General features: G+C 35.0%; 3 protein-coding genes across 13 annotated transcripts; 1 reads left to right on the top strand and 2 right to left on the bottom strand.

Moving 5' to 3' along the window:
• Positions 1 to 6,324: 6,324 nt before the first annotated feature.
• Positions 6,325 to 8,777, top strand: LOC124845347 (P-loop containing nucleoside triphosphate hydrolases superfamily protein). Its single transcript, XM_047322431.2, has 4 exons — positions 6,325 to 6,725; positions 7,639 to 7,779; positions 7,869 to 8,051; positions 8,234 to 8,777. Exons 1-4 carry the CDS (start codon positions 6,405 to 6,407, stop codon positions 8,384 to 8,386), a joined length of 798 nt encoding a protein of 265 aa, XP_047178387.1. The 5' UTR covers positions 6,325 to 6,404; the 3' UTR covers positions 8,387 to 8,777.
• Positions 8,778 to 8,957: 180 nt separating this feature from the next.
• On the bottom strand, positions 8,958 to 15,820 carry LOC124845326 (EEIG1/EHBP1 protein amino-terminal domain protein). 3 transcript variants are annotated; one of them, XM_047322405.2, is made up of 9 exons: positions 15,669 to 15,820; positions 14,274 to 15,114; positions 12,326 to 13,512; positions 11,578 to 11,875; positions 11,259 to 11,471; positions 10,647 to 10,820; positions 10,116 to 10,313; positions 9,919 to 10,032; positions 8,958 to 9,485 (listed from the first exon to the last, which is right to left on the bottom strand). In XM_047322405.2, the coding sequence occupies exons 2-9, from the start codon at positions 15,024 to 15,026 to the stop codon at positions 9,153 to 9,155; spliced, it is 3,270 nt and encodes a 1,089-aa protein (XP_047178361.1). In that variant the 5' UTR covers positions 15,027 to 15,114; positions 15,669 to 15,820; the 3' UTR covers positions 8,958 to 9,152. The 3 variants fall into 3 exon arrangements, with proteins under 3 accessions (XP_047178361.1, XP_047178376.1, XP_087971628.1); XM_047322420.2 differs by having other exon boundaries at positions 8,958 to 9,482; positions 15,669 to 15,819; XM_088115502.1 differs by having other exon boundaries at positions 14,274 to 15,028; positions 15,669 to 15,784.
• Positions 15,821 to 28,008: 12,188 nt separating this feature from the next.
• HEMG2 (Flavin containing amine oxidoreductase family) lies at positions 28,009 to 59,756 on the bottom strand. Of its 9 annotated transcripts, none has more exons than XR_015786922.1 (18): positions 59,551 to 59,755; positions 59,306 to 59,348; positions 58,573 to 58,738; positions 57,806 to 57,871; positions 57,509 to 57,559; positions 57,306 to 57,362; positions 43,970 to 44,046; positions 43,822 to 43,858; positions 42,960 to 43,025; positions 38,396 to 38,436; positions 31,259 to 31,391; positions 30,995 to 31,162; positions 30,161 to 30,235; positions 29,792 to 29,915; positions 29,594 to 29,702; positions 29,268 to 29,342; positions 29,080 to 29,166; positions 28,009 to 28,698 (listed from the first exon to the last, which is right to left on the bottom strand). XR_015786922.1 is itself a non-coding variant. In XM_088116480.1 (18 exons), exons 1-18 carry the CDS (start codon positions 59,579 to 59,581, stop codon positions 28,592 to 28,594), a joined length of 1,530 nt encoding a protein of 509 aa, XP_087972606.1. In that variant the 5' UTR covers positions 59,582 to 59,749; the 3' UTR covers positions 28,009 to 28,591. The 9 variants fall into 9 exon arrangements, 7 of the variants coding, with proteins under 7 accessions (XP_087972606.1, XP_087972605.1, XP_047178400.1 ...); XM_088116480.1 differs by having other exon boundaries at positions 29,080 to 29,186; positions 59,306 to 59,345; positions 59,551 to 59,749; XM_088116479.1 differs by having other exon boundaries at positions 29,080 to 29,186; positions 59,551 to 59,749.
• Between the last annotated feature and the right edge of the window lie 1,186 nt (positions 59,757 to 60,942).

Here is a 60,942-nt window from a genome sequence, read left to right on the forward strand (position 1 = left end):
CTCAATTGATAGCAAAAATTCATTCAATCATATGAAAATTCCAAAATTAAATCAAAGTACATTCTGAATCAAACCTAGAAACCCTTTAACTCATATGATCAATATGCATGTAGATTCAAACACCTTATGATGCAAAAATCCTTACTTGAGAGATGAAAGACATAGAAAAAAGATAACACAAACCAATAATAAAAATAAACAAAATTATTAATTCAACTTAACTTCAGAATCCATAATAAAATTACACTGAAATAGTCTAAACTTAGTCCTCCATAAATGAAACGGAATACATGGTAAAAATAAAAGTGGGAGAACTTGACAGCAACATTGACAACATAAAACGCGGAATTTTGATAAATTGGAGAGATTGACCTTCAAACACTTGGCAGATCAAATTCTCATTAGCTTCTACACTATCTTTCATTTCAATATGGATTTAGCTAAGAAAATACAGCTATATAAACTATTTAATTTTATCACAATAAATATTTATTCCGACCTCAATTTTTGTTTGAAAGAATTATTCCATTTAAGATATTATGATAAATTTTGTTTTAATATACTTTGTTAATATAATATCTGGATCAAGCTCTTCTATTCTCACTCGCTCCACTCTCAGCCTTGTACCGAGAAGATTTGGTCTTGCACTCTCTCCCAAACTCCCACTCTTGCTGTCGTTGAAACTAGGTTTAGGGACCAAAATATAACATAGAAACCTCCTCTCCCCACACTCTAAAATTGGCCCGAAAAATCCTCAAGTTACTCAAAATATCCACTCCAATATCTGACCCAAGATTTCCTTTCTTAAACCTCCTTTTCTTCCTAAAAACAATTAAAAAAAACAAACACTACCCTCCGGTTTGATATGCAATTAACCTCTAATCTCCTTCCAGATACTCCTTGTTGGAAGTCTCACGTCAACTAAAGATAAGACCGATTCATAGTTTATAAGTGAATGTAAAACTCATCCTACAAACCGGTTTTGTAGAGTTGAGTTTCGAGACTCTTAAACACTAACCCAAAGTTCCTTTTTCTAGGTCCATATTTCCTTCGTCAGATAACCGGACATTTAAGGTGCAAAATCTGTGTCTTTAATGGTAAAAAGGTGTTCTAGGGTCTTAGTAATAATAACTCGAATGAGTACGAGGAATACTCTTCCAATGGTTTAGAAACCTGGCAAAACCAACTAGGTTCTCGGTTTGGTTCTTTGAGCACCAAACCTTACGTTCTGCATGCAGCAAAAGCAAAGGAAAAGAAAATCCTTCCCCCTGTTCACGGACTCAACAAATGAGAATAACATTTCTCTTTCCTCACTTTTGACTTTTCAACCCTCTATGCTGACTCTCTCTTCCATTTGGCCAATCAAGGCTGCTGGTCCCACTTCTCCTCTCTTTCTAACATTACACGAAAATTAGCAGAGGAACAAAAAAAAAACAAAAGTAACGCCAAAGCAGAAAGGCCTCCTCGCCAGCACGTGAAACCAACAAAGCGCTTCTAAAGGCCACGAAAAAGAGGCAGCAAATAGAGAAATATCCCTCTGCCAATCATCTCGCTACAGGCAATCCGTTAGGCTCCCACTCCATCACGTCACGCGGCCCCGTACCATAGCCAATCCGTTAAAGAAATTTTTAAATTGGAAATATGTTAAAAGGAAGCCATTTTTTGAGACGAACCAATTCACCTCCTTTTTTTTCTTTTGTCTACGCTTTAAATATTCGCTACACATTTTCTACAAGCTATAAGGTGTGAGGCAAAATGTTTTGAGATGTAAGATCGAAATCAGCATCCAACGTCTAGAAAGTAGTTCAAGGACAAGTTTTATCTAATCGTTCATTCAAATCATTTGGAGTACACTAATAAAAGGTTTGACAATTCAAATATTAACGGTATAGTAAATTCAATTACCTATGTTCTTATCTCAAACCTATATTTATAAATTTCAGAATGAAATTTTGATTAGTTACGATCCAATTGGTGATAATTACACATTACCTTAAATTTTCCAACATTAAGATTAATTGTCTTGACCATTAACAGGTTCGATTTTGATGATGACTGATTAAAACATTTAACGTCCAATTTGTAACTGATTAAACAATCATACCATACATATGTTAAATCACTCAAATCACTCCACATAAAAGATAAAATTAATTTTAATATTTAAATTCTTAAGATAGAGTATACATTTTATAAAAATCGAACATCAAGAAACTAATTAGATCATTTAAAAAAAATTAAATTAAATAAAAATTAGAAATATAATTAAATATTTTATAAGATTTTATAAGAATTAGAGGGAAAAAAATAATTTAACAAAAAAAAAAAGTTGTCGTAAGAATTAAAAAAGACAGAAAAACATTGTATCGGTTACCAGGGAACTCGCGTACGTGGCATCAGCTTGGCCAAATGCAGGCTAATTTTTCTTTCTTACTGACCACCCACGTATCCACATAAGAATCCATCAATTTCCCAGATTTCAGCTTCACAAGTGCATTACTCTTTCTGCTCCACCAACAACCATTAGATCCCAAAGTCTACCATGATTTTGTTCTACCTTCTTAATATGCTAATATCACATTCTAAAATTTATTACCATTTTATTTAATGATTCATCTATACCATTAGATACATATTTCTATAACTATTTTTCATTAATAATTTTATATTTTAAAAATAAAAAATAACATTTATATTGTCATGTAAAATTGATCCCCATAAATATATTTTTAAAATTATTTATTTTCTTAAAAATGAGTTATTTTAATGTAATCAAAATACAAAAATATGTCATCACGATAATTTTATGTATAACATACATATGGTCCCCAAATATTTTTGGCATACTCATTATATTACATATTTTTCTTTTTCATATATAAGAATCACGATTTTCGGGAAACAAAAATTTTAAAAGTTATTTTATTTTAGTTTATATAATTTGGAGATGCAATGCTGAGTGATGGATTGGATTTAACTTTTATATAATTTTCGTTCAGATAACAAAGTATGGATTGGATTTCAACTTTTGTGAAACAAAAGTCCTCAAAATTGCGATTCCTAGTAATGATTAGTATATCTTTGATTAGTATAGGTGGAAATATTTATATATATATATATATATATATATATATATATATATATATATATATATATATATATATATATATATTATAAATAAAATGATAATATGTTATTTTTGTTATAAATTTTGATTAACGTGAACTATACAATAGTTTTTCAATCATTTTTATTCAATTTTAAAAAGGATTAAATATGTTTTTAATTTCTGAACTATCATGCTATTTTAGGTTTTGTTCCTCTTCGAAAGATTTGTTCATTTTCGTCCTCTTAGTTCGGAAACTCGTATTTTTAGTCCTTAAAAAGTAACGACCTTAGATTTTTTGTGAGATGACCAACAGTGAGCCACGTGTGATGTCAACTTCCCTCATAAGTGTATGCCATGTTGCTTTTTTTTTCTTCCTGAAATGAGATTAAGTATTTTTCACGTTTCTCAAACCCTTCCTTCTTCTCTCCCAATCACTCAAAACTTCCGCTCATCTCTTTCATACCCATTCTCTCCCAATCACTCAAAACTTCCGCTCATCTCTTTCATACCCACCACTGTTCCCTCCCCTGAGTCTCCATTTTCATCCATTTGGGGTTTTCCATGGTGCAGGTTCATATCATGCAAGAGGACAACCTCGATGTCACTGCCCCTTAGTATATATAAATTTAAGTATATATGTCTAGTATTATGTTCGTTTGTTATTGAACATTAGTCAAATGATATCTTATATTCACCAAACGCTCGTACGATTTAGAGCTAGGTCTTTCACCAAGCGCTCGTACTATTTAGTGTTGGGTCTTACACCAAGCGCTCATTCTCTTTTCTATAATCTACCTTGATGAAAATAGCGTTCGTCCAAACTCAATGGTGTTCACCCTCTACCGTGCTCGGTTTTTGACTGACATTCGGTTTTCTTGAGGATAAATTTATAAATAAGCTAAGTATTTATAAGCGTTCAATTTCTTCATATGATTCTTTTAAGTAGTATTATTTGAATGTCTTGTAGTGTCTGTCTCCATTGGTTTCGGCCTAGAGTCTTAGTACTTGGTCTAGGCTTTAAGGTGTTCAGTCTAAACTCTCATGAGTCAGTTCATCAAATTGACTCACTTTTTAAATAACGTTCGATCCTTTTAAATCTTGAGAACTATTATTGAACTTGGTCTCTTCCCAACCCCGATGGTAATTCTCTCTCGGTTTTGATCTGTTCTGGAACTGGGAAACCTCTCGGTCTCAGTCCAAGTGTTCGGTCTCGTTAAGGGTTAAAGTTGTACGTTCGGTATTTGGTATCTTAAGTGATCTAGTTAAAATTGAAGTTTGAAAATGGAAGATGATGGAAATATGACGTAGATGAAATGAGTATAATTATGAACGAGTATTACAGGGAGGAATATCTCATGAATGAATATTAGAATTTGGTAAAGTATGAATGTGGGCATGCTAAGCTGGCGGTTCATCCTGATGTTCCGTGATTACTCGTTCTCACGTAGAGAAGGGTAAGTCATGTGTGGGAACGACAGGAGGTCCTAGTCCTTATGGTTAATTTGGACAGATAGGACTAACCTCGGGTGGCAGCTGTTGAGGGTATCCCAATTACTACATCACCCGGGTGCACGAACGTCGTAGCTACACAGAATTCATACAGTCCGGACAGTCGGTCTAGTATTAGGCTTTGGATGAACGAGTGATGAATTATCTTGTTTGGTTGATTGTGTGAAATATATGTTTATACATGAATTGAATTACATAAGCTTACCCTATGTTTCCTGTCTTGTCTGTTTTGTACGTTTGTTTGTCTTTCTGTTGCAATGATCATCCATGTGGATGTGAGCAGAAGGAAACGAGCTGCTGGAAAAGGCGCTGGAGGAAGATAACTTAGTTGAGGTAGAAGTTAAGACCGAACAGTAGAAATGTTCGGTCAGTATATTAGTTATGTTTTAAGATGATCGTTCAATCATCTTTTCCTTTTTCTTTTGTAAGACCGTTCGGTATAATCCTTTTGTAAACCGTGCGGTCGAAATTGCTTATCTTTTACAGTTTTAAGTTTCTAGTTCTTGCTGTAGGCCGTTCGGCCACAAGCGTACTTCTCTTTTAATGTAAGACTGATCTGTAATATTATTCAATGTGAGTATTCTATCATATAGTTTTAGACTGTATTTTTTGGATGCTACAAAAATAATTATTTTATGATTATTGTATTTAATCCCTGAAATATTTGCAATAACTATAACAATGTCATGAGTAACATACTTATTTTATTCTTAAGTATAAATATTTAACTTTTTCTGTGTAAATTTAACACCTTAAATATTTGTAATAATTATACATTTTACTATAATCATAAGTTGATTTTAGTACAATAATAGAAATAACGCAATAGAATTATTCATCGCAAGTTTGGATATCAACCTAATATTTATTACGAATTTATAAAGCAAAACAGCTATAAAAACATTTACTAAGATAAAATTAGTAAAGAAATATGCCATTAAAAATATAAAAGATTCTATAAATATGATCATATAAAATTTATAGGTGTCTTTACAAGTTTTTTTAGAGGAACTATACATAAAAAAAAATACTTTTTCAATCATAAATGTCAACTAGTGTATTTCAAAGCTAAAATAACCACAAAATCATAATATATTTTTAGATATATTTAATAAATTAATTAAAAAAATTGTAAAAAAAGCATAAAACAAAGTGTAAAGTCTTTTAAGTAGGAAGTGAAGTTCACAATATTTTAACGAAGGTAATTCTGATTATAATAATAAATAAGATAATATTTAACTCTAGAATATGCTATTTTAAATTCACTTATATTGCTTTAATTTTACACTAATTTAGTTCCTGTTCAGTAGGTTTTTGTTCTAACATAAGATGAATTCCATACAAAAGCTAAGAAATAATAAGAAAACTTATCAAAAATACTTTATTGGAAGACATGAAAAGAGTTATATTTGAGAAGGCATCCTAAGATATTCAAATATCAAATTGGATCCAACTCAAATTAAAGATGTCTCACTCACTTGCCACAACACCCAACGTTTAGGATTAATTGCCGAAAGGGAACTCGGTGATCCCGCATACACTAGATCCGCTGCTACCAATCACCTTCAATCACGTGGCAAATAGTCCTCGCTCCCGGCAGGCGACACCAGTGGCATCCTCCGTAATTAATTAACAAAACAGTGTTTTTTTCGTAACCTCAAATAACAGTAAGAAAATTCCTTCTTAAAACCTCAGCTCCAGGGTTCTCTGTTTCTCCTCATCGCGAACCCTTTACCATTCTCTTTCTCGAAACCTCAGTAACGAAAAACACGCCTCCGTCGCCGCCATGGCCGCAATCGCACGACTCAGGGTCGCCGCGGTGCCGCTGAGGGCCCTCGTGCTCCGGTGTAACCGGGGGTTTGGATCGGCGGCCGCTGCACAGTGCTACTACGAGGATGACGAGGAAGAGGAGTGCGCGGCACGCGGCATGCTTGACGCACACGGTTGCAAGCCGGAGCGCGGAGTGCAGTGGGTGATGATAGGGGAGCCTGGAGCTAGGAGGAACCTCTTCGCGCAGAGGCTCTCGAAGCTTCTAGAAGTTCCTCACATTTCCATGGCTACGCTCCTCAGCCAGGACCTCAACCCTCGCTCCTACCTCTATCACCAAGTAATTCATTCATTCACTATTCCATTCTAGGGTTTCCTCTCTCCTTTTCCTTCAGTTTACTTTCATTTCTTCGTAGGTCTTTCAATTATTTCTTTCGACTCATTTCTCTTGTTTTTAATTAAAATTAATGGTGATAATCTCGTCGAATTAAGGAAAAATTAGGTAAGTAAAGTTGTACATAGTGGTTTTAGAACTAACGTGATTTTGTTTTTCTGATCACGTTTGGTTTCATATCGAAGAACTTTATATTTTTAGAAATTATTTTAAATTTTTAAGCAACTTTAAATAAATTTGCTCTGAATAACAATATTTAAACATATATATGGTAAATTAATTTTACAAAACCAATTTTGGAGTCCAAGCACGCACTAAGCTTGCATTTTAAACGTTATGGGTGTTGGGAGGATGTGTCTAAATTCAATTTGAATGGTTCTTATTTTTTTGACCTTTTTTTTTGTAATATTATTATTACTAAATATGTTGTTAAGGTTGTTGTTATGCGGAAAGTTGGGATTGAATCCTTCTAAGTTATACTGATATTTTTAAGCTTGCTTATTAAATAAATAATTTACGTAATTACGGTGTGAAATCATTTTATATTGTCAGAAATTATTTTGGTACGACTGTTAGATAATTACTATTAAAATTGATAAATCTACGTTACGTTATAGTTTGTCATTGTGTTTTTATATTGTAATAGAGACTGCGAAACAAATTTTGAATTCCAAGTTAAGTGAAAGAAAAAAAATGAACTTTTACTTCCGTTCTCTTTTACTAAACCAAAGAAAATATATCGTTACCGATCAACATTTTTCCTACTTTTTTCTTGTGGTCTAAACATACAATAGGATAATGGGTAGTAAAATTGTTTTCTTAATCAATATCGGTGTGACGTGTGGTTCTTCCAATGCAGATAGCAAATGCTTTAGATCATGGAAAACTTGTCCCACAGGAAATTATTTTTGGGCTGCTAAAGAAGAGACTGGACGATGGGTACTCAAGAGGTGAAACTGGGTTTATTCTTGATGGTTTCCCTCGAACAAGGGTCCAAGCTGTAAGTTGTTTCATTTCACCTTTCTAATCGTAAACAGCTCAAAATTTTCTTTTTTATTCATTCCTACAAAATGTGGTGATGTTTCACAGGAGATCCTTGATCACATTGCTCATGTTGATCTGGTGGTGAACTTCAAAAGTTCCCAAGAGGAATTAGTTAAAAAGAATTTTGGAAATCGAAAATTTAATTCTCGCCAAGAATATATTCTTATGACCAGCTCCAGGAACCCAACGAAACAATTGCCTGATGATAATCAAAGTCATGAAGACGAGGTAACTAATCACTTATTTTCATATGATGCCTTTATAGATTAGTTTTGTCTAAGGAAATGGGTTTTTTTTTTCTTTCAATTTTTTAAGTTTCCCATACTAATTCAAGTTGTGCTAAGCTTGTTTGAGATACTAATCACTTGGTACTTGTACTTATATTTTGGGGTTTTATTTTTCTCTTCTAGTGCAAGCTATTGGAAGATTACTACAGGAAGCAGAAGAAACTTCTGAACTTTGAATTAGCAGGTGGACATGGTGAAACCTGGCAGGGACTTCTAGCTGCGCTACATCTTCAGCATATTAATGCTCTTAGTTCTTCACAGAAGTTAACGGCGTGAAGGGCCACCAATCTTCTATGGCATCAATCCGTTGTCGGCATTTTAGTATGTGAATATGAGGACTACAACAATTTCGTAGAAATTTTGTGTCGGTTTCTATATTGATTGTTTTGCAAAATTTTGAGAATGCTAGTTTGTTCTGTAGCGCAAAAGTTCAGAAGTATGAATCAATACCCAATGTATGGTCCTAAATCCTTCTAGTGGATGTGTTGTCTTTATTTTTGTTCAATTATCCCATAATAGGTTTTTCTCTAGTATTTTTCCTGGTCTCAAAGTCACGTTATACACCAAACATATCATGTAAAAGTTAAGGACTCTTAAATGTCGTATGTTCGTTTTTTTTAAAGCGCTATATACAGCTAATGGGGTTCAGCAAAACTGCTTTCGTTTATTTATTTGTTGCCTTTTGCTTTTCGGTTCTTAACTGCTACTACTAATATTTAAGCCTTCAAAATTTTCCGCTACCTTTATAGGCAATTTGTGTTTGAATTTCTTGGGTCTTTCAAGCCCAGATTCAAAACATGCAAAAATGAGCATCTTAAATCAACTACATTAACAAGCGCTTCAGAACTTAATCTCACATGACCTTATTGTATGGTCCAAAGAATGACTGAACATTATTTATTATACGCTGGTCATTTCCACCATCTCGTTTTTCAGTAGTCGGTGTCTTCGTTCTGTTAAACCTAGAATACATATATTGCTTTTTACACAGTGCTACCGATGAAATGTAACAGGAAAAGGGTGAGATCTAGTTTGTGGTCACTCATTCACTGTTCATCCAAACATCCCTAAGAAGTTCAAATCTAATGGCAGATTCATCGCGACTCTCTTTCCACTTGCAATTGGACTTTGTTGATGCTGGTGAGGAGCCACTATTCAATATCAAAGATAATGGATAGTTTAGTTCATCGAGTTCATCATCGCTCGTGTATGACTTCCTAACAATGGAAGATTTGCTTCTTCTAAGCTGAGACTCACTTCCAATCTCACCCGTAATGCTTGTAATGGTAGTTGCTGGTGGAGGTGAATATGCAATGGGAGTTGCAATGCATGGGAAATTGTTGATAGACTCATTTCCATCATCAAGATCATCCTGCTTCAAATTAAAAGCACATGTAGAGACCATAAGCCAAATTTGGAATTCCTGATAGCTTAATCATAAAACATCGGATAAAAAACCATGAACATATCACGAGATGTCAATTTCATTTATCCATTGTTTTCGTGATGCACATATACGAAGTATCAAACTAGAATCCTATATTACTCAAATATAAGAAAAAGGTTGGTCATATTTGGTAGACTTAACTATAAGCATATCTCATTCCCTAAACTTGATTTAATGATACTCTTTCAAACCTAAACATTTTCAATTAATATAATTTGAGGGTAATTTAGGAAAAAGATTTCTTTATTGTATGAAAACAAAAAGATTAAACGAACTTAACTACTAGATTAGGCAGTGTAAAAGTCGGAGTTAGTAATAAATAACGAGAACAAAATAACAACTGCAAATTTATTTATCTAACCTGTGAGTCCAGAGCTTCAAAAACATCATCAGGAATTGGATCAGGACAAAACTCATCTGGGACAAAATTGTCTAGTATCCTCATGATTAGAGGTGCAGTAAACATTGGGCACACCTTCACAAACAATGATGAAAGAATGAGGAAGAAACACGTAGCAAGTTAATTAAATGGCGAAAAACACAAGTTCATTGGCTAACCTCTTTCCTAATGGATGCATTTAACAACATATCCTTAGGAAGCATTAGAAGGTCGCTTAATGCATTAAGAAGATGGAAGGATTTGAAGGATGAATTTTGACTTCCATCATTGCTGTCAAGGTCATCGTCATCTCTATCATGTGAATCATCATCATCCAGACCAAATAGGTCAGTTAGCCATCTAGACCAGTTACCAATCTGAGAAATCCAGAACACAAATGAAAATAACTACTCAGTCGAAACAATTTATATCCAGTGATGTTATATTGAACATATGCATATTCAAATCATTCTTTATTTTCATTTTTTGCTGCAAAGCAGTTAACTTCTAATTGCTCAATGTAGTAGTGGTTAACTCCAAGCCAAAAAGTCATACTCCAGGCCCACTTTTAGAGTTACATTCAAGAAACAGATATTAGCAGAAAGGAAAGAAGTAAATTGAGTCTATCACAGTAGGTTGCAATTACATTCACTAGTACAGAGCCACACGTTCTAGTTCAGATAAAAATTTGTTGAGATCACAGATATTACCGCAGTTTTTAGCTGTGCACCAGATCCAAAGCTCAATTTACCGGGTGGAATGGGGAGAACCTTGGGATCACCAATGGGATCAGATACAGGATCTGTTGGAATACCATCATCAGACTCCCGAAGAATGGCATTGAACATAGCAACATCCAATCTTGCCACACACTGCTCCATTATCTGGAATAAGTAAAAACAAAATGCAGTCTAATGTCAATTTTGTCCCATAATCTGACGACAAGACGTAGATACATAGATTGGTATACTCAAAGATATTAGTTTGTCGGGAAAGTTGGGGGATTTCACATCTTAGAGGAGTTGTAAATATTTTGGCTTCAGCTTAAGCAATTTGCAGAAAACATACTTTTCTCCCCCTTTTTCTCCTGTTAACAGTCAGTAGGAGGCACTATGCTCCAGTGAAAAATACACGCACTCATTATTCTTTGTTTACATAATCATACATTTCAAAGCTCTTCAGCTACCATGCAGACTAAACCTACAGATAAATGACAATTGAAAAGGGACAATACAAAAAGGTACTATAATGAAAAACTTCAATACCTTTAGCCTAAAAACATTGAAGGAAAGGAAGAGGGAAACGGATAGATATATACTAACCAATCTAGGCAGCACAGACAAACAACCACACTCGTGCCCTCCAGCGCGGATAGGACATAGCCTTTCACAGGCTTCTCTAAAAGCATTCTTCCAAATATCTAGCGATAAATTTTCCTTATCTTGGTCACATGAGCCAGACATATTTTTATAGTTTTTTGAAGAATCTTTACGAGTGACCTTGGCATCAGAATTCTGCATACATGGAGTCAAAGACTGGACACAGAAAGAATGATCCATGTTAAAAGCCAATGGGACTATTTTATATTAATAATGAGCTCATATGGGGACTTAAGCCTTTTGTATGGGATGAAAGCGTTACCTGCCACCAAATAGATTCCACAATGCGAGAAAAGATCCAAGCTTCTACCTTTTCCAGTGCTGAGGTGAACACATTTGGGTCATCCCAGTTACCTATACCTCCATTCTCAAAAGCCATGTAATCGTTTTTCCTAGGAGAGAACCCTCTCCATATTAGTGGTTGTGTTACCTTTCCAACTTTCATCTCTCCATTCTTCCTTTTTGTTCTAGATCCAGAAGTATTAGATGTTGTCACGTCTTTGGTAGTTTTGCTTATAATTGTTCTCAGCACAATAGAATTAGACAGCCAAAATGTCAACCTGCATCAAGATGCAAGAAGAAGTTAATTGCCCGGCAGTCAGCACAGTTTCTGTTGAAACTGTAACTTCCAATATAGGCAGTAATAATTAAAAACCTAAAATATCTAATCTGATGATCCAATTAGCTGAGAGTTTCATGAAGTATATCCCTTTTATCTTCCACATAATATTGTATTATCTTTTTTTTATTCAGACTAGAATAACTTTGATTTCATTTCAAACAGAGCAGTGTATATGTTTTCTTCATGTCAAACAAAGTTTCTTGCTAAGTTAATTAATTAAAGACAATTATTTTTACCTAGAAATAAATCCCCAATTTCTCGTGATGAAGCCACTCGTGCTTAAAATATTATGTTGACTAGTGATAGGATAACGGGTACATATACTTGAAAATGAATGAAGTAAGCATTGTACCCAAAATAAGGCAGTAACTAAAATACTCAAGCTTACCTTGGGACATCATTTCCACAGGCCTTCGCAACGAGGACTAATCCTGAAACAGCACTTCTAGCAGCCCCAACCCTTCTTGCTTGAAGATTTTCTTTACAAGCATGAAGGTACAGCCTGGAAAGGCGCCGAGCTGGGGCATGAACTTTACTCATTGAGCTTCCATGTTCGGAAACTACTGAAAATAAAGCAGCCTCAATAGCAGCAGCTTCTCTTAACTCTCCTTCAAGCATCTTTATCTTGTTTTCCATTTGTTCAATCTTGCTGTCTAAAATGGCATTTCTGGCTTCCCTTGGATAAACCTTGGCATCTTTTCTGTCACTGCTTTGAATGTTCCCTCCATTATTTTGGACATCTCCATTAACACCATTTTCCTTTACCTCAGCGTGATGATTGTTACCAAGTGGCCCAATACTCCTAACTGAGTCTGCTGATGACCTTACAGACTTAACATGCTTTAATCTTTCATTTTTCATAAAACTACCTTTCATACCATTATCTGACCCACCCAAAAAATATAAATTGCTACCCACTAAAGCTTGGTCTTTTGCATATTGCACCATTGATTCATCTTCAACAAGATACAGCTCATCAAAATGCAATGATTCATTTCCATCCTTATCCTCAATGGAACTGTAATACGCATCACTTCCCCCCTCCTGCAGACTTTTATCTACTTCCTCAGATCTCTCACTTACGTTGTCTTTGGTTTCCAAACCAAATCTTGGATTATTGTCGAGGTAGTCTCTACCTACAGATGTAATGTTTCCAGAATAGATGTCAAAATCACTTTCATTACTGTTTATTTGAACACCTGTACCCTTTTCTCTGCAATTGGCAACTTTTTCACTACCCTCCTGATCCAAATTTTCATGCTCACTGCTTCTGAATCTGCTCTTAGAATTTTCCTCTAAGCTTGGAGAAGAAGAGTCGGCATTAAAAGAAGCAACCTGCTTTGGGGTTGTCACTGATCTATTATGGGGAGTGCTTATATTAGAGGTATGACCATTTACTGGACTCCCAACTTCTGAGAACACATCCATGGATGACACATAGGAAGAACTCCTCTCCAGTGTCTCATGTGCATCTTGCTCCATCACATTCAACTTCTCAACTCTTGTCTCTGAGGCCAAGGGATGATACCCCTTGTCATTTGCACCACTGTTTTGCAATGATCCATTTGGTCCATTCTGCAATTTAGTAGAAATTATTATATTTAGATATGTCCAACAAAAAGAAAGAAAGAATTATTATATTATAACCCTTAATAGCAAAATAACAATTAATAAATAGCTTGACAAGAATTTTCTCCATGTTACATTATGTTTAGATACCCAGCAAGAAGAACGCAAGCACTACCATTCCCTTTATACCAACAGTTTAAGAAGATGATCAGTAAAATGAAATCATAAACAGGAAAGACTGAATAAGCAGCACTGCCCAGGGGCTGCAACCTTCCTGCAACCTATCATTCAATTCATGCCCTCCATATATTTGTTCTTGTCATTTAACTAATTCACATAATTTGCCTCCATATCTTTTTTCCACTAACACAATCTGTTATAGCTTATAACAAATGACATAATCCCTACTCTAGCTCATCCCTGTTCCCACTCTCTTTCTCCTTTTCTCATGTGCTTTCTTCATATCCTTATGTGTGGGTAACTGGAAGTACAACAAATAGGATTCTTATTTTCCTCGTAGTGACTCAAGAAAACAACTTCATTTGAAAGGGTCCAGTCAGGCATTCGATGACAAGTTCAACCTTGGTCAAGAAGAGGAAAACATTTAAACATTGCAACGACTGCATTTTGTCCTATTTCAAAAAGTATATTCATGAAATATGGCTGGAGGACAACATAAATTGCCATAGGTACTAACATAGTTTGAAAAAAAAAAAGAAATGTGCGTTCCTATAGATAAGAGAATGGAATAGAATAAGGGGAAATACCTCCTGTTCAGGAAGCATACATGCGCTTGACTCAGTGGAAGTAGTGACTGCAGCCACAGATGAATGAGAGGAAACATCAGAGGAAGTAGTGACTGCAGCCGCAGATGAATGAGAGGAAACATCATCATCAGTAAAAGAGGCAACCTCAGCTTCCTCAGCATACTCTCCATTCATCAATGATGATACAGATTCATTGCCATTATTGTCCTTTGGCTCCACCTTTGACAAGCTGTCTTTCAAAGAAGATCTAGGGTGACTCTTTTCAACAGGCTCAATTTGAACGAACAAAAGTGGCTGATCCATGTTTCTGTAGTTCCTCTGGCAGTTCAATGGTGTACGAATGCTCAAAGTCTCTCTTAGTACACCACAATCTGCCAAGTCGATGATGGCAGTCCCCAGTAACTGCCCTTTAACAGTTTTGTCTCTTCGAGTCTCGTACAAGTGGAACTCCAAGCAATTCTTTTGGAACACCTCAGCAGTACTATTTCTGATAGACATATCCCTTGACAGAGTTACAGGAAGCTTAAATGATTCATTAAACTCGAGCTTTCCTTCACCAGCAACAGAACTAGGACCGAGAGAAGGGGAAACAAGAGCAGTAGACCCTGAAGCGCGTTCACCATTCTCCCATTGTATCAATACAGAACGAAGTGATCTGAGAGATTGCGAAGGGGGCCAAGGCTTTATCTCCTGAATGTGAATTAGGTATTCCATATGGACACCACCACCACTTCTCCTGTTCTTTCCTTTCATTGCTGCAGCAAATATAAGGCTCCTTTCAAAGAAAAACTTCTTAAATGCAGTTCAATATGTAGTTGAACAATCACCACTCACAAGCCCTCTGAAGTGAAACAGACAGCAATAAATCAGATTTAGATTTGCATTTTACCAGCAATCCTAGTCAGATAGCAATGAGTGGTTTTTGAACTCTCTAATTATTAAGTATAGTCTCAATAAGAGGAAACAAAACAAAAGGAAAGTTTAAGAAACAGAAAAAAAAAAAAAAAAAAAGTTTGCCAGTGAAGCAGCTACCTAAGATTTGCTGGTTATCTTGAACAAATTTCAAACACAGAAGATACAATGTAAGGATAGGACCGTTAAACTATTTAAGACTCAAATTTAACTCCACTTAAAGCAAATTTGGTGCAGATAAATTGAAACCAGCCACAGAGAGACCAAACAAAAAGACCAAAAAAAACACAAAACCTTGGACATAAACAGAAAGAACCAGATCAAGCAAGAGCTGGAGAAACCCCAGTAACAAAGCTCAGAACTTGAAGGCAAAATCGAGTAGAAAAATGATAATGCAGAATATGGTGTCTGGTTAAATACAGAAGCAAAAGTTATAGCAAGTTTGAACTAAGAGAATGCTTGGAATGTAAGAAGAGTGAGTACCGGGAAAGCAGTGGCTGGTAGAATCAGATAGCTGTGACAACAAGCTGGAACTGCAAGAGGGTCACCACCATATCTATGGGATAGTCTCTACAAGTCAATGAAATTGAAGAAAATGGAGAAAAAGGATGTAAAAGTAATTTATAATTATTAGAAGAACAACATTCCTATACGAAGCATAAACAGAAAAAGCGCACATTTTTCACAATCAATAACATTATTTTAGTCACTACACTACTTCTTAAAATATTCAACCCTAAATTTAATTTTTAAAAATAATACATAGCTATAGTGAACTTTGTGCTCCTTTTGTAAATAACATTATATTTTTTTAATTAATTCTAATTAATTGTAACAATATGGTTCAAGTAAATTATTTATAACAATATGTAATAATGAAATATTCATATTTTATAAATACATCTAATATTTTTATTTTACATTTATTTATATTTAAAAATAATAAAATTATTACCATGTTATAACACAGTAATAAAAAATAATTACTCATCACTATTTCATTTTATAATTACATGTTTTTCTTCTTTAATGGAAATCTAGTATATATATTAATTTAATGCATATTATAAAATTCACATTAAATTTAAAAGATAATAAAAACATATATTTTTATTCAAATAAATATATAAAATTAATATAACTATTGAATATAAACTCTTTAAAATAAAATAATATAACAAAAAGATATGAAAAGCAGCTATTGCTTAGTTAATGATGAAAATAATAATAAAGTAAACTTATTTTTATTATGAAAAATACAATTACTACACATTTTGTATCTATTTTATCAGCATTTTTTTTATATACGTGAAACTTTCTTGGTATTGGGAGTGTGAAAATGCAGCACATAAATAATACTATCTTAGTGATTAAAGGAAAAGTTGCTAACCTCCAAAGAGAGGGTTATTTTCAAATATCTAATTTTAATTTGTTAGGTTATATGAGGTTTATGAGAATTGATACTCGAAAAAAAGTGTGTACGGAGTCGTTTGGTGCAAACGGCGTCGTTTGGTGCAAACGGCGTCGTTTGGTGCAAACCACAGCAAACAATCATGATGATCAGTGACTGAATCTTGACGGAAATTGTAGACCACGTTAAATACAAAAACAATAAAAACAGAGTGAAAAACTTCGGCACGCCCATTGAGGACCGTGTAACAGATTTTAGGTAGTGGTTAAAACAACATCTCCTATTCTAATATTTATTTTGATATAATATATGCTTTGGAATCATGTTAAATAATTTAAAATTTATTTTAATTAATTTTTTTTCTTACAATAATCTGTCTTTTTTTAATCTCTATGATAAGATTTTCACACAAAAAATTACTAACTATACTTAATTTAAAGTACGTATAAAAATTTTAACCAGAATTTTTTTTGGGGTATATCCATTAAAACTTTATTTTAAAATAATTAATTTGATCACAATGTCATCTTTTATATAAGAAAGTACGTATAAACCTAACAAGAAAAAAAACGTCGAAAAATAATAATAAATGATAACTTTTTAAGAAAAGTTTACCTTTAAAAATATATTATAATTTTATTTAAAGTTAAATATATTTTTAATCACTAAACTTTGATGTGAAACTAAAATTTGTCTTGTTTTCAAACTTTAAAAATAAATGGATATATTTTAATCCAATTATGTTAAATTTCTTAAGATAAAACGTGTCAAACAATATAAATAATTCAAATGTTAGTATAAAATATGTTTGACATTTAAAAGAAAATTTGTATTTTAGAATTGATAGTGTATTTAATATGGTGATACTCGATTATTTTAATAATAAAAGTTTAAAACATAAATAAATTTTTATAAACGAGTTTCATTATTTAAAAACATAATTTCTTTTTAGAAATCTTTTTCTTAGAGCTCTGTCTCCCTTCTTTCTAAGAATTTTTTCAATTCATTCATCATTTTAAAGATCGGAGACCATAGAATTTCTCCTTGCGGTGAGTTTATCAAGAGCAACCCATCAATTTCTTCAACATGGTAAGTTGGTTTTCTATCACTTTCTTTTGTTTGTTCTTTCTCTAAACCTGACTTTTTTTTCGTTCGCATGTAGTGTTTGAGTTCTCTTTGTTAGTCTCTGCTGATCAATGGTCTTAATGTAGTATTTGTGTTGGTTATAGAAGCAGATTGATCAATGGTCCTTATCAATAGCAGAATGCTTCCATGAAAAGCTTAACAATAAAGGAAATTGATATGAGTTTTAATCTGTAAAAGCAATTTTGTATCAACTACCTGAAAAAGGTATACCAATTTGAGCAATTGACTAGGTCCAAGTTCACTTAAATCATAAATGATTTTGTTATAAACCGATGTAGCACTAAGTGGTGTTGGTTGGGTGTTGAACGCAAGCTCATGTGTGTAAGTCTGGGAGTATTTTAGCTTCAAACCGTTGAGTGCCCCTTTTCACTACTAAACATCAAGTTTTGTGAATGCTTTGGTGTTAAGCGATAGCAAGGCACCATTGAACGCCACCTTGTACTACAAGTCTGGAGCAATTTAATTCTAGGACGCTAAGCAGTAGAAGGGTGTTACTCAACACGACTTTTTGCGAGAAGAATGGTGTTGAGAGTCAAGACTTACACTAAGTATCATATTTTGTGAGAATTCTTGGATTGGGTGCCACCCCTGAGCGCCGATATGTTTTCTTCTTGGCTGTTTGGCATTGATTTAAATACACTTCAGTATGTTTATGAGTATGAAGACTGTGTGAGTGGAAATGGGGATTTTGTTATGGATGTGTTTGGCATTTGTTGTTGAGAAAATTTCAAGGAAAAATCATGTGTGTTGGTGATATTTAGTGTATGCATTGACATATAGGAGTTCAAAAAGGACATATCCTGATATTCTACCAACCATTCAACTTATATAGAGAGGAACGGTGGGGGAAAGAATGGTAGAACATCTTAGCCACTGGACTATTTATTCATAGGTGCGAAGGAGACTAACCTTGTGAGTAGTAGAATGATAACCCCTATGTTTATGGCTTTGTAGAGCATAAATATAACTACAAGTGCATACAATGAAGCCCTATGTCAAAAGCATTACCTGGGTAATTGAGTTTATTGTCAATTGTTTTTGTGTGTTCATGAGTTATTGTATGTCGCCAATGTTTAGTTGATATTTGATATGATTTAACTGTCTTATTATATTTCTTTTTGCAATTAGTTTACCCTATCATTTTCTTTTGTGCTTTGTTGTTCTTTTGTAATTATTAGTTCACGATGTGAGCACATGGTGAGTTAGCTTATGATATGCCTTTGATGGAAGACGAGGATGTGACGAAATAGTTGTATAACTTTTTCTAATTTTTTCATATAGGAGTTCTTTTCTTTTGAACAACTCTTATAGTTTTTTAGTTGATATGCGTATATTATGTTACTATATTAATATGAATAATTGTATTAATATTTTATATGTTTCTTAACTATATTTACTATATTATCAAATTTTATAATATTTTATTTTGTAACTGTATACAGTTAAATAAGATGTTACATAACATGTTATAAAAATTTAATGTAATTAAATTAAAAAGTTATATTTTAAAAATATAAATAAATGTATTAAAATTTTAGATAAAAAATATAAATGAGTTTTAATTTTTCATTTAGGACCTAAAAGTATATTTAACTATTTTAATTATTATATGATACATATAATCTTAAAAACATTTTTCCAAAATAAATAGCTGAAAATGTTAAGATAGATAAAACCGTTGGAAAAATGCAGAGGCGCGTGAAAGACGTACAACCCTAACGCGATGTGGCATACTTAATATTCAAGCTGGGCTGGCTCACCGACACAAACAGTTGTCAACAATAATGTTACTATGTTTTCACCAAAATCAAATGTTAATATCACCTTCTACACTTTGTATCAGTGTCCCAGGAAATAACTACATTGGTGATGTGGTGGCGCCCATGGCCACTTTCTTCAAACCCAATATCAAAATTAAGATGTGTTCTGGGTAGGTATTCCACATGCCATCAGTAACTTATAAAACTTTTTTATTTAAAATAATAGATTGAATTAGGTTTTAATTTTTTTATTAATTTATATATTTTTAATTAAATTTTCATAATTTTTTATTAATTACCTAAAATTTATATTTTTTTAATTGAGTTTCTAATATTTAATTTATTGAGTGAGTAATTATTATTTTATTCCTCATTTTGTATTTTTATTTTCATGTAAAGTTTTATAATTAATAAAAATATTAAAATAATATAAGTTATTTTTTATTTTACATTTAAAATAATATTATTTTATATTAATTATAAAATCACGTATTTTCTTTACATATATAGAAAAGAGATAATATGATAGAACAAAATATACAAATTACAGTCACATTACCTAATTAAATAAAAAAAATAAACGAAAAAGACTTAATTAAACCATATAAAAGTATTGATAGTCATATATATATATATATATATATATATATAATCTAAATCTAATAAAACTCAATTAAAGATAAACAAATTAAAACTAATAAAAACTTAATTAAAAATAAATAAATTTATAAACGAGTTAAATTAAAACTTAATAAAACCAAAACAGTATTAAATTAAGTGAGTTTGTAATTTGGTTTCTGTTATGTCATTAATATTAATTAATGTCATCTACTATTAATGGTTTTTATTAATTATTTTGTTCGGTATCAATTTTTTTCACTATAACTTATTGGATTTAATTTAATTATAGATTGGATTATAATTCAAATGTTATTTGAATGTTAATACATATGGAAGTTTTCTTATTAATAATATAATAAGTTAAAATGTCTTTATTTCAAGAGTTAGAAATATAATTGTAAGAATGGAGTTTTATAAAATCTTTTTACTGGACCATGTTGACATGATATAAAATTTAACATTAAATAATTAAATAAAATAATAATTAGAACGTGAATGCTTTAAAACTGTTTGTATTAAGTAAAAGTTAAAGGAAAAAATATAACTCCGTTAACTCCATTTTGAACTAACTCAAAATTTTCTTCCTTTATCTCATTTTTAAATATTATTTTTTATGTTGTTCTATTAAATTTTCAAAAATGTATGTGATCTTGTCTGTTTATCAATGCTTTTATGGTCTTTTCTTATGCAAAATATTCACAAAGAAATAGTAAAAGAAAAATAATAATAAAATAATAAACATATAAGATGGGAAGGAGAGGAAAGATTATTGATATTCTTTCTCAGTTCTCTTTCTGTCCTCCACAGTGTAATTATACTTCTTTCATTTTGGTCTTTCAAACTCACATCTTCTCTTCATTCATTTTAGAAATGATCGCACCTCTGAATAGTTAGAGTAACAATGAACGTTTTAGACCAATTAATTTTTTCCAAATAGAGTTTCTAAGGAAGATAGTTCTGTGAGCATTTAGCAAAAGTTAAGCTCTAATAAATAGGTATTTTGAGGTAAAGAAAGCTAGAACTCTTCTTTTTGCAAGTTGATATTTTTGTTTTAAGATCATTGGTCTTTTTTAGTGTGTAGATAATTAGAGACACGTGGCAGCTTCTTAGTGATCAGATTTATGTGTGGTGGATTGTCACGTGGCAACATCTTGTTGATTATGATCTTGTGTGGTTGGAGACATGTGTATAGGAAAATTAAGGGTGTAGGAGAAAAAATTAATTAATTGGCCAATTTCTGAAAAAGGGAATGCATAACTTAAAAAGCACGGGCGCATTTAGCTCCTTGTAAATTATTTTCGGTCTATTTTGTATCTTCAGCTGCATCAACAAACATTAGAATATCGAATAATAATTCATGCAATTAAAAATCACTTTTTAACCTTCTTTAATTCTCAAACCCGATAAATTTAATCATAAAAAATCTTCAAATCAACCATATAAACACTAGAATTCCATCAAAAATTTGAAATTAAACCTAAAATGTAAGCATAAATATAAACTCATCAGTATTCTTCATCACCTTCATCACCTGCAATTGGTTTGGCGGATATGTCCACATAGTCGTGAGGGGGAGATTTGTTGGGTTATTGGGCTCCCTTCCTATGTGGAGAATAAGCCCAAATAATCTGGACCTTTATGTCTCGCTAGGTTAAATAGAGATGGGTTAGATTAGTAGGGCACATTAGAGTCATTTGAAGATAGGCAAAAGCCAAGTGAGAGAAAAAGGAAAAGAGAAAGCTATTCCCGCATAACCCTAAACTTGCATTGGTGTTTTCGTCGCTGTGAAGTCGTTCACCGTTGGATCGAGCTGGGTTTTGGACACTAGGTTTCAGACATATGATTCTTCATTCTGACCGTTCGGATCGTCAATCGGAGGTCTAGATTGGGAGAAATCGGTCCCGCACCAGCAACCCTGTTTTGGAGAATTTTCATCTTCTTTGTTCTCATTTGTAAGCATTTGTGCTTATTTAAATTGACTTATTGAACACATCATTGGGTGTTATTATTGGAGACTCTTTTGTACCAAAAATTGTTGATGTCTCTTTGTGCTTTGGATTCTATTTTTGTTCTATTTGTTTGGTGCTTTTCACAGATTCTCGCAAGAAAGGAGATTGAATTTCCGCTGCTGCGTTATTACTCTTTGTCAAGTTATTATATTTTTTGGCCCTTTTCCCATCAAATTAGTTGTTACATACTTATTTGAATATGTAGATAATGTTTATTATGATCAATTTAATTATAAAGTTTTATATGTAAGTAAGATTTTGTTACCTACAAATTTTATGAGCTATCTACAGATTTATAAAGGTTTTCTTTCTTTAATTTTCTAAATTCTTAGAAAACTTATCTACTTAAAAATTTAGAACGTTGAAATCATTTTAGTGTAGTATTTATTTGTAATTATATTTGTAAATATTATTTTACTTTTGAAACATATCTTGAGCTTTATAGGCTTTTGACATTCAAATTCATGTCTAATACGAGAAAAAAAAATCATTTTGATAGACTGACGCATCTTTGAACTTTTAACTACAAGGTGTATATGGGAAAGTTTGTAACATTCAGGGGAGTAATTTTAATACCTAAATATGTCTAAAACTTTTCTTGGAAATTAATATTCAATAAACAAATCTATTAAAAAAACAAGAAAAAAAATCATTTAATATATTTTTAAGAGAAATTCACCATCCCAAAGTATCCTGTAAAAGTTTCAAGCTGCTTTTCTTCTGGAAAAGAGTGAATTCCATTTTAAGATTGTGGGATTCAACCTTGAAGTATCCTCTTCTAGAAAAACAACTTTAAAAGTCACACATGGTTTTTAGGTTAAGTTTGTTGAGACATTAACAAAAAAATTCAATAGGACTGTTGAAGCTTGAAATTAAAGGAGTTGGTATCCAAGCTAAAATGAGTTTGCACACCACGTGAAACCTCCATGAACCAAATTGAAGTTTAAAATTATGATAATTGGTGACACTTCCATAGTCATAATAGCACAAGGGTTATATTTATAATATATATATAAATATAAAGATGGTACCAATGAAATTTATAGAGTGTGTATATTACTATATAAGTTCATTAATATTATAGTTTTTTTTTTCTGGTAGGTTCACTTAAATCAGTTAGTTTTCACCAAATTAAGAGGATAAATGGCGTGGGTTGAGGTGTCCACATCATCACCTTGATTCATGATAAAGTACTCAAGTGAAGTAAGTAAGAAATAATGTAATTGTTTTTTCCATTTCTTAAAACACACGTGTTAAAAGTAGTTCTTTTAATATTTTTCGACCTTTCTAGGATACTATCTCTATAATTACGTGTTAATCATTTTATAAATAATTTTAAATTATATTATTAAAAATGAGTTTAAAACTACTTTTTTAAATATTTAGCATATTTTTCAACTAGTCTCAGTCAATCATCATGATAAATAAGTCGTGTATGATACAATCAAAATATGAAAACTAACATTATGTTTTCATAGAGAATTTTACAATTTTAAAGAAATTAGAAGATATCGAATTTGAATAATTTTATTTCAAACTGTTTCATTTTTTAAACACATTGTTTGAATAAGATAATTCAAATATAGTTAATTTTAATTGTAATATTTTGGATAAAGTATTCTAATCATCACTATTTTAAAAAATCTATTTAAGTATCATATAATATATAATCGATATATATATATATATATATATATATATATATATATATATATATATATATATATATATATATATATATATATATATATATGATATCAAAAGAAAAAAGAAAAACAAATTAATTTATTTAGTTTTGATTATACATGATCTTATATAGATATTGAACGTAAACTTTCGAACAAGTAGCAAGATCCTAATGGTTGTTTGATTATTTTTGTTATTTCAGAAAGATTTTCTTTTTGTTGAGAGTGGGGAAATTCACTTGCAAAAAGACTCTCTAACGCTCAAGTCAATAAGAGGGTTAGAATATTTGTATAAGTAAGTGTGTCAGTGTTTATGAGAGAGTGTGAGAGTGTGCATTCCTTGGGAAATACTAGTTACATTTATAGGATTAATATGGTCATGGGCTTATGCTTCTATTGGAACAACACTTACCTGAGGAGTCTAATAAATAGTAACATAATCATAAATAATAATCAATACACCCAATTGCCGAGATTTAGTTATAATATGTAAATATTGTCCAAATAGGTGTATGTTTAGGTTGTTCCATAATGAAGAGGCTTAAAGGGCCTTATTGGCCCACAATCTTTAATATGCCTATTGGGTCGGGTAGGAACATAAGTCCCCAGTCTCGAAAGTTTGGTTTCGTGTATGTGGTCATATCATATCTTTAGTTGGCTTGGCTTGACTTATGTAGTTTGTAGATGGATTTGGCCATTCGGCTGAGTTCACAATATAGTGGAGCCATAGGGTCGTGCTATGCAAGTGGATTGGCTTCAAGCCCGATTTCTTTTAAGTGGATAATCCAACAAAAACTTTTTAAGTAATATGGCCTCAAAGTCGAGCTCTCTCAATGGATAATCCAACCAAGCTTTAAGTAATCTGGCCTCGGGGTCGAGCTCTCTCATTAGCAACCAAGCTTTAAGTAATATGGCCTCGGGGATAAGCTCTCTCAGTAGCTAATCCAATTGATCATTTTAAGTAATTTGGCCTTAGAATTGGGCTCTCTTAGTGGCTAAACTAGTCGAACTTTTTAAGTATCTAGGCCATTTACCCGAGCTCCTTCATGGCTAATCTCAAAAACATAAATTGAATACATTTAATAAAATAAAATATTAAAATTCAATTGTAAACCAATACATAAATTCTTAAAATCCTTTTCCTAAAAGAATATAATTCGTATGAAACCCAACATAACATTTTCCTTTCGCAACTGTAATATCTACATCTGCTCCCATATAACACAAATGTTATATGATCATCGCCATATACACAAACAAATATGGGTGAGCTAAGAAATCAAACATAAACATTATAAAGTTTACCAATTAAATAAATAACACACAACCACAAACAAACAAGCTATTCAACCAAAAAAATCACTCAATAAACCAAGCATTCATAACCCACAACTCTCTTTTGCTACTTTTCTCTTGGTGGCTAACTTTACACAGACTAATGTCATACAAAATCCTTTCAATGGTCTAATGTCACACAGACTAAAGTCACACAAACTAATATCCAAAATGGGTGGTTAAGTACACACATAGTAAGGACCAATTTCCCTTATAAGGCTAAACAACTTTCCTCTCTTCAACATGTCACATATATTAAATGGTATGGTACTCAAACTCACTCTTATTACCTCACACAGTCTAAAGAGTGCTCCTTCCTAACACATAGGAGAAATAGATACCCTAATCTCAAGGATATTCCAACCAACTCAAACCATTCTCTACTCTTGACAACCCCGTGGTACTCTCAAAGTTTATCCACACAACCCTTCCTTATCCATTACTATCTCTAACTTTCTCCACAGCCCAACACAAATCTAAACAACCCGAGGCAAAATGAATATTCAACCAAACAATCAATCAAAGCAACCAACATCTATACAAATCATAATAGTAATTGTACACACATATCCATGTTGTGTGCCTAAAATTTCTAATTTTTCTATTTGTATGTGTGCAAAGTTTATGGGTTTGTGTCATGGGTTTGAGTCCTCTTTTGAGTCATTTTCTTTGATTTTATGATCCTATTGTTTTGTACTAAGTCTTGTATATCCATATATTTCATCACATCTTTGTTGAAAAAGAGAAAAAATGAAAACATTGAAAACTTGAAGCCTACCCATTTTCTGAAATCTAGCGCAAAGAGCTGTCTAAACTTCAATTTTCAAAAATTAACTGCAACCAGATCAGAAATATAAATGATACATTCTATATGTCAATGGAAAGCTCTTTGATTCTATTTTCTAGGAAAAAATTATCTCATTTAGAGCTCTATAGAAAATGTTATGGGTAAAACATTGAGCAAAGGTCATAATTGTCCACTTTTAGCCTGAAATTTTGGATTTTGATGTTTTGGGTTTTTCTATGTTTTCTTTCCATTTTATAAATGTATTCATACTTCTTATTAGTTCCTAAACAATTTCTTAGTATTAGGTTTCCATTCAGTCATTTTTTTAGTTGTCAAAAGATCATTTGATTCCTTAGGATTTCCCACATACACCCTTGAATTAGCCTTGCTTTTGAATATGAGTTGTGCAAAGATTATGATGCTTGTTGTGTTCTGAAAAATTGATAAAAATAGAAGATCCATCAATCAAAAAAAAAAAGAAAAGGGACAAAAGAAGTGAAAAAAAAATTACCAAAAGAAATGGACACAACAACAATAAGAAACTGAATTTTGGACTTGAATTTTAAGTTTTGTTTGCATTTTTCCAGCAAGTGTTTTGCCTTGGATAATTTGATTGGTCTTGTATTCTTATTTTATTTTGGTTTTATTCATCTATTCTAGCACATTTCGTTAGGGATTCCTTTTGAGTTCTTACCTAATTGATACCTTTAAATTTTTGTTTATCATTTCCGGCTTTCTTTGAAGTATTGTCTCATCTTACTCCATTTGAGTTTAGCTTTCAAATTGTGCTTTTGTTGCTTTCATTCTTTGGCCTCTTTGGTGCTTGAAATCAGATTTGGTTGGTGTTTTCTTTTGGGAGTTTAACTAACTTTGAAGGTAGCATCTTGAAGGCTTGAAAGAAGGCTAATAGAAGAATTTCTTTGGACTTAGGAAGAAGGATTTCTTACATTGATTTGGAGTGAACATAAAGAGGGGATAAACACTACAAGATACGAAGAGTTTAGTAGCTATTTTTGCACTTTTATTTGTTGTTTTGTATCATAGAACCTTTGTGTTCTTGTAATTTTTTTGGTTTCATTTTCTTATTTGCTTGGTGTCTTAGGAAAATGTCTTTGGTACAATTTCATCTTCATTACTAAAATTGTGTAATAGTTTAGTTTCCACTCTTAGAAGTAAGGTGTATCAAGTGGCTCTTAAGTGTCATTTGCATCTTCATATAGCGCCGTTAGTTTACTTGTTACATAGCATTCAATTCCTTTTACTTTCCTTATTTACATTGTCTTGTTTATCTTTTAAGTTTTCGTGGTACTTAGGTTGTTTGAAAGCATCTTAGATAAACCTTTCTTTGGTTTTAGGTAAGGGTAATCTAAGGAAACTTTGCATAGGAAGGACTTGGTTTTTAAGCTTGTCTATTATGACTCACCACTCCTTCCTAGGAGCTACTTGGAACATTCTTACTCTATTGTTTCTCTTATGAAATCATCAATCAAAAACAAAAAGTTTAATTGTGAAAACCTTTCTCACTCATAGTTGTAAAGTGTTTTGAAAACCTTTGTGAAAATATTTTAAACTTTACAACATGAGTGATCATTCTCATTCAAGTGTTCATGGTACTGCAAGAGATAGTCAAGAGGACTTACATCTTAGGTATGAACTTACACAAAAAGTAAGTTAGAGAGTATGTTTACTAAGTTTATGATTGAACAAAGGAGAGAAAAACAACAGGTTGAGTCATCCAATAGAAGAAGGTACACTAGAGAAACATCCACCTTTCATAGTAGAAATGAACTTCAAATTAGTTACCAAAATGGAAACTTCTATCATTCTAGTTTGCATGATCATTTTTGGGATTATGATCGTTTCTATTATAGCTATAGTGAGAATGAGTTGCGTTTAAGAGCTGAGAATGACATTCCAAATTTTTGTAGAGAAGTTCCAATGTCATACTTAACTTGGGAAGAAAAGGTTGAAAAAATTTATCCATTCATTATTAAATGTAGTAAGTTTCACATAGTTTGGTTGTGTTCTTCTAGATTTGTGAGGCATGCTTCTCAAGTTAAAAAAAAAAATAACTAAGCTTTTTAAAGCATTTGATAGATGATGAAATTCACCATAAGGGTTTGCAACATGGGCAATGACTAAACCAATTTTCAATTTCTTTGTAAATATATAAATAAATGTAGAAATGTATATAGGTTTAGTATTTTCATTTTCGGTCTTTTCTTCTTTGGGCAAGCATCCAATGATTTGTGCATCATCATGGGCCAGAACGTGCATGCCCACAACCATCAACATCTACACAGCGAGGCCCAACATCAACCAAGCGTCTGCCAGCGTGGGGACTAGCGTCTTTATTGGGCCAGTCTGGCCAACTCCTTCTTGTCCAGGTCATTCATCAACACATTCTCCCATCTTCAAGCATCTGCACAACCAGCACACATCCACTTTGTTGGGCCCGCCACACACACACACACACAGATGCCACAAAATCTCTTAATTAACTTGCTTTTACCAAATGAATTGGGGACTGCAGCATTGTGCAACACGTAATTATTACATCGTTTACAAGTGCCGAAATAAGATGTTAATTAAACAAATTTGATAATAGAAAGCACAACTTTCCCAACTCCCACATCCACTGTATATCATTTGTCAGGCACTCTTGTCTGAAACAGAGTTGAGGTAGGATATTACAAGGTCAGCTGCTTGCCAACCTGAGGAAATTGCTTTGCCAACTGAGAGTCCTCCTTTCTGGTTACCTACGAAGTTCGTCATTAAAGCATAAGAATTTACGGTGCATTTGAAAGAGCTTATATACGGTTTATTTGCCTAATGTTATGACAAGATCTTGAGTAAATGTTTGCAAGAACTTACAATTATCGTTAAGTTCTTCAGAATAACTTCCAATTTGCATGACAAATACCAATTAAATAAGAACTTATTTAAGCTGTTGTTTAATCAGATGGGCATTAAAAATTAATGCTATGTGCACGTTTTTAACCTATTCCACATAATATTAAATCTACATGAATGCATCAAAAGGTCGGCACATAACATTAGCATTTGCGACTTAACACCCACAAGTGGCTTCACCTGATTTCAAATGGAATTTTAGAAGAAAAAGATCAATCATTATTTACCCGCAAAGAAAAATCCAGGAAGATCTTTTTCCATCTTATCAATTGCTTCAAGAACTGATCCATAGTTACGTCCGTACAAAGGAAAGCCTTTATTCCAGTAAATATGACTGTCATTTAGCATAATTTAGAACTTACAAGGATAAAATATAATATAAAAGAAAATTAATGAAAATATACTGAAGACATACTTAACAAATGTTGGTTCCCCCTTTGCTCCCAACAACTTTCTCAGGTCAGAAGTAACAATTTTCTGAAGTTCATCACTACAGTAAACAAGCAAACTAACTATTAGAAAGATATACAAAAAAAGACAAGTCAACAGGATATTATATACGGTTTTTGACATGTATTACTATACCAATATATCTATTGTCACTTCTAAGTTATTATAACTTATTGAATAGGAGTTGAAGATAAAAATTAGTCGAAAAGGAGTGACGAGACAAAGATAGTGACAAGATATACTCATGGTTCTGGTCAGTAAAATATATGATTACAACTACAGCAAAAGTACGTTGAAGCTTGAGCCAGTTCCCCGTTTTGGGTTCCGCCAACGAAAGTGGTATAGAGATAAAAATCACTAGGTGCACGATCTGGAAACATCATCGAGGAAAAAAGCGTACCTGTTGAGAAAGATACTTTAGCAGTTACATCAAAAAATAGTTATAACCTAATTTAGATATTTACAACCATGAACACATGGAAACATTACCAAGTGTTTTTAAACCATTTTGTCTCTCTTTAGAAGGAACAAGAACTCCAAAACCCTCCAAAGGCCTCTTTACATTCTCCTTTCTGAAGGCAGTAATCATGACTGAGATTGGCACATAGCTTATCTGCGACAGGGTTTGTGAGATGCTGTTTCGAAAACAATAACTAATAGAATGTAAAAATATTTATTGGATGTCCCCTAAAAGATAAGCATGATAAAACCTTTAAGATTCAGGTGACTATAGATTTGCTTTGACAACCCCTTTCACATTCTTAATAATGGACTTAGGCCTTAGCATGGGGCTTTATATTTGCAAACAAATAAATTTTGAAGTAATCAAACTCCAAGTCAAGTTGAAATGGTAAATACCTCGGGAAGAAAACTAAGTGGAAAGGGAATTCTCCTTTTTGTAATCTTGATATCCTTGACATTACATAGAGGAGCCTATATTATTATCACACAAAACAATCATCAGAAATTGAAGTCACTGGTTGTAGTAACTAAAATCGTGATATATGTTTCGCTGAAGAAAAGTGTAAGCTCCGAAATAAAAGTTCAGAAACTAATACAACAAAAGAATCATATCACACTTTTAGAAAAGGAAAATAAATGTTGCAAAATACCCCAACTTCTGTATAAATTACTAGGTTACAAATAGCATATTTATAAGAATAAATCTACAACCCTGCTTTCCATCTACAGAGATTGTAGCACAATTGTAACATATTCTAAGTCAGAGTTCCCTTAAATAATATTTATATTTAATTTTGAGCAACGTGAAATAACAGGTGACATTAGCATTGGTCAACAGAAATTAGTACATTACAAACAAAGATGCATTCAGATATATAGCAATACCACTTAATAATTAATTGCAAGAACTTGAAGGTTTCCGTTGAACAAAATTGTTTATTTGTTTCAACCTTTTCATGGCTATGTGACAAGAAGAATAGCAATGAAATGATATTGCCTTTTATTTTTTTCTTACGAAACGTTCTTTTGTTTAGTTTATCCTACTTTTTATCTGAAATTCAAACTTTCATTCACATGAACACCAGCTCACATATTATGAAAATCTTTGCCTTACTTTGGTTCAATTTTAGTCATATACTCATGTTCACATATTCAGCAAAACTTTCAGTTGCTACATCTAAAGATCTAGTGAAAGAATGGAAAGGGATAAAGGAAGATAACCACACTAACCGTCATGATTACTGCATCAATATCTTGAGTGCTTTGGTTAGAAACACAAGTAATAGACCAGTTTGGTGATGAGGAACTTTCATCATGACCATAAGCTAATGTCAAAACCTTTGAATTTAATTTGAGGTTTTCTTTCCCAAGCTCTTTGCACAGTGTATCTGTTAGTGTCTGCGCTGGATAACATCATAAAGATAACAGCCAGAGGAGATCAAGCACAGCACAGGATTGTCTCAGACGAGATATATTTGTACAACAATTCAGTACCTGCATCCCACCCTGGAAAGAAAATGAACCACGCTTGTGTTTGTTCTTTTTTAGTGCAGTCTTATTTTCTCCAGTTTTTTCCTTTTTGTCAAAAAACTTAGATTGCAATGCCCCGGCAATAACGGAACCAAACCTGAAAATATAGAATATCCACCATGAACTAAAAAGAAAATTATACCTTACATTCTAAGGAGACTACCCCACAACTCCTACACCTAAAATTTACTTGAAAAGAGCAGAATGCTCAGTTGTTTAAAGAGTTATGGTTTCAACAATGTTGAAGATCCTATATCAACTAGAAATATAATCAAGTTATAATATATAAGTGGGTACAAACCATACTTACAATCTAACCGTTTTTGTGAAGTTAGTCTTAAAATTAACTTCCTAAAAAGGATTTAGAGTCTATCCTAGTGATGTTCGTTGGACCTATCACATCACTCACTATTCAGACTACCTACAAATATTTGAATATCCATCAATGATTAGAGATATGACTAAATTATAATATATAATAACAAACCAATATTGCAAGGTTAAACTACATTTAAAGTTCACTTCCTTAGAAACAACTTTTGAATCCAATGCTTATCACTAGACTAAATGTTGTACTTGTACCTACTAGTCAAGGCAGAGTCTCTTACCCAAGTGCATAAGCCCAAATGTCAGTTTAATTTTACAACATATAAAAGGAATGATATCTACTTGAAATAGCAACGATGAAGCAAAGTCAATGTGACATAGATGTGCCATGTTTAATAGCATGCAGTGTGAAATATTTAGACAATTTTTTTATCTATAACAAATTATCATAACCACAAGTTGTATTCTATAAGAGATCAGACACCAATTAATTTGCAAAAAGAGGAAGTAAATGGACCTCCATACTGAATATTAAACATATATCACGTAAAATATCAACCAGATTGAAATTATAAATTAAAAAGAATACAAACTGTTAAACTATAATAAAGAGAGAGACATTGAACTGAAATTGTGTTTCTAAAACAACATGAATATTTATTTATGTTGAGAAAAATGAATCAAAGCAATAAATAGAGGAGACTCGATATCCTCTAATAATGAAGATATGATACCGTTAAGAAGTGGCTTTAAACCTAACTCGACTCCACAAAATTGACTTGTAGGGTGAGGTTTTCATCCACATATATAGTATAAATTTCTAGTCGATGTGGGACTTCCAACACACCCCTCTCATGTTGAGGTATATACATCTCAAGCATGGGACTAGACATTAATGGGTGGTTCGATAGCGACCTGATAACGACCTGATAGTGGATGGAATGATATGCCCAAAAAACACAAAACTCACTAAGATAGGCTTTCAACCTAACTCTGATACCATGTTAAGAATTGGAATTTAAACCTAACTCAACCCCACAAAATTGACTTGTAAGGTGAGGTTTGCACCTACATATATACTATAAACTAGTCTTATCTCTAGCCGATGTGAGACTTCCCAACAGATACAATATGAAAATAAACAAAAGATCCTAGTAATTATAATATTCCTCTTCAAGTGGGAGCGTACAAGCCATATGTGCCTAGCTTAGTCCACATATAATTGATTTTTGGTCCTCTTTAAAACTTGGTGAATGTGTTTAGCAAGTTAGTAAAATTGACAAATTTAGTTGTGATGTCTCTAAACTCCATGAATTTTCTTACGAAATGAGGATCTATCTCAATATGTTTGGTCCTCTATGGATAAACAGGATTAGATGCAATGTACAATGCTATCTAGTTGTGACATAAAAGGTGCACTCGGGAACTTTCTTCAAATTTAAGTGTTTTGAGTGGTTTCAGCCATGAGTTTTCAAGTGACTAATGTTATTACCCTCTATTTTTTCTAACACTTGATCTTGTCACCTCAAGTTGGAGCATATAAGTCATATGTAGTCAGTTTGCTACATATATTACTGACGATTGATCTTCTTGAACTTAGTGAATATGTTAGTCAACTGTTTAGGAAAAAACTTATATGGAACAACCTCTAGGTTTTGTTGCTTGGGGAAGTCTTCTGGATTGGTATGTTATGAGAATGACGGATTTAATAACACTATATAATTAAGTGTTAAAATGAAATCAACTGTTACAGATTTCTAGAGAATTAGGCGTTTAATCTAGGAAATTAGGATGATTGATTCCTAATTATTACCTATATTTTTTTATAATTGATTATGTATTATGCTATAAATACATGTTGTGTGGTCTTCATTAGACACACAATTTATTCAGAACATATACAATTCTATATGGTATTAGAGCTAGGTTCACTGAATTTCTTCCACCACTGTCTTTGCCGCAGTGCCAAGCGGCTGCCATCAATTGTAAAAATTGTCTTTCAACACTTGTTTGCTCTCTTAATTTCAGATGTCTGTAGTGCTTATTTCACTGCTGCCTCTGTCCACTGTCAGGCATAGTGTGCCTGATAGGTTTCTGATAAAGAAACCTTATCTTTCACCCAACTAACACACGCAAACAGAGCAAAATTTCTGCATAACCTCTGATTTTATTGATCTCCAAGAAAGAATACAAGAATGAAGCAATAAGGGAGCCTAATCTCCCCCCAACAAGACTAAACAGTCTGTTCATACACTTGAATTGCCAAAAGTCCCTCTCCTCTCCCCATCTCAACAATTTATACAAAGGTATATTCCCGCTCTTCCTAACTGTTAACACAGTTAGGCAACTAACTCCCTCTAACTGTTAACTAACAGTTGACTAACCTCTCTTCCTCCTTACATACACTCTCAACTTCCTATCATTACCCTCCCCTCCCTTTTCAACCTTGTCCTCAAGGTTGAACTCCGGAAATTGGTCCTTGATTGTTGCTAAATCTTCCCACCAAGTACAGTCTCCAGTGTTGGATGGCTAACACCAAAGCCATTAACTCCTTCTCGTAGATCGATTTACTTAAGGTGTTCTCCGACAAGGCCTTACTGTAGAAGGCGATGGGTCTCCTGTTCTGGGTCAGCACGGCACCTACTCCTCCACCTGAGGCATCACTCTCAATATGGAACTCCTGGTTGAAATCGGGTAACTCCAACACGGGGCCCGACGTGATAGCTGCCTCTAATTCATCCATAGCTTGCTTCGCCTGCTCATTCCACGTGAATCTTCCCTTTTTGAGTAACTCTGTTAATGGTTTTGCTATTTTTCCATAGCCGGCTACGAACCTCCGATAGTAACGGTGAGCCCCAGGAACCCTCTCAACGCTTTTAAGTTTCTAGGTTCTTCCCATTCAACCACCGCTCTAATTTTATCCCCGTCCATTTCCACCCCTTGTTCGGAAATTTGATGGCCCAAGTAACGTATCTTCCTTCTTCCAAAGTCACACTTTTTCCGGTTGGCCACCCACCCATTTCGGTCCAGCAGCTGCATCACGATACCCAGCTGCTTTAAATGATCCACCCAGTTTGGACTATAGACAAGAATATCGTCGAAAAACACCAGCATCCATTTCCTAAGATACGGTTGTAACAGCTGGTTCATTGTACTCTGAAAAGTGGCCGGCGCATTCGTAAGTCTGAATGGCATCACGAGAAACTCGAAGTGTCCCAGGTGGGTGCGGAAGGCTGCCTTGGCTACGTCCTCTTCCTCCATCTTGATCTGGTGGTACCCAGCTTTCAAATCGATCTTTGAGAAGTACCTGACCCCTCTTAATTCGTCCAGCAGCTCCTCTATCACCAGAATAGGGAATTTGTCCGATACAGTGGCCTTGTTCAGGGCTCTGCAATCTACACAAAAGCACCAACTCCCATCTTCTTCTTCACGAGGATGATCGGGCTGGAAAACGGACTCATGCTGCTGGCCTGTCGCATTTGTTCCCCACTCACCGTCTTCAGCTGTCTCTATTGCACTTAGACCCCACACTAATGCTCCTGACTCAGCGTTATCTCCCAGCTTCCACAAAGATCTCGCTTTCACCAGCTGGCGCGATAGGGCTGGATCACCCTTGATCGTGATCTTTTTATCCCCACATTATATTCCATTGTCATGCTACCCCAATTAGTCCGAACTTCGCCCAATTTAGCCAACCATGCAACCCCCAAAATAACGTCGACGCCCCCCAACTCAAAAACATGGAACTCTTCCTCCACATCCACCTCCTTCAGTCGGATAATCACCCCTCTTCCTCCAAGGCTTTTGCACTCCACTTCTTTCGCCGCTTCCACCGCCTCCGGTCTCCTCATTCCCTCTGTGTCGGTTATCATTCACGGAGCTACCCTCCGAACTGCTCTCCGCGTGATTTCCCTGTTTTTCCAGAATTTTCATAATTTGTTGTAAATCGCGACGTACCGCCATCGACTCCGCCTTCATTCCCTCCACCGTTATCTCAATCGCTTCTAATCTTGCCTCCGTCGTCGTCTCCATCTCTTCACCGCAGCGTCCACAAAATTTGAATCCGGCAGGTCGGACCAAATTGATAGGTTTCTGATAAAGAAACCTTATCTTTCACCCAACTAACACACGCAAACAGCGCAAAAGTTCTGCATAACCTCTGATTTTATTGATCTCCAAGAAAGAATACAAGAATGAAGCAATAAGGGAGCCTAATCGCCCCCCAACAAGACTAAACAGTCTGTTCATACACTTGAATTGCCAGAAGTCCCTCTCCTCTCCCCATCTCAACAATTTATACAAAGGTATATTCCCGCTCTTCCTAACTGTTAACACAGTTAGGCAACTAACTCCCTCTAACTGTTAACTAACAGTTGACTAACCTCTCTTCCTCCTTACATACACTCTCAACTTCCTATCAGTGCCCCTTTTCCCTGTCACCGAGCATCCTTTTCCTCCCGTGACCACCGCAATCGAGACCAGCTTCCTGCAACTACCCCTACGATCGAGATCGGCTTCTTCCAGAGACCACCACCCTTCATGCACCGCTCTGACCCGGCCGACCGTGCTCCAACCCAGCCAACTGCGCTCCAACCCAACGACCGTGCTCCTACCCAACCGACTGTGCTCCAACCCAACCGACCATGCTCCATCCCAGCTACCTCACACCTTGGCAGTGCTTTTTTGGCCATTTTCGATACTTTTTTCCATGGCTTCCCCTGCCATTCCTACTGATATTGTCAACTCTAACAATCAACTAGCTAACATGTTCAACAAGTCCCTTGAGGGCCCTCAGATTTAGTACATTTGTAACAAGCTTGGTACATATAACATATATGCTCCAGCTTGAGGGGGAGTGTTAGAATGAAATCAACTATTACAGATTTCTAAGGGATTAGGCGTTACATAATCTAGGAAATTGGATGATTGATTCCTAATTTATTATAATTTATTATGTATAATGCTATAAATACATGTTGTGTGGTCTGCATTACACACACAATTCATTCAGAACATATACAATTCTATATGGTATCAGAGTCGGGTTCTTTGAGTTTCTTCCACCACTGTCTTTGTCGTTCGTTGTAGCCAGTAACTGTCGGCGGCCGTAAAAATTGTCTTTGAACATTTGTCTACTCTCCTAATTTCAGTTTTCTACAATGCCTCTTTCATTGTTGTCTGCAGCCTCTATCCACCATCGAGCATAATGTGCCCCTTCTCTTTATCGCCAAGCATTGTTTTCCTCCGGCGACCACAACGATTGAAACTGACTTCCTCAGACGACATCCAGAGACCACCACACTTCATTCACCGCTCCAACCTGGCCGACCATGCTCCAACCCGACCGACCGTGCTCCAACCTGGCCAACCGTGCTCCAACCGGACAACCGTGCTCTAACCTGGCCGATTGTGCTCCAACCCAACCCACTATGCTCCAACTCGGCCGACTGTACTCCAACCCAACTGATCGTGCTCCAACTCGACCGACTGTGCTCCATCCCGGCTACCTCACACCTCGACAATTGGTTTTAGGCCATTTCTGATACTTTTTTCCATGGCTTCCGCTATTGTTCGTATTGATTTTGTCAACTCCAACAATCAACTAGCTGACATGTTCAGCAAGTCCCTTAGAGGCCCTCGGATTTATACATTTGTAACAAGCTTGGTATATATAACATATGCTCTAGCTTGAAGGGGAGTGTTAGAATGAAATCAACTGTTAAGATTTCTAAGAAATTAGGAGTTACATAATCTAGGAAATTAGGATGATTGATTCCTAATTATTAGGTATATTTATTATAATTGATTTTCTATTATGCTATAAATACATGCGGAGTGATTTGCATTAGACACACAATTCATTCAGAACATATACAATTCTATAAAGAGCATCAATCTTTATCTATTATTCACTTCTATAGGAACAAATTCATTAAATGGAGAGAGATGGGATTCTGGTCCAACCCACTTCACCATAACCCAAATTCAGAAACCCAAGTGGTAGTTAAACCTGTCCATCCTCTCAATACTAAAAATATGGTGACAAAATGAGCGAGAATCTATTCTAGAGGTTTATGAGACATTGAAAGACATTTTTTCTTGAAACTTGACAAAAATACTAATAATAAAATAACTTAAGGAGAGCCATAGAATAGTCATGCATGAGGGCCTAGATGGGTGGTTTGTACAGGTATTTGGATGGTTGGCGTGGTGTGATCCTAACCCTATCTGTGGCAAAGAAAATGGTGGGCACCAGAAACTTCACTAGAAAACTCAACAGAGGCGATGCTGGAAAAATGAACGCAAACTTGGAAGAAAGGTTCACCAAAAAACATATGCTCCAAGACAATAGATCTACTAGGGCAACAGAGTTTTAAAAAAAGACTTTGATACTGTGTTAATCTATAAGAAAGAAAGGTAGTATGCTGAAATTAAGTGTTTTTGAGACATGGAAAATTTATTTTTATTGGACCAAAGAGAAGATTTGATATCCTATAAAAGTAAGGATATAATTCGGAAACAAATAAAAATGTTCCAATAAAAATGCAAGGAAATAAAGAATTATTTTGTTGATAGGAGTCTCACCAATTACATTCTCATTATCTCCATTTGTAATAATCAAATACTTGAAAATACGGAAATAAAAATATGCTGAAATGAATAGAAAGATTCTGAATTTTCTTTTTTCTAATTACTATGCTATTCACAACAATTATAACAAAAAGCATTAGACAAAATAATCTAAGAGTGCTAAAAGAAAGTTACAGCCAATACCTCTTCTCCAAATTCCACAGCTCGGGAAAAAAATGGCGCATCTGTTGGAAATAGATTAAACAAGTAATTTAAAGACAAAAGTTATGACAACTAAAAATATTTGTTGATCCTATCTGGTCTCGTAAAATATTTCAGGTGGAATTTACCTCCCTTGAAAACTAGTTAAAATTACAAGATAAAAACAATCTAAAATTTTGGTGTGACCAGGGTCTTTGACCCCAACACCAATAGCACATGCTATCATACAGTTGATGCGTTTGATCGCCAGTAGGACACAATATGATTTCTCCTTCTCTTTGTTAGAGCAGCCTATATTCCTCATATACTCTTACTAGGTCATAGTGTTAGACCCAATACATCAAACCTGATTTGAATAGCGGACAGAAAGGGGAGTGGGCTAAATCAATTTTGTAGGAGTGGCAGGTGTTTAGTAGGAAAGCAAGGGAACGAATAAAGGTAACACGGTAAAATATAAGGGCAAGACAGGGAATGTGAAAGAAGAATTTGGTATAGGATTGACGATGGTTGGCCTTAAAGAGTTGGGCGACTTACTATTCTTTCAAGTCTTTATCACTACAATTTCCAAAAGCAAAGTTAACTATCCTATATGAACTTGTAGAATAATTACATCTATGTATCATCATTAAGCCTACTTAGGGCTTAGTGTGCTAGTTTTTATAAGTGGTATCTATAGTAGTACCTAGTTCTGCATGCAGTTCTTTAATCTTCCATGTACTCTTGAATTAGTTCTTTATTATAAATAGAAGTTTATGAGAGGGATCAATTAAACCCTCTAGAAATACATTTTTCAGTTTTAATATCAAGTTGGTATCAAAGCGGGTCGATCTCGCTCTGGTTTTCGTCTAGTCTCCTCTGTCGAAACCTGTCATTGTTGTCTGCAACTGACCAGTGTTGTATGTCATTGCCCGCCATTGTTCGGCGTTGTTTTGCTACTATCTACCTCTATTTGCAGCTGCTCACTGCACTTTGTAACCATCCAGCACTATCAACCACGGTTCTCTGCCGCTTTGTCGTAGTCCGCCACCATTCATCATAGTCCGCTGCCATCCGTCGTCACAGTTTCGTCCAGTGACCACCGGATCTGGTTCGTCTCTCCACACGACGACCAACCCCGCCAGTGCCGAAATCCAGTTCTGCTCCACACGCCGCCACGTGCATCATCTTTGTGTGCCATGAACAGGTGCATGTTTTTCATGCACTGCTTTCTGTTTGTCAGAACGTCACTGCGTCACCTCCATAGCTGTCACCAGACCTTTCTCTCTCTGTTCTGACCCTCAAAACTTCGTTCTGATAATGTCTAGAAGCCACCCTTATGGAAAGTCACCTAGGGTTTTCGGTTTTCCTGGCTATTTCTTTGACCCTTGATCAAAAATGGCGTCTGGAAGTGTCATTTCATTCTCTAGAAGTCCCTCAATTACTTTTGAGAAGCTAAATGGCAAAAATTACCTATCTTGGTTGCTGCCGTCGAAATATGGTTTCTTGGCCAAGGACATTATATTCACCTTGAGCAAGATGCCATGTACATGTTGAAAAAGCTTATCAGTGTAAACAAGCATAATTCAAGTTGTGTGACCTGTTATGGCAATGAGTGAAACCCAAACTTCTTATGTCTCTTAGAGATTTCAAAACATGTCATTCCTTTTGAAAGAAAGCTCAAAGCCTTTATGTCAACGATATTCAATGTCTCTATGACACAACAAACAAGCTTGCATCTCTTAAAATGGCAGACCATGATATGTTGTCCTTCATTACTGAAGCCCAATTTGTTGTCGAAGAACTGAGGATGTTTTGGATGTGACTCTTTGGAGGATATCAAGAAGAAATTGGACAAATATTATATGGTGTTGATCTTTTGTGCTCTACATCCAGACTTTGATCATATCAGAGATCAACTTCTGACCAGTTATAAGGTCCCTTCCATGGAAACCTTGACCACACACCTTCTTCGTGTCCCAGTGCCTCAAACTCAGGAAGCTCATGAACTAGTGGAACCATCTGTCATGGTTGCCACACGAGGAAGAGGAGGACATGGCACCAGAGGAGGAGGACGAGGAGGTCGGGGACGTCCTCAATGGAAATACTATAAAAGGATGGGTCACACTCATGAGAATTACTACTCCTTGCATGGTTTTCCTTCCAAAACCGCCAATATCGAAGGCTCAAACTCCCATACATCAACAACCTGCATTTCTTAATCCATGGAAGGTCAAAATTCATGGGCAATTGACTCATGTGCTACTGATCACATTTATGGTAATACCTCTTTGTTCTCAACCATTTCCTTTCAAGAAAAACCTCATTTCATAACCCTTGCAAATGGTTCTAAAACTTCCTCAAAAGGAGTCAGTCATGTTTCCCTGTCCCCCTCCCTTAAATCTAAACTTTGTTCTTTTTGTCTCTAATTGTCCTTTCAATTTAATTTCCTTAAGCCATTTAACCAAAATGTTAAATTGTTCAATAACTTTCAATCACAAATCTTTTATTATACAGAAGCATGGTTCAGGGAGACAGATTGGAGAAGGATATGAAGCTACAAGATTATATTATTTTGGATCTCGTCCAAGGATGTCCTGTGTTGCTGCTTCTAATCTAAAAATGCTACATGATCGGCTTGGTTATCCTCGTTTGTCATAATTAAAAAATGTGTCCTGAACTTAATGGTCTGCAGACCTTAGAATATGAGTCATGTCAACTAGAAAAATAATGGTTGCAAAAGTGCATGCTCTTGACCACAGTAATACTTGGGAGCTCGTGCCCCTTCCGCCAGTCAAAAAGGGAATTGGTTGCCAATAGCTATATGCAATTAAAGTTGGCCTTGATGGTGAAATTGATCGGCTGAAGCCCAATTAGTTACAAAAGGGTACACCCAGGTTTATGGTCTTGCTTATTGTGACACTTTCTCTCCTGTAGCCAAGATGACTACTAGTCGCCTCTTCTTTGCCATGGCAGCAATTCGTCACTAGCACACTTCATCAATTGGATATCAAGAATGCCTTCCTTCATGGTGATCTTGAGGAAGAAGTTTATATGGAGCAACCTCCTGGGTTTGTTGCTCAAGGGGAGTCTGGTATGGTATGTAAATTGCATCGATCTCTATATGGCTTCAAGCAATCACCTCGTGCTTGGTTTGGAAAGTTTAGCTTCATTGTTCAAAAACTTGGGCTAAAACACAGTGAAGCAAACCATTTGGTTTTTTACTGTCATATATTTCTTGGGAAATGTGTTTACTTAATAGTGTAAGATGATGATATAGTCATTACAGGAAATGATATTGCTGGAATATCTCAACTGAAGGAGTACTTGTGTAGACATTTTCAAACCAAGGATCTTGGAAGTCTCAAATACTTTTTAGGCATTAAAGTAGCTCAGTCAAAAGATGGAGTTGTAATCTCCCAAAAGAAGTATGCTCTTGATATATTACAAGAAATAAGCATGATTGATTGTAGACCAGTAGACAATCCTATGGACCCAAATCATAAATTAAGGACAAAGAAAGGTGAATTATTCTCCGATCCAGTGAGGTATAGGAAGCTGGTTGGAAAACTAATTTATCTCACTATTACAAGGTAGGATCTATCTTTTCCAGTTTGAGTTGTTAGTCAGTTTATGCAGCCTCCATGAGTTGACCATTGGAATGCTATTATTCGCATTCTAAGGTATGTCAAAAAGGCTCTCGGGCAGGGCTTGTTATATGAAGATAAAGGAAACATTCAGGTCTCTGGGTACTGTGATGCAGATTGGGCAGGTTCGCCTATTGATAGATTGTCTACTACCAAATATTTTGTTTTTCTGGGAGCAAACATTATTTCATAGAAAAGTAAGAAACAAAATGTAGTAGCTCAATCAACCACTGAAGCCGAGTATAGGGCAATGGTGTCACTAACATGTGAACTTATATGGGTGAAGTAGTTCCTTCAAGAACTTAACTTCTTTGACATCCAGACTATGAAGATGTATTGCGATAATCAAGTTGCTTTCCACATTGCCTCAAATCCAATGTTTCACGAGATAACTAAACATATAGAAATTGATTGTCATTTTGTTCATGAAAAGTTGTTGACAAAAGAAATATGTACTGAGTTTGTTGGATCAGATGACCAACTTGCAGATGTGTTGACCAAGTCATTAAGGGCTCCTCAGATTGAGTTCATTTGTTCCAAGCTTGGTACATACAATCTATATGCTCCAGCTTGAGGGGTACTGTTAGAATAATTACATTTATGTATCATTATTAAGCCTACTTAGGGTGTAGTGTGCTAGTTTTTATGAGTTGTATCTATAGTAGTACCTAGTTCTGCACCTAGGTGTAGTGCAGCCCCTTAATCTTCCATGTACTCTTGTATCAATTCTTTATTATAAATAGAAGATTGTGAGAGGGATCAATTAAGCCCTCTAGAAATATATTTTTCTATTTCAATCTGAAGTTGAACATCCAATCTAAATAACATCAAAACTGGACTTTTTTTTTGTACCAAAATTCAAACTTGAAGGCATGAAATATGAAATAATGTAGAAATGAATTCATTTATGAGAAATAACTCACAGAAAGTGATTCAGGATCTGTTGCACTGGTGCCCGCAACAAAAGGATCAATCAAATAGTCCACAACCTTCAAATAGTTTTGTTAGGATAAGGCATATAACACTCCAATCCACACAACAAATATTAGGCTAGATTACTCTTTTGGTCCCTCTTCCTTTTAATTTGTTCAACTTGATCACTAGTGTTTAAATGCTTAATGTGATCCTCCAATCCAATGTGGCTCTTTTTGTTTGATTTTCTTGCCAACAACATTAGCCTAGTCATATACGACAGTAATGGGTGGAAAAGACAGGCAGAATGGACTATATTACATATATTTGGGCAACTAGAGGACCTCAATGAACATTTGGATAATAGAGGGATGAAGTTGAACAAATTAAATAAAATAGAGGGACTGTGAGTGTAGTGCTGATGCACGAGAAAATATAGTTGACCAGCTAAAATAGGATATTGTAATTAATTACAAGTGTGCTGCTAGAAGGTGTTAGAAGACTTTAGAGATCTTTTTGTAATTGCTCCATTAAAGTTAGAGTTCTCTATATATAGAAGCTGATGTAATGTTTCAAAAATTAATTTAATAAAATCTTCTCATTCAATTTATTTTTTTCAAGTTGGTATTTTAGCAATAACTTTAAATTTCATTCAATTTAAGGCTAAAGCTCTCTATATATAAAGGTTGATTTTCTGTTTCAAAAATTAATTCAATAAAATCTTATCTCACTCATTTTAATCTTTTTCAAGTTGTAGTTTTACCAAAATATCATGATTGAAGATGTATGAAATTTACATTGCAAGTATATATCATGTTAGTCACAAGAAGAAAAACAGCTAATCAATGATGGCTATTGCAGTGTGGCTTATACCTCTTTACCAAAATGACGTTCAAAGAACCCTCCAACACTGCAAGAAAGAAAACAGAACAAAAGCTACAGATATTACTTCTTATATTATAAAAAATAACAGAGTATAGTTTTGTTGAACTTGGATGCCATTAATTGAGGTTTATTGAACCTTTCCTCAGAATTTTCATCACACACATTAGAGGAGACACTTCTTTTCCACAAGAATGGTTCAAAAATGACCTGGATCTGCAAATTTAGAAAGTTAAGTAGACAAGTTATCCTGTTGAAGCTGGATGAATGAGTAGGTTTGGTTGGCTACATTTCAAAGGGGTAATGAAAACCACTAACAGTACCAGAAAAAAAGGAAAAAGATAAGGAACAAACAGCATGAAAACATCTCTAAATTTCCCTTATGATTAATTTAATCCAAATTCCAAAATACTTTTTTCTAGTTTCAGAGTTTGGCTATCAACTTTGTTGATTACATCTAATGGCAGATTCCCATGTTTGATATTCTTAGCAGAAGATCTTGTTAGAATGTAATGAGCTGTTACAGATTTGTAGGTGTTGAATATAGAGAAAAACTAGGTATAGGATTAATTTGCCTTGTGTCTAAAATACATATAAAGTAATATATTTAAAGGGGTAATGAATACCACTAACAGTACCAGAAAAAAAGGAAAAAGATAAGGAACAAACAGCATGAAAAACAATCTCTAATTTTCCCTTATGATTAAATTAATCCAAATTCCAAAACACTATTTTCTAGTTTCAGAGTTTGGCCATCAACTTTGTTGAGTACATCTAATGGCAGATTCCCATGTTTGATATTCTTAGTAGAAGATCTTGTTAGAATGTAATGAGCTGTTACAGATTTGTAGGTGTTGAATATAGAGAAAAACTAGGTATAGGGTTAATTTCCCTTGTGTCTAAAATACATATAAAGTAATATATTTATAATGAAGAATGATACAACTATATATTGCAACCAAACATAAATATAGTAAATAGAAGATATTGTTACAAACAAAATCAACAATTTCTACCAATATCAAATAATATAAAATGTCTATGTTTCCCTAATTAACATAAAATGTAATATATCTAACACTCTCCCACAAACTGGTGCATATGAATCGTATGTTCCAAGCTTGTTACAAAAATAATTAATTCTCGATCCCCTTACAGACTTAGTAAAAATATATGCTAATTAATCATTTGAGTTCATGAACTCAGTCTTGATATCTCTAGATACAATCTTCTTTTGAACTAAATGACAGTCAATCTTAATGTGGTTAGTCCTCTCATGAAATTGATTGAAGAGTCAGTCGATTGTCACATATAAGTGTCATTTTGGTTAACATCTCCAAATTGTAACTCTTTAAGCAATTGCATAAGCCAAACAAGTTCACAAGTGATTGAGGTCATAGCTCTATATTTTGCTTTTGCACTAGATCTTGCTATAACACTTTGTTTTTTGTTCTTTCAAGAAATCAAGTTACCACCAATGGAAACACAATACCTAGAAGTAGATCTTCTATCAGAAGGAAATCATACCTAATCAACATATGAATTGCAAACAACTTTTGTATGGTTATTGAAACCATATAACAAACCTTTTCCAAGATATCCTTTAATGTACTTTAATATATGGATGACTATATTCCAATGATCTTCACTTGGAGAATTGAGAAATTGGCTCAACATACTAATTGTAAAGGAAAAGTTAGGATGAGTAACTGGAAGGTAATTTAATTTCCCAACCAATCTTCTATAATGCTCATGATCTAAATTAGGTTATCCCTGATATGGTAGGAGCTTTGTATTAGGATCCACAGATGTGTCAACAAATTTTGAATCAACCCAGTTTCCTCCAAAATATCCAATGCATACTTCCTTTGAGATATAACAATATCATTGTTGGATTATGCTACCTCAATAGCCAAGAAGTATCTGAGTTTGCCTAAATCTTTGGTCTGAAAATGATGGCAAATGTGTTGACTCATCTGGGAGATGCCATGGTGGTCACTGCCTATAAGAACAAAGTCATCAACATATACTATCAAATAGGCATATGCAACACTTGAGTGACGATAAAAGACTGAATGATCTGTCTCACTTCAAATCACACCAAATTGTTGAACAATGCCACAATTTGCCAAACCAGACCCTATGTATTAGGCCCAATAAAGATTTGCGAAGACGACATACCAATCTAGAAGACTGCCCCTGAGCAACAAATTCGGGATGTTGCTCCATATAAATTTCTTCCTACATATTTCCATTATGGAAAGCATTTTTGACATCCAGATAATAAAGAGGCCATTGTTGAAGAGTAGCCATGGCGAGAAATAAACGAACAAAAGCCATCTTTGCCACAGGAGAAAAGTATCACCAGAATCCAATCCTAAAATTTGGGTGTAGCCTTTGGGTACAAGTGGAACTTTGAGGCAATCAATAGTACCATCAAAACCAATTTTGATAGCAAAATTCCACCTGCAACCAACAACAGATTTTCCATACGGTTATTGGACAAGCTCCCAAGTTCCACTATTATGAATAGCACATAGTTCATCTACCATGGTCTAACGCCAACCAGGATGGGCTAAGGCATTATTGACAAAGTTAGGGATGGACACACAAAAAATAGACGAAAGGCAAGTATAAAAAGAAGATAATCTATGATAATTCAAAGCAATATAATGTGGCAAGGGATTAGAAGTAGAATGTATACCTTTACGAAGAACAATTGAGAGGTCAGACTCGGTTGTAGGAGTTGTAGGAAACAAAATAGTTGACACTTGAAGTACGTCACTTCGTAGTTGTTGGGAACAAGGTTGTCAAACTCGAGAGTTTACGTAAACTCGTGAGAGTCCAGTAAACTCGACTCGTAAACTCGTAAGAGTTTACTTTGTATGAAAAAAATATAAATAACATTCTAATTCAAATAAGATAACAAAATTATATAAATTGAAATACATAAGTTCATAGAAATATTGTTCATAAAATGTCCAAAAGTTTAAAAATATTGTGGCAGCACGGTTTTTTAACAATGCAGTATGCAACACTTTATTTTTGAAAAAAATAAAAGGAATGATGTTGTAAAGTGGTGCAGTGCCCGTAACATACTATTATGTTGCAGCTGGAAAACAAAACAATATTTAAAATACGTGTTGCTGTTGCATACCAATGAACCCCACATAAAATTATTAAAAAAATATTTGCTGTAGTACAGTGCCCGTAACATCAACTTTACTTAAAATCAATAAAATATTATAAGTTGCAGTGCCCGTGAACTCAACTTTACTTAAAATCAATAAAATATTACAAGTTGCAGTGCCCGTGACGTGAACCCAAAGTATTGCAGTGCCATAAAAATGTTTAAAAAATATGTTGTTGGCCCGTGACATCAACTTAACTTAAAATCAATAAAAAAAATCATGTTGCAGTGCCTGTGAGTGCCAGAAAGTGTTTAAAATATATGTGAGGGAGGCAAGGTCGAACGTGATAGAGGGTTTGCACTTACAGAACGATGAGAACGAAGGTGCGACAGAGGCAAGGTCGAACGTTGAGATCGACGGCGCGACGGAGGCTGAGTTCGAAAGTCGAGATCGACGACGCGGCGGACTGCGAACCTGATGGACGAGAAAGCGACGAAAGGCGAGATCGAACGAGATAGAATGCGAGAGTGCGAGAAAGAAGATGAACAGTGAGTGAATCTTTTATAAATCCTGTCAATACCCAATTTCGTCCGGATTATTTTTATAGTTTTATTGCATTTTGGTTGTCACATATTTAACCTTTTTATTATTCATTTACCTATTTCTTTTTTAGTTCTATTTATTTTATCTTATTGTTTTATTACCCTTTTTCTTTATTGCTTATTTTGTTTTTATTCTATCTCTTTCATTTATTTTACTTTTTTTCCTTTTATTTATTTATTTATTATTTATTTTTATTTTCTTTTAATTCTTCGTTTTCATTTTAATTCTTATTTTTCTTAAATTTTTATCTTTTCATAATTATTATTAGTTAAAAGGTTTTAAAATAAAATAAAATTAAAAAAAAATATATAAATAAAAAAAAAATGAAATGAATCAAAAAATGAGAAAAGGACAAATTGGCGAGGGGACACGATGGAGGAAAACGGTTTCCTGCTGTGGGAGACAAACTGGTTTTGGGAGCAGGCAAGGACAAGGCACGTTTTGGGATGGCAGAGACGTTTTGGAGCCTGCATGGCACATACACGATTTGATATACGGAATGGCAGGGTGGCACAGAAAGAAAAAAAAAAGCATAGAGAAAGGGGGATTTTGGGAGGAGCTACGGGGGCCTTCATCAAAGGAGAGAAATCAATTGCTGAAAAAAAAGGAGGGGGAGGAGTGTGCAAGTGGGGGGAAGAGCAGAGGAAAAGCAAAAACAAGTCCACAATAGAGGAAGGAGAGGCCTAATCGTTTCATTGAAGGTAAGTATCCCTAATTTATGTTATCCGCATTCGTTCATAGTCATACTGGTGTGAATTTTCGTTTACCCTGCTATTTCATCCCCTATTCCATTCATTTACATCCAAGATTCATGCTCGCATCACCTTAATGCGAGTTGTGATCCCCATTATATTGTCTTCCTTCGGTTGACTAGACCGAATAGGCTGTCTTTCACGTAGGGCTCCAGCTCCCATTTCGCATCTGCATAGCCAGCAAACAACCACCATCGTCATTATCATATTTCAGCCCCTGAGGCACCCAAGGTCACGAACAGAGAACACCAAAATAGACTCACCACCCCAGCCTCATCCTACCCTTAACCATCTTCGTCCATTTCCCTACTCCTACCTTTGTCTCCCTCCCTCGCAAGCTTCCATCAACCCCTCTGATTCTCCACTCCTCTCCATCATCTCCAGCACCCGTGAACACCTCCATCGAGGAACCTACCCATTCACCCATTCACGGATTATGTACGTTTCTTCTCTGATCTGCTTTGTATCATCCTCAAATCCCACATTTCCCCTTACTATACTCCCTGCAATTATACCTCAGTAGCTACTACACGACGCATCCTCTCCTTCATAATCCCATTGTCGCCTTCCTGCCATTATCACATAAGTGGTTTCCTTCTCTTTTGCTCCATCCAAACCTGCAAGGAGAAAGTCACAAAACCAGAGATAGCCAAGCCGCCATAAATTCTACAATTTCAATTCGGCTGATCCAATCACCAAAACAGTAGCTTCAACATCTTTCCCACGCGAGAATTGACTCAGCCACCGTGAATCTCCCTCACCGTTCCCCATTCAAACCGCAAGACCATCTTTTTCCTACAACCTCCACCACCGAGTGCAACAGCCACTTCAAACTAATCACCACCGTGAAATCCCCAGCACCACCATTCACCATCACAAAACCCTTCTTCTCCTCTCTTTTCTCCCATCCTCAGAACCCTATCATCCTTCCCCCCACTCACAACACAGTCATCAACAAAACCCATTACACCACACCTCAATCCCAAACTTTTTCGGCATAACCATCGGAAGTGGTAGGTCCAACCGTGGTGGCGGTGGCTCTATCGAGGGCAGCGACGGCATGGCACAGGAACGCTAGAGTTCCTCCGTCGTGCGCGACGAGGAGAAGAGAGGGAAAGAGACCGGAAGCAACTGGCGGTGGCCGGTTCCAGCCGAGGTGGCGGCGGCGTGCCTCCCAGCCCTAGGCTTTCCTGGTCAGAGAGAAAGAGACCTGGGTCTCGATGGAGGGAGGCAGGTGTAGAGTGAGAGAACCCCTAAGGGAATTCTAGGTTAGAAAACAGCCGGGTGGGCCAAGCCCAAAAATAACGCACGTTAAGCCTTTTTAGAACGTTCGTCCCCTACCTCCTCAACGAACGTCTGTCCGTCCACTTCTTGGACGGACCATTTGGTGACCAACTCCCAACCGAACGCTCGCCAACAACGAACGCTCGTACACAGCGAACGCTCGTCATTCAACGACAACAACGAACGCTCGTCATTCAACTCCTGACCGAACGCTCGTCCCCAACGAGCGCTCGTCATTCAGCCCTTTCCCAACGAATGTTCGTCCCCAACGAACGCTCGTCCCCAACGAGCGCTCGTCATTCAGCCCTTTCCCAACGAACGTTCGTCCCCTACCTCCTCAACGAACGTCTGTCCGTCCACTTCTTGGACGGACCATTTGGTGACCAACTCCCAACCGAACGCTCGCCAACAACGAACGCTCGTACACAGAGAACGCTCGTCATTCAACGACAACAACGAACGCTCGATCCAACGAGCGCTCGTCATTCAACTCCTGACCGAACGCTCGTCCCCAACGAGCGCTCGTCATTCAGCCCTTTCCCAACGAACGTTCGTCCCCAACGAACGCTCGTCCCCAACGAGCGCTCGTCATTCAGCCCTTTCCCAACGAACGTTCGTCCCCAACGAATGCTCGTCCCAGCGAGCGCTCGTCATTCAACGCCAACAACGAACGCTCGTCCCAGCGAGCGCTCGTCATTCAACTCCAAACCGAACGCTCGTCCCCAGCGAGCGCTCGTCATTCAACTCCTAACCGAACGCTCGTCCCCAACGAGCGCTCGTCATTCAACCCTTTCCCAACGAACGTTCGTCCCCAACGAACGCTCGTCCCAACGAGCGCTCGTCATTCAACTCCAAACCGAACGCTCGTCCCCAACGAGCGCTCGTCATTCAGCCCTTTCCCAACGTCCGCTCATGATCCCCCAACGCTCGTTATTTTTTATTTGTTTTCCTTATTTCATTTTATTCTATTTCATTTATTTTTGTCTATCTTATCTCATTTGTTTTATTTATTTCTTTTATTTTTATTTTCATTTTTATTTTGTTCTATCTACTTATTCTAGATATCTACCTATCCTAAAATATTTAATAATGCAATATTTACAATTTAAATAAAGGAATTTATCAAAATACGTTTTGAAGGTTTAGGCACATGTGTGATCGCACACATCGTCCTTGTGCTAAAATCCTTTTCCCTTTCTTAATTAAAATTACAAAAATATGTTTTGAAGGTTTAGGCACATGTGTGATCGCACGCATCGTCCTTGTGCTGAAAACCTTTTCTCTTTCTTAATTGAAATTACAAAAAAATGTTTTAAGGGTTTAGGCACATGTGTGATCGCACGCATCGTCCTTGTGCTAAAATCCTTTTCCCTTTCTTAATTAAAATTACAAAAAAATATGTTTTAAAGGTTTAGGCACATGTGTGATCGCACGCATCGTCCTTGTGCTAAAAACCTTTTCTTTTCCTTAAGTAAAATTAACCAAAAAATATGTTTTAAAGGTTTATGCACATGTGTGATCGCACGCATCGTCCTTGTGCTAACAACCTTTTCTCTTTCTTAAACAAAATACAAAAAAAGGTATAAAATCTTCAAAAAACCCGAAAACATCAACAATTTTAAACCACAAATAGTCTTGCTACCAGAACTACGTGATCCTTGATTCTCCATCAAAAGTGGAGATACGTAGGAGCAAGGCTAGCCCTTGTCAGGTTCACTTCCCCAAAAATCCAAATTTATCCATAATCATTTTCCAAACAAAATTTTCTAAACAATTTTCAAACAAATTTTCAAGCAGTTTTCTAAAAGAACTACGTAACCCTGATTTCTCATTTTGAATGAGAATACGTAGGAGCAAGGTCAATCCTTGTCGGGCCCAAAAAACTAAAAAATATATTTTGCTTCTTTAGAGTTGTATTTTAGGGGATAGTTAAACATTTTGAAAAGCACATCATATTCGCGTATTTAGTTAAAGGTACTGCCTTAGGGCAGGCGTTGTAGGGTGCTAATACCTTCCCTACACGTAACCGACTCCCGAGCCTAGAATCTGGTTCTTGTAGACCATGCCCTATCCTTTTTATGGTTTTTCCGTAGTTTCCCAGAATAAACTATGGTGGCGACTCCAAAATCTCTTTTCCAAAAACCGATTTCTTTTTGGATCGTCGTCCCGTCGCGATTCCGGTTGCGACAAATCCTAATCTGATGCGTCCTAAAAACGTAGCCGTTTTGCGTTTTCAAATTTGTTTTCCAAACTCGCAAAATCGGAACCAAAATCGCGATTTTAGGCGAGTTTAGCGAGTCAACAACCGAGTCTACCGATCCTACTCTAAAAACGAGTTTGCTTATGAGTTAACTCGAAAGCATTGTCTGAACTCGTAAACTCGGTCGAGTTAACGAGTTAACTCGCGTTTTCGATAACCATGGTTGGGAACAATGTCTTCGATTATAAACCTAAGGGGGTGGAGTAAGAGAATCTAACGGTGGACTATGCACAATAGGAGGATAACATATAACAAGAATAATAATTGTAGTAGACGGAGACACATTAAAAGAAGATGGACCCTTAAAGTAAAAATAAATAAATAAATAAAACACTTGTTGAAGGTGACATCTGCAGAAACAAAAGAGTGGTTAAGAGAAGGAGAAAAACACTTGTATTCTTTTTGAAATCGAATATATCTTAAAAACACACATTTATGTGATCTAGGAAATAACTTATCAAGACTAGGACCCAAATTATGAACAAAACATATAGACCATAAAACTTTAAGTGGCAAAGGATGGAGAGGTTCATGAGGAAATAAAATAGAATAAGGAATTTTGTTATCTAAAACCGAAGATGGCATACAATTATATTGAGGAACCTCACCATTAAATAAAAGGGTGTGAGTTGTTTCAATAAGATGTCTATTCTTGCACTCAATCACCCCATTTTGTTGAGGTGTATAAGCACATGAAGTTTGATGAAGAATGCCATGAGAAGCCATAAATTGTTTAAAAGAATTTGAAAGATATTTACGGTCATTATCACTTTGCAAAATTTGAATAGAAACACTAAATTGAGTTTTAATTTCATTATAAAAGGTTTGAAAGATATAAAATAAATCAGAACGATTTCATTAAAAATAAATAAATACATCTAGAATATTCATCAATAAAAGTAACAAAATATTGAATACCTAAATTAGACTTAACAAAACTAGGACTCCAAATGTCAGAGTGAACTAAGGCAAAAGGAATCGAAGCACGTTGTGAGACACTACAAGGAAAGGAGCTACGACTATGTTTCCCTAATTAACACGACTCACACACCAAACTAGATAACTTGGACAAGCCGACAATAAGCTCTTGCAATTTGGCCAGACTAGGATGACCTAACTATGCATGAAGGAGAGATGGAGACTCCATAATTGTGCAAACATGTCTTAACAGTCTCAACAACACGAGCTAAAACCCTAGACCCATTAGTCATTCTAACAGAAGATAAATTATCCAAAGTGGATAAAGAGAAAAACAAAGATTTGTTATTAGTAATGTGATTTGTGGCTCCTAAGTCGAGAACCCAAGGACCGATAGACAAAGATTAAGTCAAACCACCAAAAGATGTACCTATGCATGCAACAAAAGTAGTGGATCTAGAGGGTTGACGATCCTCACACCATTTAAAAAATTCATAGAAGAAAGCATATTTATCGCGATATCAGATGGAGGAAGATCCACAAATGATTGTGAGGGGGAATCAATCTGAGTAACAAACAGAGAAAGGAGGACGACCATGTAATGTATAACACTTGTCAATCTTATGACCTAACTTGCCACAATGGTCAAATTTTTTATGCCCTTTTCCTGGCTTGCGAGAGCAGTTATGATCATCAATTAAAATGCCAAAATAGAGGAATCATCAGCAAAAACAAGTGTATCATTGATAGCTTTACTTGGCACAGACAAAAGGGTAGAACAAATAAAAGTAAAATTGGGTATAACAGGGAAACCCAAAATCTGATCACGAACATGAGAATATTTATGGATGGTATTCTTGAGAACTGTTAGGATATTTATCCTATTTTATCATCATTATATTGTGTCAAGAGTTACCCTATTTATCATGATTATATTGTGTCAAGGGTTACCCTATTTATCATGATTATATTGTGTCTAGGGTTATCTTATTTATCATGATTATATTGTGTCTAGGGTTACCCTATTTATCATGTACTTTTGTATCAATTTATTCTTATAAATAGAAGATTATGAGAGGGATCAATCAAGCCCTCAAGAATTATTTCGTTTCAATCTCAAGTTGGTATCGGAGCAGGTTGTCTGAGTCTCTTCCTACTCTGTATTTGTTGCCGCCGTTGGTGGCGCTGGCCCTTAAAAATTTCATCTTTTATGAAATACCTCAATGAACAGTCTCGTTCTGATTTCTGTCAAGTCTCCAAACCTTGTTGTCCGCAACTGTCAAGCACTGTTTGTCGTTGTCCAGCGTTGTTTGTCGTTGTCCAACGTCGTTTGCCGCTGTCCAGGCGCCGTTTGCAGTTGTTCGACGTCGTTTGTCGTTGTCTGGTGCCATTTGTCGTTGTCCATCTAGCATTGTTTTGCCACAGGGAGGAGCTGTCCAAAGAAGTTTGTCACCATCAACTTCTGTTCCCGACGTCGTTCGTCACTGTCCACCGCTGTCCGTTGTTTCCCACCGTCCGCAGTTGTCCGCTGCCGACCACCGTCCGTTGTTGTCCGCTGCCGACTATCGTCTGCCGTTGTCCGTTGCCGACCACACTCTATTGTTGTTCGTTGCCATCTGTTGCTACAGTTTAGTTTGACGACTAGTGATCTGGATCGCCTCCTTGAGCAAGTGGGCTAGTTCTAATCCAAGCGCCGCCACGCGTGCCACATTTGTCCGACATTCGCCTTCGCCGTCGTCACATTTTCTCTGGCGAAGTTAGGGGTTTTGTGCACCTCGAGGAGCGTGACCCATCCCTAGTCGTTGTCTCATTCTCATCTTGTCACACACAACTTCTCTCTGATAAGCTTTCGGCGCTTGTTTGTCACAATTTCTGGTGTCGAAATCACACTACGTCACTGTCGTTCGTCTCGCTCGACCAAATAAAAAAAAAACTCTATTTCAGCATTATACATATGTTTCAGCATTGTTCCTTAGCCTCCTGTCATAATATTTGTTTAGCTTTGCGTATTGTAGCAGTTGTGATGTTCCTGATGGCTTGTGTCATTTATTTACAAGTCTCCAAAGAGAGTCAGTGCTATTAGTTGGTTAACACCAAGGAATTTCAACACCAAAGTCATAGGTTGAAGGTTCCTCATAGCATGAGGGGAGTCTATTTCTGACAAGATTCAGAATCTTAGTCAAACAATTTCATCAGTCCCTTGTCAGATCTGTTTTTGGATGCTTTGATGAATAAAGGAGACCATTATGATCTTCCACCTTCATGATTTGTCATTGGCGGCGTCATCATTTTCGTCGTTTGTCATGGGAGAGTATGTTTCCAACCATTGCAATATGTTTCCAGCCACTGCATGCCCCATCAGTCAGTGATGGCAATCCCTGCAGTTTTGTCCTTTCAGCCACTGCAGGTCCCCCATCACCTCGTCAGTCAGTGATGGCAATCCTTGTAGTTTGTCGCTTTCAATCACTGCAGGCCCCATCAGTCAATGATGACAATTTAGTCCCTGTAGTATGTTTCAACCACTGCAAACCCCATCAATCAGTGATGGTAGTTTAGTCCCTGTAGTGCAGGGACTGCCATCACCTCGTCAGTCAGTGATGGCAGTCCTTGTAGTTTGTCGCTTTCAACCATTGTAGGCCCCCATCAGTCAATGATGACAATTTAGTCCCTGTAGTATGTTTCAACCACTGCAAACCCCATCAATCAGTGATGGTAGTTTAGTCCCTGCAGTTTGGTCGCTTTCAACCACTACAGGCCCCGTCAGTCACTGATGGCAATTTAATCCCTATAGTTTGTCGCTTTTAGCCACTACAAGCCCCATCAGTCACTGATGGCAATTTAATCTTCTAGTTTGTCACTCTTAGCCACTACAGGCCCCATCCTTACATGGCAGTTGTAGTTTGGTCGCTTTCAACCACTACAGGCCCCATCAATCATTGATGGCAATTTAATCCCTGTAGTTTGTCGCTTTTAGCCACTGCAAGCCCCATCCTTTCTCGATGGAATCCAGTCTTTGCAGTTTATCGCTTTTAGTCATGCAAACCCCATCCTTACTTGATGGCAATCCAGTTTCTGCAGTTTGTCGTTGTCTACCACTCGTCATTCACTTTTGACGGAAATCAATTTTGTCAAAGTCATCCTACTTGAAGGTTCATGGTGCTAGATGAAGTTTCGTGGTTGTCCAATATTATTCTCCATAAGCTTATGAGGAGTCTCTTTGGCTATGCTGGATTGTGAGTCCAATTTGGTTTATAAACATTCTCTTTGGATGGACTGAAGTATACGTGCATCTTGTTCTAAGTCGAAGTTTCTAAGTTGCTAAAGAGACCTCAGATTGAGTTTATTTGTTCCAAGCTTGGTAAATACAATTTGTATGCTCCAACTTGAGGGTGAGTGTTAGCATATTTATCCTATTTTATCATCATTATATTGTGTCAAGAGTTACCCTATTTATCATGATTATATTGTGTCAAGGGTTACCCTATTTATCATGATTATATTGTGTCTAGGGTTATCTTATTTATCATGATTATATTGTGTCTAGAGTTACCCTATTTGACATGATCATAGCTCATAATCCAGGATAACATGTTAGGACACTTAAGAATTAAACTGTAAAATAATTCTAGAGGGCTTAATTGATCCCTCTCACAATCTTCTATTTATAAGAAGGGTTAAATATGTTTTTAGTCCCTAAACTATTGGTCGTTTTTGGTTTTCGTCCCTGTTTCAAAGTAAGGTACAATTTGGTTTACACCAGAAAGAGGGACGAAAACCAGAAACGACCAATAGTTGAGGAGGAGTGTTGTAATTAGAGGAAATTATTAGAAAGTGGTTTTTAAGCCTAACTCACCCCACAAAACCGGTTTGTAAGGTGAGGTTTACACCCGACTTATATATTATAATTTGGGCTTATCACTAGTCGATGTAAGACTTCCAACACATCCCCTCCACGGCGAGGTATAGACATCTCGAGCGTGAGAATAGAATTAATAGGTGGTCCACATAGATCTCGCTAGGATAGGCTCTAACCATAGCTCTGATACCATGTTGAATATAGTGAAAAACTATATATGGGATTAATCTCCCTTATGTTGAATATACACATAGAGTCCTCTACTTATAATTGAAGAAATATGGGCTAAGCCCAAAATAAAAATAAGAAATAATAACAAACTAACTAAAGATAAAAGATAAATATAAAATAAAGATAATATATCTAACAGAAATATCCATAGAATCTTCTTAATTAGAGAAAATATCTATAGAATCTTCCTAATTAGAGAAAATATTTGTAGGATCTTCTAGATTATTTTTCAATATATTGTTTCCTTATTTCCCTTTTTTACAAGATTAGATTTCTACAAATAGAGGTAAGGAGAATGTAATTGATATGAATGAAAATAATAAAGTCATTCTCTTTTTCAAGTACAAGTATCATTAATGAAATAGAAAAGCATTCAATGAAAATGAAAAAATTAGAAATATCAAGATGCTGGAAGATCCTTGGACAAGAGAGAAAGAAACCTTTGATTGTGCAGAAAGTAGTTTACTCTTCAGTAATGCAGCAGGATTTGTTGGTACCTGATATCAAAATTTACCGCATTCTATAATTATTATGAGACAAATAGAGCTGCAAAACATGAAAACCCATTCAAAAAGTTCAAATAATTTGAAATAGAAAAGCAAAAACAAACATTTTAGAAAAAGACAAAAGTTATAATATATACCAGCACTGGAGCCCCATTTTTCACAATATAGCGCTTATGCTGGGATATTGGCTGTAACAGTAAATAAATCTCAATCTTAATCACGACTATGACAAATATTTAAACTGTTAATAGCCCTATTACAAATACTCTTAAACTACCAAGTAAAACAATAAAATGGACATTACATTTCAACAAACTAAAGCTCTGGCGGCTAAAAAACAGGTAAATTGTGGAAGATAAACGAAAGAAAATTGCTTTACAAAATCGGGAAAAGATATTCTTAGACATTCCATTTTCTAAGCTAAATATCCTTACAAATTGCTGCTTTTCTTGAAGTCCAAGAGCATCAATCAGACCTTTAACCTCAATTTCACTTTCAGTCTGCACTAGATGAGCAGAACTCAACATCAATAATAAGAACTTATACTATAAGCATATATTGAACGGGAAATTTACAATGAGCCATGATACTTAAGTCATTTTCAACTTTTATATGTGAAGTTTATTTGTAAGACATAACACCGCAAAATGTTTATTATATTGAAAACATTAAATTTGGTTAGCCTCAACTTCTCAAAGTTCATGTGAGAAGCAAGAACCTTAAAAACAGGTGGATTAGTAACTTGCAAACTAGGTCAAGTCACTTTTAGGATTCTCAAGTTTCGAAGAAAACAATTTCTATATCATTCAGTCTCATTACATACATTTGATATATATATACATACATTGATTAGATAAATTTGGAATAAGTATTGCCAATTATAGGAAACAAATCCCTAAGATTGAGATTGATATGCTAGTAATGCAATCAAGATACAACCAATATACACAATTAAAAACAACAAGAATCAATTCTAAAACTTCTTCAAATATCTCAACAAGGATGTTAAAACTTAAAGAATTTATTTTTCACTCTAACGAAACCTCAGGTAGGTTGTGTAACAAAATGACATTCTTGTAACAACGTTGAAAATAGAAAAAACACCAGAAGGGTGACTAGAAATTTTCCCAAAACTAAATTACAAATTCTCCTCCCCTAATGTAAAGATCTCTTTAAAATAGCACATCCATGATAAACTTACCATTGTATTAGCTCCCTCATCCCAAATAAGACCATCCCGAGAAACACTTCTCAACCTCCCTCCAGCTCTTCCTTCAGCTTCAAATACAGTGACATCCACACCATGTGATTTCAGTTTGTAAGCGGCAGCAAGCCCACTTGATACCACCGTACAAAAGTTAGCAAGACTTTGTCGTCATGAATATTTAAAAATGTCAAATACACCAATGATTAAAAACTTTATCATGGATGATGCAGGCACCCATGCCATCGTCAAATACAATAGACCATATATACAATCAATCATCATATGTCAGCCATATAGCAACAATGAAACAACCTGAAATAACATCATTTCATTATTCCATTAAAATTCATTTTCTTGCACACGCTTCAATTCAACATAAAACCATTGTTGACGGAATTCAAAAATTTCCCAGCACATGAAAGGCAAGGTAAGTTTAAATCCAGCCAAGCCAATAATGACAATACATACTTCCAATCAGAGGAAATTAAATAAATAAATTCAAGCATCAGCATTCAGCAGCAATTAAATAATATATAGAGAAAAAAATGCAAACAAGGACAAAGTCTAGCAACACACTTTTAAATACACTTTTGGACACAGTCTTATGAACACACTATTTTAAGGTGAATTTCATATAATAATAAAAAGTACATAAGAAATGTATCACTGGCATTTCTGAAAAATATGTAGGAAGAACTGAACTTATAACATAAAGAAGTGACCTCACCTTACCCCAGCACCAATAACAGCAACTCTTTTTACGGATCCTGCTGACCCAAAAGTACCAAGTCAAGGTTTTGAAAAATCTAAGGAACCTTAAACACATTTTACACAGAAAATAGTACTCATTCTCTGATTGTTGTCTGGCTTAAGAATTGGCACGCAACTCAACTGAATACGAAACTGTAGACAAATATTTAAACTTAAACTATTACAAAAACGGAGATAAATAAGAGAAACAAGATAGCTTACTTGGGTTATCGTCTGTTGCAGAGGAACTCATACTCTCTTTCACGATGCGCCGGCGGAGCTTGGTGTTTGGTAGGTGTGAGATTGTGAGAGCTGAGAAAACATCATCAAAACGATTTCATCTCTTTGTTTTTTTGTTTCATGTTTTCTTTTTCTTTTATCGTTTTATTATTAGTAGGAGCAGTAATATGGGTTCTGGTGGTCTCGTTTTGCAATAAAATAGTTCGAAACCGTACTTATGCACGCTCGTTTTTTTTTTTCTTTGTTTTCGTATTAATTATTAAATTAAAACCTATTTAAATTATACTATTAATAAATATTTTTATATATTACTATTTATGTTTTAGTAATAATTATTTTAATGCTAGCGTACATATTATAAGAAATAATTTTAAGAAAAATTCAAAAATATTTATTATATATCGAATTTAGAAAGATAATTAAAAATTTGATTAGAAAAATTAATTTAAATATTTTTTTGAGGCATCTAAAAAGATAGTGTTTTATAAATCTTTTAAAATTTCTAATAAATTTCAATATTCCAATATTTTTTTAATAAACTACTATTTTATTGTTTATATCTGTATATATCATAATAATAATTAAAAATTTAATTAGAAAATTCAATTTAAACATTACTTTTGAGGTATCTAAAATGGATAGTTGTTTTATAAATCTTTTAAAAATTTCTAACAAATTTCAATATTACAATATGTTTTTAATAAAGTATTATTTGTATTGTTTGTATGTTGATATCTATGAACTAAACAAAGGATCCCAGAGAAAGATTGAAACCACCAAAAACAGAATTCTTTTTAAATTTTTGTACATTTTAATTTCTGTCTTTAATTTAAATTTTTAACTTTTGGTTTTTACTTTGAATTGTTGTATAAGTAGAAACACAGACATTTTGGACATCTGATGTTTTTTTTTTGGAATTAAAAAAAAGTTTTTATGGACTTTTGGTTGGAATAAGAATTGGAAAAAAACCAGAAAAATCTTGTTGAACTTCAAAAGTATTAGAAAATTGCAAAATCAGAAAAAGTGATAAGTCATGGTGCTTTCAAGATACATTACAAACTGATTTCACAGTTTAACACAACGAGTCAATCACTAGTAAGATAAGAGAGCCAAACATTAAAGGTGAGATGAGTGATGTTGAGTAATTTCATTAGTTTTGTGTTTAATTTTGATTTCTATTAAATATGAGAAGCAGGATCAAGACAAGTTCTTTGTTGAATATTTTTAGCTTAAAGCCAAACAGTTGGCCCAACATGAACCTTAACTTTACATAAATACACCTTGAGCCTCAAAATGTGAAAATCCTACCTTCCTTAGTGATGAAGGAGATATAATATGTTTGTGTTGTCAAAAAGCAAAAAGTAGGTTGTTATG

The sequence above is a fragment of the Vigna umbellata genome, chromosome 5, assembly GCF_029865625.1.
Source record: "Vigna umbellata cultivar VRB3 chromosome 5, Vumbellata_1.0, whole genome shotgun sequence".
In the NCBI taxonomy this organism is placed as follows: Eukaryota; Viridiplantae; Streptophyta; class Magnoliopsida; order Fabales; family Fabaceae; genus Vigna; species Vigna umbellata.

Bases quoted from the DNA above. Each gene is read 5' to 3' on its own strand.
- LOC124845347 (XM_047322431.2), top strand. From the start codon at position 6,405: ATGGCCGCAATCGCACGACTCAGGGTCGCCGCGGTGCCGCTGAGGGCC. The intron at 6,726-7,638 runs GTAATTCATTCA...CTTCCAATGCAG, and splicing joins GCTCCTACCTCTATCACCAA to ATAGCAAATGCTTTAGATCA. The intron at 7,780-7,868 runs GTAAGTTGTTTC...GATGTTTCACAG, and splicing joins CTCGAACAAGGGTCCAAGCT to GAGATCCTTGATCACATTGC.
- LOC124845326 (XM_047322405.2), bottom strand. From the start codon at position 15,026: ATGAAAGGAAAGAACAGGAGAAGTGGTGGTGGTGTCCATATGGAATAC. The intron at 11,876-12,325 runs GTAAGCTTGAGT...ATCTTGATGCAG, and splicing joins TGTGGAAATGATGTCCCAAG to GTTGACATTTTGGCTGTCTA. The intron at 11,472-11,577 runs GTAACGCTTTCA...TTCTGTGTCCAG, and splicing joins TGGAATCTATTTGGTGGCAG to TCTTTGACTCCATGTATGCA.
- HEMG2 (XM_088116479.1), bottom strand. From the start codon at position 59,581: ATGAGTTCCTCTGCAACAGACGATAACCCAA. The intron at 57,363-57,508 runs GTATATATTATA...TTTTGATATCAG, and splicing joins AAAATGGGGCTCCAGTGCTG to GTACCAACAAATCCTGCTGC. The intron at 43,026-43,821 runs GTATAAGCCACA...AACTATTTGAAG, and splicing joins AACGTCATTTTGGTAAAGAG to GTTGTGGACTATTTGATTGA.